Raw genomic sequence first — 68,065 nt, 5'->3', positions numbered from 1 at the left:
GGGCCCCTGTGGGGTGTATGCAGGTGTGTGTCCCCTGACCCATACTCTTATAGGGAAACGTCCCAGTATCTACACCCACGAGGGACATCAAGGCCAAGGCTGTGAAAGGATCTGGACCCACCATGGCCAGTCTGGGTTCGGGCTGGCCTCTTGAGTGTAATTGACTGTCCTTGGGCTCCTGAGCGGCTCTGGACTCTAGTAACATAGGCCCAGCATGCTCTGCCCCAGGCCCCTCGGCAGGCCTGGTGTTGCCAGGTCAGAGCTGAGCCTCTGCCGCACCATGGAGTTGGCCAGCCCCTGAGCAGCATCAAGGGTGGGAGGGCTGAGAGGTGGGCACATGTGGCCTCCCTTCCTCCCTCCTCTCCCTGCTGGCCTCTGCCCCCTGGCCTGCTGGGCACCCACTCCACAACCAGACCCTGAGCCAGCCTGGCCTTGATGGGGATACTGGAGGGAGCCACTGGAGCCAGGGAGGCCCCGCCGGAGGTTTCCACCTGATCAACTCGTGGCAGCCAGGTGGGAGGACAGGGAACTAAAAGTAGGAGCGAGAGTCCCCAGAAGAACCAGCAGGGCCCATCTCCCGTGCTCTGCTGTTGCCCGTCTGGGCTGGAGGCCCCGGCTGTGGAGCTCTTGGAGGGCACCTGGGTGCAGGATGTGGTTCGGCACATTGGGCAGCCCAAGTGGGCACAGGAAGGCTCCTCTGGTCAGTCCCTCTGCAGTATCAGTGCAGTGCAGGAATGTGGGCCCCCTGCCTTTCTCCTGGTGACCTTGCCTGCAGTCCTGGACTGTCTCCTCCTGCAGAAAGTCCTCCTTGGTACCCATCCACTGGCCCCCTTGGTAGGAATCGCCCCAGGTCTGCCAGCGTGGGAGGGAGGTCAGGCACCAAGCCCAAACTAAGCCCAGGAACCGCTTCTTCCCATGGGGAGGGTGGCACAGGAGTGTGCTCCCCGCTGGACGGCCCGGAACCACCGCTGAGCTGGTGAACAGGTGTGGGCCTTGCCCATCGGGGCCAGAACAGAGCTGCCTGCCCGAGGGCTGACCACTGGGAAGACGCGGGGCCGCAGGTCAGCGCGACGTGAGCAGGCCATCTGTTTCCCACACACGCCACACGCTCCGGGTACTTGCAAAGGGGTGGTCCCGGGGGCACAGGGGCCGCGGGCGGGCCTCTCGGGCCGCCTGGCTGCCCGTACCCATGGGGCAGGCCCGCTGGCTGAGGGGCTGCTTTGCAGGACTCTGGGTGCTTCCCAACAGCCCTAGAGGCTGAGGACCGTCAGTAAGCAGGTTCCGTTGGATGTCCTGAGAACCCAGCCACCTGCTGTGGCTTGGCTGTGGGGTTGGGAGTCGGGCAGAGGCTGGGCTCTGGGCCCCGGGTGGGGAAAGTGAGTGACTGGACACGTTGCGAAGGTGTGGCCAGAGGGTGCTGATGGGTCCGTGCTGGGTTGAGGCCAGGCAGTGGGCACTCTTGACTGAGAGGGCAGGTGGAGAACAGGTCCAGTGCATTATCAGGAGACGAGTCCTGCAAATCTTGGGAAGGCTGCTGCTGTCTTTCCACATGGCGATGTGGAGGTGTCTGTGAACTTGTAGCTCTGTGCAGAGCTGGCGCTGGAGGATGAGTGGCACGTGGTCAGCGGGGGCCCCACAGTGAGGGGCAGAGCACACAGCACACGGGCAGGGCCCCAGGAGGAGGGAGGGAAGGGAAGTGTGGACTCCTGGGGAAGAGGCAGGACCTGGGTCCGGAGCTGGGAGGAGCCTGGAAGGAGATCCCAGTAGGGCTGTGGAGCAAGCCCAAGGACACTCTGGAGGGAGAGCCTGACCAGAGGGTCTGCAGAAGAGGCCTCCCTGCCTTTGTTCACCTGGCGGTTCATGTTCAGTGGACAGCGGCACAGGCTCTGACCAAGTCTTCACCCCTTTCCAGGAGTCCGGTCCAGAGGGGAGCAGAGGCCTGGGATGTCTAGGCCTACTGCCGTTGGTGGGAGCTTGGGCTCCTCCCTCAGGGAGATGGGAAACCATGATCCGATTTCTTCATAGAAAGATCTGTATAGTCGGGCACAGTGGTGCACACCTGTGATCCCAGTGGCTTGGGAGGCTGAGGTAGGAGGATGGTGAGTTCAAAGCCAGCCTTGGCAATGGTGAGGCACTAAGCAACTCAGTGAGATCCTGTCTCTAAATAAAAAACAAAATAGGGCTGGAGGTGTGGCTCAGTGGTTGAGTGTCCCTGAGTTCAAGCCCCTGTACAGAAAGAAAGAAGGAAGGAAGGAAAGAAGGAAGGAAGGAAGGAAGGAAGGAAGGAAGGAGGGAGGGAGGGAGGGAGGGAGGGAGGGAAGGAGGAAGACCTCTACAGCAGCCCTGAGGAGGGGCAGGACTCCCATCTCTCCAGTCCGTGGTGGGTGGGCGGGCATGGTCCTCCCACTTTATGCACAGGTCAGGGTTCCTTAACAGGCCAGGGCTGGAGGTGCTTTGTTGGGGGTCCACTATGGAAATGCAGAGGCAGGAGGAGGCCGGCCTGGCCGTTGCACGTGGGGCCCTGGGCGTGTCAGGCCTGCACCATCTGTTGGGGGCAGCGCGTGTCCTGGAGCCTTTCCCGTGGGGCCAGCTCACAAGGTTAGTGCTGCCGTCACTTTTGCTTTTGAGAGGCCCAGGGGCGTGGGTGCCAGTTGCGCACTTTCTGAGGCTGCCACATGACACCGTTAACCCCGGGCCCAGGAACCCTGCCCTTGTGGGGAGACTGGACTGTCACCCCTGAGAGAAGTGCGGCCAGGGTCTCCTCGGCCTGTCCTCCTGCAGAAGGGGACGTCCCAGGGAGGCAGGACTGGGGTGGGCAGACAGGCCTGCTCAGGGAGGGGTCCATCCCGGAGCCCTGCTCCTCCTTCCTCCATCCCGCTGGCCCTGCCGTCAGTGGCGCCCAGGCCGAGCGCCTCCGCAGGGCCCTCCGGCCTTCTCGACGGCTCCGCCAGCTGCAGGGCTTTCCATCCGTCATCCCTGCGGCCCTCTGCCATCCAGCCGCCTGCCACTGCCAGTCTCTGATGTCTTCTCCTTCTCCTTCCCTCAGAGTTACACAAGACCATCCACGCACGGAATTCGACCTCAGCTCCCGACCCCTCCCCTCCCCTCCTCTGCCCTCTCCTCCCTCTCCTCTACTAGACTTCCTTCATCTGCCTATTAATTTGTATTTGGTTCTTTGTGTTATCCTCTCCTTCCCTCCCCCTTTCCTTTAGTTTACTCTAGCCTCCAAATATGAGAGAAAACATTCAACCTTTGAGTTTCCGAGTTTAGCTAATTTCACTTAGCGTGATATTCTCCATTTCCATCCATTTACTGGCAAATGCCATAATTTCATTCTTTTTTATGACTAAGTAGAACTCCATGGTGTGTGTGTGTGTGTGTGTGTGTATCTCACAATTTCTTAATTCATCCGTCTATTGACAGGCACCTGGGCCAATTTCATAATTCAGCTGTTGTGAACTGTGCTGCTATAAACACGGATGGCCATTCACTTCTTCATTCAGATATGTTTATTTCTGATCCCAGGCACTTTCAGCCTTGGGATACAGCAGCACGCAGAACAGCGCTGTGGAGCTTAATTCTTGGGTAGGAGACATTCGGCAGGCTAATACGTGAGGGCCGAGCCCTGGGCACACGCCAGGGCAGGGCAGAAGGGCACAGCCGCTGCTGGACCTGTACCAGTCAGGGTGGACACGTCCCAGAGCTGGGGCAAAGCTCCTTCTACAGCCAGGAAGTGAGGTCCTCCAAGCCCCAGGGGCCAGGGGGTGGGCTGTGCTCTGCTCTGGGGGGTCTGTGGAAGGGAGGCTTTCCTGTGGATGCGTGGGCAGGTATGCCCACTCACCCTGTCCCTGCCTCCTCCTGGTCACGGCCCATCACAAGCTCAGAGCACAGGGAGGCCCATCGGCATCCGTGGTGTTAGCTGCAGAGATGAAGCAGAGGTTGGGCAGGACTGGTCTGCAGCCCCCTCTTGCTCTCCCTATTCCAGGTGGTCTCACCCCAAACCAGTTGGGCGAAGGCAGAGACGCTGCTTCTGTCCCAAGGTCGGCAGGGGAGCTTCCTGTGGAGGCCCAGCAAGAAAAGCCTGGGGGCTTCACACTGTCCGGTGGGTGTGCCCAGCCAGCAAGCATTCTGAACACCCTCAGATTCTCCCAGAGGGCAGTGGTCAGTAGCTGAGGGAAACTGGGCTCTGTGGGGCAGCTGCTATGCCTCTGGGTATGAGGGACACTTAACCAGGCTGATGGGGTGGGCTCAGGAAGGTGAGGCAGTGCTGGTCCCTCTGCCTGCCCTCTGGGGCTGGATTGTGCTCTCCAGCTCCTGGGCATTGTGTGAGGAGGAGGGACAGGAGAGGAGTTGTGACCAGCAGAGTGGACAGCTGGACCCATGTCTGCCTGGACTGGGAGGGATGGGTCTATGAGGAGTGACAACCGGGGACTCGTTCTCTCCTAAGCCTGAGGCAGCAGGCTCACTTCAAAAAGAAAATTTATTTCCTAGAGTTCCCCAGCTGTAGGTGGCACCTGGGACACTGACCAAGCCACAGTGGGTGGACAGGGACCTGAGTCTGGTTATGCAGCTCCTGGGCAAGACCATTAGTGGTGGGCTGCCCCAGCCGTGGCTCCGGGTCAAGGGACTCGGGCTTGGGGTCCCAAAGCTAGTCCTGGCCAGGGGGTGGGAAGAGGTGGGGACACTGACTGGACAGGAGCTGCAGAGGGGAGGGTCCCAGCCCTGCCTGACTGCTTCCGGCAGGGGGCCAGGACCTCAGTGCAGGAAGAGCCCAGGGACTGTCCTGGAAGCTGCGGTGGTGATGGGGGTGGGGTAGTGGGAGCCCGGCCACCCCCATCACTGCCCTTGCCCCTGCCCTTCCAGGCAGCGTGAGGAGGTGACCCCATCAGGGCCCAGAACCTGGTGGCTCCTGCGACCTGTGTGTGATGGCAGCATCCGTCCTGGCTGTGAAGTGAGACCACCAAAATACACGGGAAGAGCCCAGCGCCCGGGAAGGGTCCGTGCCCTCCGCTGCCTGCCTTTCTCCAGGAGCCTGAATGACCGTGGGCCCTGCTTCTGGCTTGGGGCAGTAACTGCCCCAAGAGTCTGACTACTCCCTCCTGAAATGGAAGAGCTGCCTGTGCAAAGAGCCATTTCTTCTCACCTGTTCTGTGAGCAGCCCTGTTAGAGGTGCTGCACAGGCCTTCTGCCGCAGAGGTTAGGAACGCTTTTAAAAAAGAGGAAAAAGCCCCAACGACAGGATGGGTCGAAGATGACTTCAGACAACCTAGGAATGTTGTGAGAAACGGGCTCGGGGCTCAGAATTTGGAGTTCTGTGTTCCTCTGGACCCCAGTTTGGAGTTCTCTCCAAGTGCTGCTGGCTGCTTCTCCACCAGTGTTTCCTGCAGCGTAGGGAGTGGAGAAGTTGGCCGGGCTGGCTGAGCCAGGGTGTCTGCAGAAGCCAGCATGGGGACTGCCTCATGATCACAGCAGGGCCCCAGTGGGGCTCCCCACCCACTGGGCTGCCAGGACCCCACGTCAGCAGAGCAGGGGGCCGTGGCTGGCTGGGTTTGCACGTGTATGCAAGCGTGAGTCTGCTGAGCGTGGGCTCTCTGCGATGCTGCCCCTAGTCACCCAGGTGCAGTGGCATCCAAACTAAGGGTTTCTACAGCCCTGCCCACCCCCCGCCCCGTCTCCAGGGCCCATGCATGTCCCCCAGGTCCAAGGCACCAGCGGGCTGATCCGGGAGGCCTCTCTGCCCCTTCTGGCTGAGGACAAGACTGCCACCTGGCGGCCACCCTGCACCCTGCTCAGCACGCTGTCTTGCCTTCTAGCACTCCGAGGGGAGGAGAGGGTCAGAGGGGTTGGCCGGGCAATAGTCCCAGGGCTGCCTGGGCCTGAGGTCTGATGCACGTCTGTCTCGGTCTCCATGTCTGTCTCTGATGAGTTAGCTTCACATGGGTCTCTGCCAGGCTGTGGCCTCCTCCATCACCTATATTTCACCCCTGGGCCAGGTGGCACCACGGGCACCTGTCTAGTAAGGAGGCTGACAAGCTGCTGATGGAGAAGGGGCACCGGGCAGCTTCCTGGTAGGCGAGGGTCGGAGAAACCCTGGGGACTGCATGCTCACAGTGCTGACTCAGGGGTCCAACGAGTCACAGGGCTCCAACTGCCAGCCACGCACCCCCAGATCCTGATCCGCTTCCAGGAGGGAGGCGGCACGGGTGGGGTGCAACTGGGAAGGGTGGGCTTCACCGACACCCGCCAGACAGATGGGGATATGTGTGGGAGGTGGGGAGCCGTTCCACGCCTGGGAGACCTGGTGGCCATGGCAGGAAGAGCCCCTAGGTGGAGGGTCCAGCCATCCTGCGACTCAAGCCCAGGATGCCAGCACGACTCCTGCAGGACAGAGCGGGGGGAGGCTTCCTGCAACTGCCCTGGGATCTGAATGGCCAAGAGGAAGGGGGTCCACCAGGTCCCTCGCACAAGGCCCCAGCATCCTCTCCGGGATGAGGGTGCAGGTCTGGGTCAGGCAGGTGCCACCTTGGTGAAGGGTGCTGGGGGCTCTGCTGAGCTCAGCTCGGCCTCTGCCCGGCAGCCCTCAAGGCCTCAAGACTCAGTGCCAAGAGCATGGGGAGTCCTCAGCCAGGCCTCAGGTGCCCGTGGGAAGACCAGGCGGGTTCTGGGGGAAGTGGAGGTGCTCCCTGCCCACTGCCTACCTCAGACCCCATCATGCCGGTTCCTGCAGCCCCAGGGAGGGACAGAGGCCAGAGCAGAGTCCAGAACTGCTGCAAGGGCACCCTCCCTAGGCAGGGCTCCACTGTCACAGGCACACAGGACCCTGGGCAGGGGCACCGGGGAGGCTGCCACCAGATGTGGCCCCCTCTTGCACACCCAGGCCCCGGTCTTGCCTCTCACCACAGGGTCAGCAGGCAAAGAGGCAGGGTGGTGCCCTTTGAGCTTCCCACCTCCCCAGGAGACCTTGTGGCCTCTTTCCCTTCCCAGGCCACAACACCAGTGTCACCCTGCATGACAGGCACGCCCGCCAGCCCGGAGCCAACTGCATCAGCGCCACCTACATCAGCGTGTGTGTGACGTCCTGCCCACGAGGCCTGACTGGACACAGGACATCCCAAACCGCGTCTGCCTGGTCACTCCAGCTCCATCTTAGGAGCCAGAGCCCTTGCTGGGAGGTCCAGGAAGAGCCGGGTCCAAGGGATGGAGGGCAGAGTGTGAACCCTGGCAGGGTCATTGGAGCAAGGTGGACTGAGCGTGACTCCCGAGCCCTCCCCTGGCCGTCAGCGTGAGGAACCCTGAGCTACCTGGGCTCTGTTGCACCCTTGCATAAACTTAGGTCTATCCTCTCAAACTTCACCCCCTTTCAGAGCAACCTAGAGAAGCTAGGCGTGGGCGTGGGCAGAGTACAGGGCACACAGGGCTGCCTGCTGACCATGGGCTGCCTGCTGGGCCCTGGTGCATCGGGAGAACACGCATGTCACTGTCATGACCACCTGAAAGGTGGAGCAAGGCCAGGTAGGGACCCTGAGTCCTACTGTACTGTGGGGGCCGGGGCTTGCTTCTTCCACTGGTCGGGGAAACGACTCCTCCTGACTGGGACAGGAGGCTGAGGACACGGGCAGAGGGAGGCGAGGGCCCTGGGCTGCACCGCACGCGTGTGCTTGCAGGGCGAGGGTGCGGGGGTCTGTCCCAGGCTGATGCGGAGAACCTCCTTCAGAACCAGTCTTCCTGGCACTGGGCAGAGCCTGGGTGCTGAGGGGCTCTGCCACCCTCCACCCATGCCGCCCTGTCCCGCCCGTGCCCTGGGGTAGGCTAGAGGCCCTAAGGTCCTGGGAGGACTGCTCCAGAGCCTGAGATAGGCGAGCGTTGGTGGGGCTGGAGTCTACCCCTCAGACTTGCATGCCAGGCCTGGACTCAAGTCATGGGAGGACGGTTTGGAGATCCCAATGTCCTTGGCCTTGTGAGGACTGCAGAGCTGACAGTGACCACATGTGAACCTGCATGTGCCTCAAGTCCAGCCACTCCGTGTCGGCCTGTGTGTGACGTGAGCAACAGGGACAGTCCATGCATGACCTGACCGCAGCCACCGGTTTTAGTGTCCCGCTCACCTGTGTGCCCTGCCGCCCCCGGGTGCCAGGCCAGGCCCCGTCACCACCTGGCCCGTGGAGTAAGGCCTGTGGAATGAGAGTCTGCTCATGGGGTCACTGGCGCAGCCTCACGTGCCCGGCTCTGCCGGGGGTGGGGTGTGGCACCACGTGCGCATGACTGGGTGACAGGGTGTGGCATCTGGCCTGTGTCCGTGGAGGCACCCTCCCTCCTCCCAGCTACCTGTGGCTTCCTGGCACCGTCAGTAAAGCTGCTTTTAGTTCTGTCTCTGCTGCGTCCGGGCTGGGGTGTGTGTGTTCCCCACGACTGGACCCAGATTCTCCCAGGTCTCCCTGGGCTCTCTGCTCCCGTCAGAGCCCTGCTGGTAGGAGCAGGAAGTAGCTCGGCCTTAGAGTCAGACTGAGAACTGCCCAAGCTGGAACAGGCCTGGGCCCTCCTGGTCTCGCTCACCTTGTGGTACAGGATTCCTGCGGCCATGGCAGAGCTGGGTGGGGTGAGGTGGGCAGGATGCCCAGCCCCCACGAGGCTCCTGGATCAGCTCCAGCAGGCAGGCTGGCTCAGGAGGGCTGAGGGCCTGCCAGAGGGACTCAAGTCTGGGTCTTCAGGCCACCACTGCTTGCCACCACCTCTGCTTCAGGACACTCGGGCCTTGGTTCCCACAGGGGTCCTGGGTTCTGTGACTCTAAACGGCTCTCCTGGTGGGGCTGGGGCTCCACAACTTCTTGGGGGTGTGCAGGGTTGGCCATGATGGAGATGGGGAGGAGAAGCCTCCTTAGAGCCACTGGGCTCTGGGCCAGGCTGAGGCTTCACCCTGGTGCCCCAGGTGCCCCCAGGTGCCCCAGGACTCACCCTATTTCCCTAGGGGAGCCTCAGTACTGGGACTGGGTCCCTAGACCTCAGTCCCACCCATGGTCCAGGGGAACTTGGACAGAGGCTAGGCTGGGGGGACCAGGGGCTTTCTGGAGGGGGACTGAGTGGCTCGGGGGTAGGCTGGGGGGACCAGGGGCTTTCTGGAGGGGGACTGAGTGGCTCGGGGGATGACGCACGGGGTGCAGGCATCTTACAAACATGGATACAAAACAGTTTATTTAAAAATGTACTATTTGCAAGCACAGGAGGGACATCTGGGCCGTTTCTGCAATGGCCTGGACACAGGGGCTGCCCTGCCTCTGCATTCTGACCCCCCAACCGGGGGCCAGCGCTGCCTGGAGAGCTCCCTGGGGAAAGCGGGTGAGATGGCAGCAGGGACAGCGAGCCCCCTGTGCTGCAGCGTGTGCGGAGGGTCCTGCCCACCACCTGTGTGACGGGGCAGGGACAGTGTCTGGGGCCTGCAGAGCCTTTGGGCACATTTTGTCCATCCCATGGGGACCTCAGTGGGGTCCTAAGGGACTAATCCCCAGCAGCTGCTGTGTGCCTGACCCCAGCCGGTCAGGGACCTGCCCACGGGGCTGGGATGGTGTGGCTGGCCTGGCCACAGGCTGGTGACCCTAGTTGTTGGCCAGGGGCTCGAGGGAGAAGGCGGCGGCAGTGCTGGAGGCAGTGGGCCGTGGGGGGAGGCAGCGCAGGTTCCCAGTCTTGAGCGCACACTGCACAGGCCAGAGCACCACGCAGAACAGCACCAGCAGCAGGACGGAGACCAAGGCCAGGCGCCGCCAGTCCCTGCAGCGTGCCCAGCAGCGGGCCAGGCGGCTCCACCGTGGGGCCAGGTCGGGGGCAGGCGCAGGTGGGGCAGGCTCGGCGGGCTTGCTCAGGCCCACGTCCACACACACAAAGCCGGGTGCCTCACGGCCGGGCGTGGCAGACAGCGGGCGGCAGCACAGCTTGGTGCCCTCCAGCCACACCGGCTCCTCCCGCTGCAGGTGTGCGGGCATCCTGGCCTGCAGCTGGCGGCTGGTACGCAGCGCAGGGGCCCCAGCGGCGGGCACGGCTGTGGGCTTCCGGCAGAATGGGCAAGGCACAGCCTCGCTGCCGGAGCCTGCGGGCTGGGCAGCCGCCAGCCGGGCCAGGCACTCCAGGCAGAAGACGTGGGTGCAGGACAGCTCCTTGGGCGTCTTGAAGATGTTGTCGTAGCCCGAGAAGCAGATGGAGCACTCCAGCGGGGAGGCCACCTTCTCTGAGCCAGGCGTGCTGGGCGATCTGGGCGACGAGGCCGTGGAACCGCGCCGGCAGGGGGCTGGCACCACCGAGCGCCACCCCTGCTGGCCTGTCGACATGGCGCTGGGCTGCGGAACAGAGGCCCCGTGAGTGGCTCCTGTTGTCCCCGTCCTATAAGGTCAGCCTTGCCCATTACCAGCCCCCAGATTCCAGGGAGGACACTGTCCACCTGCAGGCACCTCCAAAGTTCCTGTCCCCCTGGGCTCTTCTACCCAAGCTGTCACCTGCCCTCGCCCACAAGTCACAGGGCTGGTGTCCAGTGGTTCCCAGGCTGGATGGGCCAGAGGGGTGCTGGGAAGGAAGCCATGTGTGCATCTCGCAGCTCAGTGGACGCCTCCTGCCCTCGCCCCTGCTGGTGATGCCAGTGGTCTCTGCAGTTCCTGCAACACCCCAGCTTTGAGGGAGGGGCCCCTGGTGGTCAACCCAACCCGGAGCCTGCAGGACGGGCCTGGGGCTCTGTGTGCTGCCTGTGGTCAGCTGAATGATGTGAGCCTGCATGCAGTGGGAGCCTGGGTTGGCTGGCACGTGCGGGAGTTGTAGGCGGCCATGTGAGTGGGTTTGGGTCTCTGGGTATGAGGGCAGCTGAGCGTCTGGTGGTGGGAGGACAGGGAAGGGCTTTCCTAGCTGCACCCTGGACCTTTTGGGGCCCATTCGTCTGGCTGGTGACGAGGGTCTTGTACCAATGACCAGAGATTGGAAGAGCCCCTCAGCCATGGCCAGGAAGCTGGGGTGCAACAGGCTTCAGACACCCTCTCTGTGTCCTTGAATGTCAGGTCCCAGCTGCCCTTTGAAGAGGAAGTAGGATGTCAAAGGGTCCATGGCCATTCTCTTCCATGGTCATCTCCACTTCCCTGATGTGCCCAAAAGACCCTGCTGATCAGAGGCCTGCCCCGGAGGCCTGCTTCACCCTGCCTGCTACCCTCCCCAGCCACAGGTCCTGCCTGGAGGACAGGAAAGAAGCAGTGCCTTTCACCTCGAAGGTTCCGATCCCAGGAGGCTCACCAGAGGTGGCCCCTTGCCTTCCTGGACCTGACCTAGGCCTCCTGGCCAGTCCCAGGGGCAGGTGGATGGTACAGGTGTTGCTAAACTGTCCCTGTGATCCTGAGTCACCTGACATCACTATGATGTCACGAGGGCCCCAGGTTCCTGGCATGTGATGTCACCACATCTCAGGGACAGCAGTGGCCCTGGCAGGGCCTGGAGGACCTCAAAACTGCCCTCCCGACCTTTCTCCCACAGAATGGCTCCTTGGCACCAGGACGACGCTCAGAGGTACTCTGCCTGGGCCTACCCAGGTGAAGGGTGAGGAACGGCCAAGCGGCCTTACCTGGCAGCCCGGGGTCAGCGGCTCCTGGACATGGTCTTCTCCACCAACCACAGTGGGGTTCAGAGCCTCTGGGCTCCCCAGCTCCAGCAGTCCTGGCCAGCAGCTCTCCTCCAGTCTTGGCCTGGCCTCTGCTCCACCTGGCAGCCGTTCCTCCTCGGGCCAGTGGCCAGCAGCTGTCCTGCGGTACCAGCAGGCACGCCTCTGCTGTCAGGAGTGGGTGATGCGTGTGCTCGGTCAGCGCAGGTGGCGTGATTTCTCAGGGCGTGAGCTGCGGGCAGGTGCCTTTATACCTCCAGGGCGGCTGGGGGTGTGGCCCGGGCTTCAGGATTGGCTGGCCTCCCTCTTTACCTGGCAGGACAGGCACAGCCACATGGGGGTCAGAGGTGCTGGGCCTGGGGGTCTGGACTGAGGTGGGTGCAGAAGCAGATCTGTCCACTCTTTTCCAGGTCCTGCTGCCTATGACCTCTGGGTGACCCACGGCAGGGCCCTCCACGGAACCCGCGAACACCTCCCAGTTGTAGCCGCCTGGCACCCCGCTGCCACCTGCCTCCTCAAAGCCCCACCACCCACCGGCGCCTGTCCCTAGGAGCCTCACACAGTGCTCTTCGGCTGCTGCCAAGTGTCCCACCCCAGTCCAGCCTTCCTGTGTTGGGGTCCAAGAAGTGGGGTGAGAGGTCAAGGCCAGGCAGGGCCTGAGCAGCAACCTTGAGGATGGGGTCAGGGCAAGGACGTTAGTGACCAGGCTGGTCACAATAGCTTGTGGGCAAGCACCTATCAGGAGCCCCCCACTGTATACTGTGGGGCAGGAACCGGGGCTGAGGGAGCCCCGCGTCCAGTAGGGGAACCCAGAAGATTTCCTGGCTTTGGCCAGTCAGCATGGGGCCCTAGCTAACCACAGGGCAAAGGCCAGGGCTGGTGCAGTGTGCGCCTGGGGCTGAGGCCAGGGTGGAGGCGAGGGGACTGCAACAGAGTGGGATGTGCCAAGCAGAGTGGCCAGTGACAGACAGCGCCCTTGCCCGCTCGCCGGAGGGCTCACTGGGAGCTGAAGTGTACTGCCCGCCCCCTCCAGCTGACCAGCCCCGGCTCCCTCCAATGGATGTTGACCCCTCCCCACCCCCTTGGGTTGTGGTCAGGCTCTCCTCCCTGCCCTGAGGCTTCCCTGCCTTCTTGCCAAGCACAGTGGTCAGTTCACCAGTGATCCTGGAGAGGTGGACCCTGCTACTAGCAGGAGCTCAGGTCCTGAGGTGGGAGCCCACGTATGGGCCTGTGGAGAGGGTCCACTGTGAAAGGCCCCATCCTGCGGGAGGGATGCCCCTGCTCCTCAGGGGCCACCCACCTGCAGGCATCGCTGACCACCTCAGTGGACTGGGCCTCGGAAGCCTCTGCAGTATTGCTCCTAAGAGTCCTGGTGCTAGAGGGCAAGACTCCCAGGGCCGGAGGGAGAGCTAGGGTGACACCCTGTCAGAGGACGGGAAGCTGAGCTCAGGAGGAGACCGGTTTCCCCACCTGCTCCATGAGCAAAGAGAAACCTCAGGGCCAGGAAGGGAGAGGGGGCCCAGAGAGGAGGTGGGGTCCCAGGGAGGAGGGGGGGTCCCAGGGAGGAGGGGGGAGACCAGGGAGGAGGTGGGGTCCCAGGAAGGAGGGGGGAGACCAGAGAAGAGGTGGGGTCCCAGGGAGGAGGGGGGGAGACCAGGGAGGAGGGGGGAGACCAGAGAGGAGGTGGAGTCCCAGGGAGGAGGGGGGAGACCAGAGAGGAGGTGGGGTCCCAGGGAGGAGGTGGGGTCCCAGGGAGGAGGTGGGGTCCCAGGGAGGAGGGGGGAGACCAGAGAGGAGGGGGGAGACCAGAGAGGAGGTGGGTCCCAGGAAGGAGAGGGGAGACCAGAGAAGAGGTGGGGTCCCAGGGAGGAGGGGGGGAGACCAGAGAGGAGGTGGAGTCCCAGGAAGGAGGGGGGAGACCAGAGAAGAGGTGGGGTCCCAGGGAGGAGGGGGGGAGACCAGAGAGGAGGTGGGGTCCCAGGAAGGAGGTGGGGTCCCAGGAAGGAGGGGGGAGACCAGAGAGGAGGTGGGGTCCCAGGAAGGAGGTGGGGTCCCAGGAAGGAGGGGGGAGACCAGGGAGGAGGTGGGGTCCCAGGAAGGAGGTGGGGTCCCAGGGAGGAGGGGGGAGACCAGAGAGGAGGTGGGGTCCCAGGGAGGAGGGGGGAGACCAGAGAGGAGGGGGGAGACCAGAGAGGAGGTGGGGTCCCAGGGAGGAGGGGGGAGACCAGAGAGGAGGGGGGAGACCAGAGAGGAGGTGGGTCCCAGGAAGGAGAGGGGAGACCAGAGAAGAGGTGGGGTCCCAGGGAGGAGGGGGGGAGACCAGAGAGGAGGTGGGGTCCCAGGAAGGAGGGGGGAGACCAGAGAAGAGGTGGGGTCCCAGGGAGGAGGGGGGGAGACCAGAGAGGAGGTGGGGTCCCAGAGAGGAGGGGGGGTCCCAGGAAGGAGGGGGGAGACCAGAGAGGAGGGGGGAGACCAGAGAGGAGGAGGGGTCCCAGGGAGGAGGTGGGAGACCAGAGAGGAGGTGGGGTCCCAGGGAGGAGGTGGGAGACCAGAGAGGAGGTGGGGTCCCAGGGAGGAGGTGGGAGACCAGAGAGGAGGTGGGGGTCCCAGGGAGGAGGTGGGGTCCCAGGGAGGAGGTGGGGTCCCAGGGAGGAGGAGGGGTCCCAGGGAGGAGGAGGGGTCCCAGGGAGGAGGTGGGGTCCCAGGGAGGAGGTGGGGTCCCAGGGAGGAGGTGGGGTCCCAGGAAGGAGGGGGGAGACCAGAGAGGAGGTGGGGTCCCAGGGAGGAGGTGGGGTCCCAGGGAGGAGGAGGGGTCCCAGGGAGGAGGGGGGAGACCAGAGAAGAGGTGGGGTCCCAGGGAGGAGGGGGGAGACCAGAGAGGAGGGGGGAGACCAGAGAGGAGGTGGGGTCCCAGGGAGGAGGTGGGAGACCAGAGAGGAGGTGGGGTCCCAGGGAGGAGGTGGGAGACCAGAGAGGAGGGGGGAGACCAGGGAGGAGGAGGGGTCCCAGGGAGGAGGAGGGAGACCAGGGAGGAGGTGGGGTCCCAGGGAGGAGGTGGGAGACCAGGGAGGAGGTGGGGTCCCAGGGAGGAGGTGGGAGACCAGAGAAGAGGTGGGGTCCCAGGGAGGAGGGGGGAGACCAGAGAGGAGGTGGAGTCCCAGGGAGGAGGTGGGAGACCAGAGAGGAGGTGGGGTCCCAGGGAGGAGGTGGGAGACCAGAGAGGAGGTGGGGTCCCAGGGAGGAGGTGGGGTCCCAGGGAGGAGGTGGGGTCCCAGGGAGGAGGAGGGGTCCCAGGGAGGAGGAGGGGTCCCAGGGAGGAGGTGGGGTCCCAGGGAGGAGGTGGGGTCCCAGGGAGGAGGTGGGGTCCCAGGAAGGAGGGGGGAGACCAGAGAGGAGGTGGGGTCCCAGGGAGGAGGTGGGGTCCCAGGGAGGAGGAGGGGTCCCAGGGAGGAGGGGGGAGACCAGAGAAGAGGTGGGGTCCCAGGGAGGAGGTGGGGTCCCAGGGAGGAGGGGGGAGACCAGGGAGGAGGTGGGGTCCCAGGGAGGAGGGGGGAGACCAGGGAGGAGGTGGGGTCCCAGGGAGGAGGTGGGGTCCCAGGGAGGAGGTGGGAGACCAGAGAGGAGGTGGGGTCCCAGGGAGGAGGTGGGAGACCAGAGAGGAGGTGGGGTCCCAGGGAGGAGGAGGGGTCCCAGGGAGGAGGTGGGGTCCCAGGGAGGAGGTGGGGTCCCAGGGAGGAGGAGGGGTCCCAGGGAGGAGGGGGGAGACCAGAGAGGAGGTGGGGTTCCAGAGGGGGGTGGGGACCAGAAGGAGGTGGTGACTGGAGAGGGGTTGGCTCCCTGAGGGTCCAGGCTTATGCGGGGATGGGGACTCCTGGGGGCACTGCCGCCGGGCCACTGGAGCCAGTCCTGTGAGCCAGGTGACTCAACATCACACGCCCTCCAGGAAGCAGGCTCCTGTGAACACTGCAACTGAGGTCACCAGGGTCCTCAGGGGACAGTCAGTGCCCAGAGGCGAGCGTGACATCGAGCACCAAGGAATGTGCCAGGCCTCACTTCAGGAAGTGGGGCCAGAGCCCCCATCTTCCCTGCCCAGGCCTGGGGGCGTCCCAGCCAGAGCTGACCAGGAGGTTAGGTCCTAGGAGGCTCCCAGTCAGCAGCGAGGGGCCTTGGTGGGCTGTGTGCAGGGCAGTGGGTGGGGCCCCGGTCCCCCATCAGGAGGAGGCGAACTAGCCAGTGCAGGACGTGTGCACTGGCACCCCAACAGGCTGAGCGAGCGGCAGGAGGCGTGTGGGTGCTGCCGCACACGGGCCTATTTCATTCTTCCGTCTCCTCTCATCTACTCGCACCGAGGGGCTCCCTGGCCAAGGCCCTCACTCATTCTTCCCCACCCTGATGTGGATGGTGGACACAGGAGCTGTCCTCGAGCAGGTGAGCCCAGGAGAGCGTGGCCCTGCAGGAGCACCGAGGCGCTCCGTCCAGGGCTCTTCTACTTCCAGGGCCATGGGTGAGGCTGGCCTCCCATTCCTGACATGCTGCTTGGGACCAGAGTGGGGAGGCTTTCCAAGCCAAGGCCCACCGGGTGCTGGGCACTCCACTGACTGCCCACCCTCCGAGTTGTTGCCCCTGAGGCTGTCTGCACGTAAACAGCGGGTGCTTCCCTGCAGGCCAGGTGCATGGACAGAGGCAGAAGCTGGCAAGGGCAGGTAGGCTCTGGGATGGGAGGTGTACTGGGGTCTACTTTACCCCACCTTCTGGGGCTGGCCTGAGGCCTGGTCCCCAACCCTCTGGGCAGGAGGCCTGGCCGGCCTTGTCCCTTTTGTACCCTGCAGTGCAAGTGCAGTCCCCAAAGGCCACTTGACGGTACCTGCTCAAAACCCCCATCTGCTGGGTCTGTCTGGTGCCCACTCCTCTGGGTTCAGAGCCCAGGCCCCAGCTGGCTGTGCACCCGCCACCCTGATGTCACTCTCTGGTCTGCCTGCTGAGTTCTTGCCCAGCTGATCCTTCCTCGGTCAGCTTGGGCACCCCTCCCCGTGCTGCCCAGTGAACACTGGGTGAGCAGGTAAGGGGATGGGGGGTTGCAGGGAAGAACGTGCAGGGCATGGGGCAGAGGAGAGGGCGAGGCCCGGAGAGCACGAGAAGGCCCTGGGCAGGGCAGCTCTGGGTGACCAGGGAGGGAGATGCCACCGGTGTCCCTTCCTGCCTTCCACCAGAAATCACGTGTGGCTGAGGCTGGGGCTCAGGGGTGAGCCCCTGCCTGGTGTGAGGCCCTGGGTTCCATCCTCAGCACCACATAAAAATAAATAAAGGTATTGTGTCCAACTACAACTAAAAAACCAAAAAACTTAAAACACCCAAAACGAAGAAATCACTTTGGGGTCCCTCCGTCTGGCTGGAGCACCTGCCCTGCTGCAGGTGCCTCAGGACGGCCTGGTCCTGGGTGCAGAGAGGTGCACTGGGCCGGGCTCCCTCCTGCAGTGCCCGCTGATCCGCACGTTGCCTCCAGGGCAGGGTCCCTGGTCCCCAGAACAAAAGGATGGGGGTGAGCCTGGTGGGAGCCTTGTTCCCACGCACTTCTCAGGTGGAGGGACCTCAGGCTGGGCCTTCCTGAGGCCAGGTGGCAGCAGGTATCTGAGGACACAGCCCCCCGGTCACGGTCTGTGCAGAGGGGCTGGGGCAGGGCCAGGACTCCTGGCATCCCAAGTGCTGGATGCTTTGCCCTCCTCTGGGCACTCAGTGCCCAGGGGAGGGGAGTGACTGCCTTGCTCCAGCTCAGCCCTCCTCAGTCAGTCCTGCTGCCAGTTGGCAAATGCCTCTATGCCCACCAGACCCTCCAAAGAGCCACTGGCCACGGGCTTGAGGAGGGACTGCTGCACTGGGCTCAAGGGGCCAGGGCACAGGGGTTTCCCCAAGGGTGAGTTTGGCCCCCAGAATGCTGCTTGTAGCCTCACCCTGGGGGTCTCTGGGGGTGTGAATGGGGCCTGGCAATGCCCTACCAGGTCTCCTTGGCCCTGTCTGTGTGCCCCTTGCCAGGCCTGGCCGTTCTCCAGAACAGCCTGGAAGAGATGCCCACGTCTTCCCATCTTGGGTCCTAAGGAGCCTTGGGTGGCCCTCTCCAACAGGGGACTTTGGAGCAAGCTGTGTCCTGGGGGATACCCTGAAAGCACTGGATGGGCCCTTGGCAGAGGCCACACGTGGTCCATGATTTGAGGCCCTTGACCAGGAACCAGGCGGTAGCACTCTAGGACCCTGCTGTCTCTCTGTCCCCTGCATATGGCAGTAGGGTGGGTGGCACCAGCCTGGGAGGGGTGGCACCCACACACGTTTAAAAGAACAGATGACCCTTGACCCTGAGGAGGCATGGAAGGAGAAGCTCTGGACAGTTTACTTGACTCAGCTTCAGATCAGCTCCCCACTTCTGCTGCTAGGCCAGTGGCTGGCCAGCCTCAGGGAGTGAGTCCACCACTCACAGATGAGGAGACGCATCACAGTGCCAAGAGCATGGTCAGGTCGCCCGAAGTGGGCCAGACTGAGCGGGACACCTGAGGACTGTGAGAGACCACTGAGTGTTGAGCCCAGTACACAGGAGGTGGTCACCATCAAGCCTCCTCTATAAGAAGACCTGGCTAGTGCCCCCACCCAGGTTGGTCATGTGCAGGCAGCGTCTGGTGGCCTGGGGCAGCTGCAACAGGACCACCAGGCCAGCACTGCTGGCCAGCATGCCCTCCACAGGCCCAGCAAACCTGTGGCGTTTAGATGTGGAGGCCCTGTGGATGGACACTCCACTGTGGGTGCCCAGCCTGGGTATCTGCTGGCCAGTCTGTCATGCCCGGGGGTCAAGGCCTGGGACTGGGACAGCAGTGCCTCAGGGCCTTTTCCACCTGATGAATTTCTGCTTAAAAACAGCAAGACATCAGCAGCACCAGAGCGTCGTTCGGCAGCTCCTGGGGACGTGTGGCTGTGGCCTCCCAGCCACCACAGAGCAGGACACCTGGAGGCCTGTCTCAGGCAGCTGGTGCACAGCCACATGCTGCTGCAGCCGCACTCCTCTTAGAGGTTGCGTGGGGTCCACTGGGCCTGGTGGTACTGGAGGGGGTCCTGCTGCCATGGACTCCAGAGGGCAGAGCGTCCCCTGGTTTTTCAAGGTGCAGAGCAGTCTAGGGGCCCCCACAGGCCCTAAAAGTTTGGCTACGTGGATCAAGCTGGGGCCACTAGGACTTTGCTATGTCTCCTGCAGGGCCTGAACCCCACACCTTGCTCCTGAGCCCCCCAGTCTCACATCTGCCTGCTCCTGGTTGGTCAAACCAAGCAGTGTGGGTGGAGCAAGAGGATCAGGAACCAGTGGGTGGGTTCCCACTCAGCCTGTCACTCACTGGGAGCCAGGTCCGGCCTGTCCCAAACCCCAGGTGACATGGCCCTTTGTGTGCAGGGCTCATCAAGGGGGCTGCTGGGCTCATTGAAGGGTCCTCTGGCCTCCACTGATGCAGGTGGTGGAGTCTTGGTCAGCTTCCAGGTCAGACGTTGCTGACACGGGCCTCCGCTGTGGAGAAGGCAGAAGGGTCCACGGCCCTGTCCAGAGGCCGCTCGCGCCTGACGTATCTTGGCTTTCGCACTGAAACGGGGTCAGAGATGAGCTGCGTCAGAGCCAGAGACACAGGTTCGGAGAAGGCAGGGGATGCAGCTGAAGATATGGGGCAGCACGGGGCCTGTTGACTATGACCAGGGAGGAGACAAGACAGTCCCGCCCCTAGAGCTCCCACAGGCTCCCACTTGTGCAAAGGGGCAGTTCCTCCTGCCAGATGCTCCTGGGAGCCCAGTTCAGCTGCTTCCCATTAGACCTGACTAGCACACCCAGTCCTGGATCAGGGCCCAGCTATCCCTTAAGACTGAGATGCAGACATTATGCAGTTCCAGGGGCTGGATGGTGTCCTGAAAGACAGGACCATGTCCGAAGCCACAGAGCCTGCAAGTGTGACCTCAATCAGGAAACAGGTCTGTGCAGATGTGACTTAGATCTCAGATGAGGCTGTCCCGAATCAACCAGGCAGGCCCTAAATCCAATGACCTGTGTCCTCCCCAGGGGGAAGCAGAGAAAAGAGAGACGTGACGGCAAAGACAGAGGTGATGCGGCCACAAACTCAGAGACACCTGAGCCCCAGGAGCTGAGGAGGCAGGACGGTCCCTTGATTTCTAACTTCGAGATGCCAGAGCTGTCAGAGAAAAAGCTCCTGCTGTGCAGGCTGCTGGGGTGTGCTCTGCCACGGGGGCCCAGCCACCGGAGGCACCTGTGTTGTTGCAGATGCTGTGGATGAGGCTGCTTCAGACCTGAGCCAAGTGCTGCTCCAAACAGGGTAGGCTGAGCCTTAGCTAAGACCTGCTCTGCCCCAGAGGAGAGGAACGCGCCTGTCCCACAAGACCTCTGCTGGGTGGGAAGAATGTGGCCTGGGAAGGGAGGTTGGGCGATTCTGCTGCGGGCTCATGGCTATGACCGTGGGCCAGGGATGGCTTCTCTGGGCACGTGACCTCTTCTAACAGTGGGTCACAACTGCTTGGGGGTGCCTGGCAGGGCAAGGCCCAGGGGCTGACCTGCTCCCTGTACCTTTCAAGCAGAGCTGGACTTGAGCAGGGCTGGAGGGGGTGCAGGGGAAGGTCAGGCCCTGTGCTGGGTTCTCCTCTCTCAGTCTCAACACCTGAGGAGGAAGGTGGACAGCATACAGCCACAGAGATCGACAGGGACCAGGGATGCCTGCTGAGCGCCTGTCCCTGCCTCATGCAGTGGTCTCCTCAGGACCCCAAGAGGTGCGCGTGTGTGTCTACGGACAAACCTGGAGAGGGTCTGGCATTTGGAAACTGGCCCAGAGATGAGAACCCCCAGGTGATGTCACCTGCCTTTACCTGAGGACTGTGGTGGGGGGATCATCGCAGCCTTGAAAGGAGAGGAAGGCAGAGTGAGATCTCGGGAGCCTGGCATGGGACACACAGCCCAGGATGCTCAGCTCGGAGGGTACAGGTTACTTACGACTTCGCCAGGCTGCAGGGCCGGGGCTGCAGGAGAAGAAAGCAGCACGTCAGCCTGTGGTCAAGCAGCTGCCTGCATCCTCTGAGGTCCAGGGGCAGCAGAGTCTTCCCAGGATCCCGGACGGGTCTGGTCCCACCTCCAAACTCTGCCCAGCATGCGCTCAGGCAGGACCCAGCCTGCTACGTTCACAGCCTGCATCTGGCGCAGGCTGCCCAAGCGTCCCGGAGGAGCCACCTCCCAGACTCCTCCCTCCCACTTCCCCAGAGAACACACAAGCCACACTCCTTGGGTGGTTTCTCTGCCTCTAAAGAGAACAGCATGTGGGGGGCAGACCCCTCCATCCTCTGGGTTCCCACAGGTGCTGCAGGTGAGGCAGTGGCCATCAGCCCCAGGTGAGTCCTAGGACCACGCGTGCCCCCACTGGGGTTCCCTGGACCACCTGGGGTGGTCCTGCCAGGGTTCGCTCTGCTTCAGGGGTGGCCTGGGAGGGCAGGAGCGGGAGCTGGGACCCCACAGAGCCGACTCCAAGCCACCTGTCTTGACTGGAGGCCCAAAGACCCTAAGCAGCAGAGGCCCAGCCTTGGACTCTCAGGAACTGAAGCTACAGTAGCCCCCGGAAGGTACCCAAGTGTTGGTGGAGGGTGGGCAGGGAGGGGTCCTGGCACTTGCTTGTGTCCTTCAGGAACCACCTAGGCCCCTGAGTGGGAGCAGGAGGAGCGAAGTACCTTTGTCTCTCCTGGAGAAGACCCTGGGGAGCTTACTGGAGCGCTTGAGGTAGAAGAACCCAGCCACAGAGAGGATGAGTCCCGCGCTGATGAAGAACGTCCCCAGGAAGAGGGAAGCTGCCACGTGGGGACCCCCTGCAGGCAAACCAGTGGCTCCAGTGGCCAGCCTGACTGTGGCGTGCACGGTGCCCAGGGTCCTTGCCCAACCCCAGGCCAATATTCCCGAACACACCTGAGCCCTCACAGGGGCAGCCAGAGGCAGGGAGAGAGGGCTTGTACAGGGGCCCAGGCTTCCCGGGGAGGTGGGAGGTACTCCAGAAGTTCCAGACCCTGGGTCCCCCCTAAACTGTGCAGGGTCAGAGCTTCAACCGCAGGGGGTGCTTCTGCCATGCTTTACCTCTCAGGAGCTGGCAGCTGCTCCTCGCCCACTATGCCTGCTCAGGGCCAAGGACTGTGGACTATGTGTGACCGTGGGATGGAGGACATGCTTCAGGTGCCTGGGGAAGCTACGTTTTCACTGAGGCACAGGTGCCCTTGCCGTCCAGCTGGTCCTGTGCTATAGGAGGCCATGAGCTGTCTGAACTGGCCCTTCTCTAAGGGTCACTGCTCTGTGCTGCTGGCTTCCACAGTCTGGGTCAGTGCTGGACCTGAGGCCACCCTGGAGCTCACACATACTTTCCAGCGAGGGGAGGGCCAGGCTCAAATCTTTGGGAAGGGCTGAGTCTCTCAGAACAGAACTCTGAGCCTAGGATCTAGGACCGCGGTGCAGCGCAGGGCTGCTGGATAAGGGTCTGAGATGATGTTCCCTCACAGCAACTCGGTTACCTCAAGCAAAGGAGGAGCCTTGCTCTGGAGCTGGGTCCCCTCCCTGACTGCGGTGCCCTTCTGCTGGGTGCTGGCCCCTCCCCCAGCTCCAGCCTGTCCGGGTCATTCCCTCTCACCTGGTTCCACCCTCCTCAGCCATGCCCGGGCACGCCCCCACTGGCCTGACCGGGTCCTCAACTCAAGTAGACTGCAGGACTGGGAGAGGTGACTACCTAGAGACAGGGGCAGGAACTCCTGGGGACATTCAGGTGCAGTGGCAGGCATTTCTGTGTGGCCTGTAGTCTTAGACGCCTACACCCTGGAAAAGCTACTTGGGATGGGCAGTCCCCATTCTCCAGGGGAACTGCTGGGGCCTGAGACCACAGGGGCCATGGCAGCCATGGACTGAGGCAAGGACCAGAGAGAATGTGCAGCAGCGAAGGCGTCCACTAACAACAGCCCTACAGACAGTGGGGGAACGTGGCACCCACCTCCACCAACCTATCTCATGGTCAGGTTCCTGCCACAGAGCGCATGGCCAGGCCTGAGAGCTGACCTGACCTCCGAGGTACCCTGCAGCAGCAGGGTCTGTGCTTCAATGGCTCTGAGGAGACCCCACCCCCAGGCCTGCTCTGGCCAGGTGAGTGGACAGACTTACCAAAATGCGGCCGTCCAGGCAGCCCTGTGCTCCTGTTCACGGGGAACTGCCCACTCCACGCAGCAACTGTGGAGAGAAGAGAGAGGAGCCCTGCGCCAGGCCCGGGGCCCCAGCAAGGACCCCACAAGCCCGAAGGGGATCCCAGGCCAGACACCAGAAAGCCTCTGTGCCCGTGGACAGAGAACTCAGGAGAGAGGGTTCCTAGGAGCTGTTTGCCAATGGATATTGGCTCTGGGGCAAGGGGGGGCCACTCTGTGGGGACAAGGACAGCAACTTGTCCTTGAGTGTCCCCATGTGAGAAGTCCAGGAGCTGGGAAGGGCACGGAGGGGGCAGTCTGGAGACATACGGTTTCTGCACTCGGAGCTGTTATAGCCCGGCAACGTCCCATTCCTGCACCGGATGCAACTGGTGCTCCCATCCGCGTTCCAGCGCCTGTAGCAGCCTGCTCAGAGGATGGGCATTTCTCAACCAGGCAGAATCCAGGCCGGCTCACCGTCTCCTGGAGCCTTTCTGTATCTCTGACTTTATAAATCAACTGTCACTCAAAAACATGCACAGGAAGTTTAGGCGGAACAAAAGGCTCTGACCCCACAGGAAGTACATCACTCCCTCTCACCCCAGGTTCCCATGGAGGCTGCATCCTGTCCTCAGCAGACAGTTCAGAGGCTGGTGATGGGAATCTGAGATTAACAGTGTGGTGGCCTCATGCTCTGGAGAACCGGAGGCTAGCCTCCACCCCCTGCCACCATGCTGCTGCCTCAGGCACTGCACACTCCCTGGGCCCCACCCTTGCACCCCCCAGGATCTCCCTGCAGGATCAAATTTCCATTTCAGACTGTCACCACCACTCCCTGCCCAGGTGCTGGCACAGCTTAGCTGCCTCCCGCTGGTCAACGGCATGTGGGTGGCTGTCTTCCAGCTTCCTGTAAGGGCAGCGACTGGGTCTTACCCCTGTACTTCTTCCCAACATCTGACACAGCACTAGGGCTGGAGAGACACAGGGTCCATAAAGATTGACTGAAAGCTAGCACTGGGCATGGAGCTGTATCTGGGGCTAAACCACAAGCCATTCATCATGAAAATTATTGATGTTTAATCTAAGCAAATGGGCCTCGGTGAGAAGACAGAGACACATCACCACCGTGGACGGGCTAATAGCACAGAGCAGCTCCAGTGACTCTGGTCAACACACTGTGCAGGACCCGAGACCAACTGCTCTACCTGGGTGGAGGCCACCTGCCCTGATGTGGAATCACAAAACAGGCCTCTGCTTCCTGCAGGAACAGGTCCCTCACAGAGCTGTACTGTGGAGGACCAAGGTCCTTGGTCACTTCCTCTTCTCATGCTCAGAAGCCACACCCTGCCCCCAAGTCTCAGGTGGACCCTACACCAGCCTCAGCCCTCAACCCCAGCCTCCATATCTTGGCCATGCCCTTCTTCTGTGGCATCTGACAGGGTCCTGGGGTGCCTGTGAGCAGCATCTTTCTTTTATGGGTACCACGGACCCCAGGACAGGAGTGCCAAGGCCTGTCCCTTGAAATGAGGGACAGCACTGAGCCATCCCAGCCCCAAGCCCACCACAGCCAGCTCCATCACCTATCCCAACCAACTGCCTCTCTCCCATGAAGACCTGCCACAGGATGAACAAGAGAGGTGCTGGCCCAGCATCTTCTCATCTGTGTCCTCCCCTTCTGCTGACTTTTCCCACCAGCCCTGATCTCCAGCTTCCAGCTGCCTCTGGACAGTCCCTCCTCTGTGGCCTCCAAGGCCTTCTGTGGAGCAGGTGCTCACCCGCAGCGTTCTGACATTGGGCTGGAGTGCCTGTGGTGTTGAGGGGCAGCCTGGCCTCCACTTCTAGATGACAGGAGCAGACCCCCTCCTGGGAGGCCAAAAACATCTCCAGACATTGCCAGGTGTCCTGGATCCTTTGGTAAGGGCAGCTGAGTCCCACTCCCCACCTGGCCTCCTTGCAGTGCACTCAGCCCTCTGCAGAACAGTTCCCTGCAAGGAGTCCCTGCCCCAGCCATGACCACCAGGAGATGGCAGCCAAGCTGCCCACAGGAAGAGGGCTCGGATGGCCCCTTCCACCCCTGGCTATGGCTCTGCAGCACACAGGCACTCTATCCTCACTGCTGAGGACACATGGCAGGGACACATGCCGACCATGGGCTGGTGGCTTGGTTGCTGGTCAGGGGCCTGCTTGCAACAAAGCAGCTCACCTGGGCCACACAGGCCTGTGCCTGGGCATGTGGTGTTGGCGTCCATCACGTCCACACAGCACTCAGGCTGCTGGGCCTGGAGGGGAGACAAGCAGGCAGGTTCTGCAGAGGGCAGCACTGTCGGTCCAGCCTCGTGAGCACGAGATGCCCACAGCTCTGCCTCTTCTAGAGATAGCATTAGGTGCCCACCTTGCCCTCCTGGCCAGAAGCAGGTGAGGACTCACACCTGCCCCTGCAGGAGCCCCACTATGGACAGCCCCCAGGGAAAACATCAGTGCAGGGCAGAATGAGCCAAAGCCCAAGGAGGCCCAATGCAGCAGGGTGGGGACTGAACTACTGACCAGGCACATCTCAAGAGTGCCCCGTTCTCCCCCATGGTCCTCAAAGGCACTGTCTGAGCTGTACAGGGCATGTGGTCAGTAAACACTTAATGACCACATGAACTGCTCGGGGCCCCAGCCTATCCAGACATGTCCCATAGTTGTCTCCTCACCCCAAGGGCCAGGCAGGAACGGCCCTGGGTGCCTCATCTGCATAGCAGCCTTGGGGTGATTGGGCTCAAGACTTACTGTGCATTGGAGAAAGCGCAAAAGCAGGTCTCTCTGACCTCTTCCTGCCCTCTGTCCCTCAGGCAGACCATGAGGTCCCCAAGAGAGAAGTGCCTTACCCATGCCCCAGGAAAGGCAGATACACACAAAATCTCAACCAACCGGCCTGGCTAGGTCCCGGTTCATGGCCATCAGATCACACCCTCCGTCCAAGCACACTTGGTCAGGGCCATCCCTCTTCCTCAGGCCTGAGCATAATCACACAGGCTCTGCCCCATTTCCTTGGGGCTCCATTTCCTTAACAAAGGCTCTGTGTCACGTAAAACGCACATTTAAATGCTTTCTCTATCCATCTGTCCCTTGTGGTAGGACAAGTGTCTCAGTGGCAAACCTCGTCTATGTGGGGCAGGAGGGTGTCCAGCCCCACCTAGGGAGACGTCCCAGGCTGTGGGTGTGCGTTCCTGGGACCTCCTCTCCCCAGCCCTGGAGACCTCCCTAGGGAGGCTGAGCTGGTCGAGGTCCCTCTTCTGCAGGGTCTCCCTGGTGGGGGCAGGGCTGTTCAGCCGCGCCCTCTCACCTTCTGGGCCACAGGGCTATGCTGGGCAGGCACTCCTATCAGAGAACCATTGGCACCAGTCACCCCACAAACTGCAGTGCCAGTTTTTTTTTTTTTTTTTTTTTTTTTTTTTTTTTGCGGTACTGGGGATGGAACTCAGGGTGTTGTGCTTGCGAGGCCAGCACTCTACCAGCTGAGCTATCTCCCAGCCCTGCAGTGCCAGTTCTAATGGCACTGTCATGAGAAAAAAGGACACCCCTCTAGACGACAACAGACAGGTGCTGGGGGCTGGGGCCCAGGGCCTGCCCTGTGTCCTGCCGAAGCTTGGCACCACCAGTGTACACCCGCGGGGGCGGGCACCTCACTGATGCCCACCTCGATTCCAGCCATGCCCCTGGAGTTTGCAGCTCAGTCCCAGAGGCCAGAAGTCCAGGGGAAATGCACTCACGCCCCACCCTGGCGCCCACTCACAACACACATGCTGAGCACGGTCTTCACTGACAGACCTCGGGTAGGCGTTTCCCAAGGTGTGACTCTCCTGCACTGCTGGGTCTTTGTTTCCTGTGACTTGAGCCTGGTGAATAGTGAGGGGCACCTGGGGTGCATGAGGGTCACGGGCAGCATCAAGGCCACACAGGAGAGCTGTACCCTCACACTAGCCTTGGCTGGGTCAGCGATGGATGCCCCACCCTCTTGCCACCTGGCCCTGGCTCAGCCCTTCCAGACACCAAAACTCAGCACACTGGAGGGCCACCAGCTTGGGAGAGCCACAATGCCCTGCCTGCCACTGCCCCTCTCCTGAGCAAGCAGCAAGTGGGCAGGCAGCTCCAGGCGGCATCTGCAGAGACCCTGTGCTGGCTAAGAAACAAGGAGTTCTGGCAGACGTCCAGAAGGTAGAACCGAACACAGAACAGCCACCACAAGGGGGCATGTCTGCAGCCCTCTGCAAGGCACAAGACCCTTGGACCTCATCAAGGAGCTCCATCAGCGTCCTTAGGGCTGAGTGCCAAGACCCCTAAGGTCAAAGGGTGAGACCCCATTTAGGGAAGGGGCCCACTGCTTCCCTGGAGGATGGCAAGCCACCTGGACCCATGACAGGAACACCAACCTCGCTTTCTGTGGATTTGCTGGCAACTCCCACCAGAAGGCCAGCCAGGAGCGTGAAGCGCTGCAGTGCCATGCCAGGAGCCAGGGCACAGAGGGGCCTGGAGAGAGGGCAGTGCGGGGGCGACAAGCTGGAAGAGAGAGGAACATGGCAAGGAGGCGGGGCCATGGCGGGAAGGGGTGGGGCTATGAAAGGAGCGGGTCTGAAGGGGGAAGGGCATCGACACCAGTGGGCGTGGCCCCAGAGTGGAGAAAGGGGCGGGCCCGGCGGCGTGGGTGGGCTGTGGCAGACAGGGGCAATGCACAGGTCCCTGCCTTTTGAGGCCCGTGGGTGCGGTCCAGGGCACCCTTACCTGCCCCTCCAGAATAAGAGCTGCAGACATCCGCTCCTCACCCAGGTGGTCAGTAGAAAGCTTGGCCAGGGGGCTCAGAGTTCATGGGCCTGACAGTTGTGCTCTGCAGGCCCAGGGTCCAAGGCCTGTGAATCAAGACTAGCAGGTGAGACCTGCTGCTGGTCACGGTAAAGACCACCTCCCCACTTCCCCAGCAAGGTGCGTCCAGAGCTGGTCGGAGGGGTGACCTGATCTCTCTGCAGCAGGTTCACTGGGTTGGTGTCTTGCAAGCGAGGTCACCACACCTCTGGTCTCAGGGACCAGATGTTTTCCCTGTGGGCAGCCAGGTACCTGGGGCAGGCAGACATGGTAGTCCTAGGTAGAGGGATCCAGGGGCCAAACACATCGCAGACTTCGCCCTAACACTTGACACCTGACCACCATGTGGCTTAGTACTCACACCACGTTTGCTTGTTCTGCTTTTTGGTATCGTTGACATACATGCTTTGCTACTGGGCTGCACCCCCAGGCCTTTCTATTTTTTATTTTAAGACTGAGACTCACTCAGTTGCTGAGGCTGGCCTGGAACTTGGGATTCCCCCTGCCTCAGCCTCCCCAGGTGCTGGGATCCCAGGTCAGCAGGCCTGGCTTCACTTCACATTTCTAACACGAGAGAACGAGGTGGGATCATCACACAGGCTCGAGTGATGTCATCTGCACTACTCAACAAATTTAAACCACAGGGTGACTCTGCCCAGACACTGCTGCGTGTTTTCTCGCAGGTGAGTCACCTCCAGGAAGACTGTGCACTTGCTAAACGCGGCTGCAGGGTGGGAGCAGCACGCCGCAGGGGCACCTCGGCGCCACGGACATCTTTTCACAGCAGCAGACGCACTTCCTTTCCATGGTCCTCAGGAAGAATGCAAAGGTGTTCCCACTTGAGGCTGCAGAATGAGGGATGAAGCTTTCTGACTGGCCCAGAGTGTGGGCGAGTTCTCCCTCGGGGGTCCTGGGGAGAGGACTGTGGGGTCCACACAGCCCAGGAAAGGGCTTGTGTCTGACCTACAATTTGCTTTATCCCACATTCATCCAGGTCTGTTGGCAAAGTAACCACTCGGCATGGGTGAGAGGCAGCAGTCAGGCCTACAGGACAGTTTCCCATGAAGCCAGGTCCAGAGCCCCTCCTGCCTACAGTGATGCTTGCCTTCTAGAAGAGTCCTAGCAATCCCACCATAAAAACACACACTTCATGGTGAGTTCTTTTTGTCTGTTTAATGTGTGCTCCACAGAGACCATCTCCCCCTGCCCTGGGGATAACTGGTGTCAGGGAACCTTATGTTCACTCTCTGGGAAAGGTAGCCAGGGTCAGGTCGACACAAAAGGAACCAAAGTCCGAGACTTCAGTCACACTTGCATCTGCTTAGTCAACTTTATTGGGGTTCAACTGGCACACAACCATGAACACTCACACCAGACAACCTGGGGCATTGGTGACTGACCTGTGAGGCCACACACCAGCAGGGCGTCCGCGTCACAGCCCTCCAGGCCCCTCCTCCTGCACACCTTGGCCCAGGTGCCCACTGACAGGCTGTCACCACAAATCCGTTCCTAGAACTTCTCACAAAGGGATCACAGGCACGTAGGCTTTGTGTCTAGCTGCCGTCACATGGCACAAGGGCCTTGGAAGTGTCCTGTTGTTCTGTGGTGTCTGTGCCTCTGGGTGGCTAAGTGGTGCTGGACCCCCTCTCCTTCACTGCCCCCCGCTCTCCAGGTTGCCTCTCCCTGTCTCCTGTCTTTCCCTGCCTTGCAGTAAACCCGTTCTAACCACCCCCCTTGCTGTACTTGACTCTGTGCTGGGGCAACTGCCCTCCCTTTAGGCATCATAACCACTCCACAGCCCACCCATGGCTGAAGCTGCGGGAGGTCAGGCCACAGGAACCTGCTTTTGGCAACAGTGTGGGCAGTTCTAGGTCACATGCATATCCAAGCTTGAGAATCAGCTTGTCAGGTTACAGAACAGGCTTGCAGGAGCTCTGACAGGGAGGACGATCTAGCCACGTCAAGCCATCTACTCCAAACGTGCTCTCCCCATGTCATGTCACCTTAGCTTCCCACAGCAGGATTCCATGGTTTTCAGTGAAGAGGTTTTCCGTATCTTCTATTAGACTTATTAGTAAATATTTTATTTCTTGGTATAATTATAAACAGAAAAGAATTTCTGATTTCATTTTCCAATAGTTTGCTAATATATACCAAAAGAGTTAATTCTACACATGAACTTTTATTTCCAAGATCTTCCTGATTTTATTTACTATTCTCAGCAATTTTTTTTTAAGTATTTCTTAAGGTCTCTATATAACCACATCACTCACAAATGCAGTTTTACTTGTCCTCTATGATCTGATGAAACCAACCGTTTTTTACCTTTCTGACCTTACTGCTTGATTTGAGGGATACATCTTTCACTGCTAAGAGCAACACCTAGTTAGGTTTTTCACAGAAGCCTTTTATCACACACACCAGGCTCCCCTCATTCCTAGTTTGCTAAGAGGTTTTTTCTTCATCATGAAAGGGTTTTAAATATTCTCAAATGCTTTTTCAACATTTATTGGAGTGATCATATGCTTTTTTCTCCTTTATTAATATGGTCACTACATTATTTGATTTATCACTGTCCTATGGTTTCAGCCAACACAATAAAAAATAAATAAAAGCCATAAATATTAGAAAGGCTCAGCAACTTAGTGAGGCCCTGTCTCAAAATAGGAAACAAAAACAGGCTGGGGACATGGTTTAGTGGTTAAGGGCCCTTCAGGTTCAATCCCTGGTAAAATAAATAAATAAATAAATAAAGATTTGAAAGGAAGAAGTAAAACTGTCCCAATGCAGATGATACAATTGTTTACATGTAATCCTAAGGAATCTACAAAACAAAAACCCTACTGTAACTCACAGAACTCTGTGCTCTAGTTGGTAACTTTGTTTCCTACAGAGCTGGAGGGATATGATGAACAATTTTCCAGGTGCTCTGCACTTGTACACTGGGGTTGAACGAAGAAGGAAATGAGTGGCAGCTGGTAGGCAGCAGGGTCTCACCCCTAGAGCAGCAAGTACGGAACAGCAGGTTCAAGGTCAGAGGTTAGACATGCACGCAATCAGATCTGTCAGCAAGTTCTGTCCATGGAGGTCCTAGACGCAAAAGGAGCACCTGGATCCAGATTCTACTTTCTAAGAATGAAGGCTCCCTGGAGAAGTGACTGATCCCAGGGCTGGGGTAGGAAACACATAAGCATGAGCCCAGAGTACCTTACAGCACAAGGAAGAAAGTGTTCAAAAATAAAAACAGAGCCACAGCAGCCAAATGAAGATGCTCCAACACCAAAGCTGAGACCACACAGCAGAAGTACATGGCAGGGCCCTGCACCACAGCCAGGGCAGGAACCAGTCAGCGAGTGGTGCGTCCACACTGGCGACAGTGCGTGAACCACACACAGCCAGGGCACGGTGCATCCACACTGGCGACAGTGCGTGAACCACAGCCAGGGCAGGGTGCGTCCACACTGGCAACAGTGCATGAACCACAGCCGGGGCAGGGTGCGTCCACACTGGCGACAGTGCGTGAACCACAGCCAGGGCACGGTGCGTCCACACTGGCAACAGTGCATGAACCAGTCAGTGAGTGGTGCGTCCACACTGGCAACAGTGCATGAACCAGTCAGCGCGCAGTATGTCCACACTGGCTACAGTGCGTGAACCACAGCCAGGGCAGGGTGCATCCACACTGGCAACAGTGCGTGAACCAGTCAGTGCGCGGTGCGTCCACACTGGCAACAGTGCGTGAACCAGTCAGTGCGCGGTGCGTCCACACTGGCGACAGTGCATGACTGATGGACAAACACATGAGGAAAGAGATGTGCTTTACAGAGGAACCCGACAGCATCCCCAGCTTGGGCGGGACAGGAACTCAGACTCTAAGACATCAGGGACAGGGAAAGAAGCAACTACGCAGCAGATACCTGCAGACACTGTCTCCACCAGGCCGGGGTGTTCTGTGGACGTCAGAGACGCCCTGAAGCTATGTGATGGCATCAGCACCTCACCTGATCACCACACTGATGAACCGGACAGTTCACCATGTCAGTCCACCTGACAAACCCAAACTAAGGACGTTCTATAAACACCCCACCAAGCCTCCTCAGAACATAAGAGTTCCCCACACAGTGAGTGAGACACAGCCACAGCACGGAGCAGACACAACAACCAAACACAAGGTGGGGACGGGACAGCCTGGCAGTAAGGTAAGCCTTTATCTCAGGGCAAGTGGGTCTGTTCCAAAATAAAGTCTAAATCTGTCCCAAAATAAAAAAGTAAATATACCATTGATAACATGAATAGGCAGTTCAAAGAATGGGACTCCAGAGGCCACAGTAGGAGGATCACAAGTTTGAGGCCAGCCTTGGCAATTTAGTAAGGCCCTGCCTCAAAATGTCAAAAATAACTGGAACACAGCTCAGTGGTAAAGCACCTCTGGGTTCAATCCCCAGCACCAACAAAGAAGGGGAGGGGGGATACTTGCAAGACAAATATGACCTGACAAAAGTCCCGTATATAGACGGGACTGTTACAACTCGGTAATAAGAAACAGGGCCACGATTCGAATCCCAGGTGCCTCAGAGAAAGAAAAAAAAAAAGAAACAGGCTGAAGACTTATCAGACACTTTAGAACAGACATCTGCGCAGGTCATACACGGAAGGAAAATGCAAGCCCCCATCACACCAGGGGAGGCGAATGACGGCCACCAGACTCGGATAGTGGGGACGCAGGGCAGCAGGACTGCATCCCCGTCATGGCGGCAGCACACCTGGGCATCTTCCAAGAGAAACAAAAACACATGCCACAAAAATGTGTCCAGAATCGCACACATTTTCAGTCACACCAGAAATGCACGCATGCGGCTGGGGGGGGGGGGGGACACAGCAGTGGGGTGTGGCTTCATCACACTACAGAAGTGGTCAGGGGGCAAAGGCTGGCTGAGGCAAGGTCCTGGAAGGCCTGGAAGGCACCCGAGGGATGACAGACAGGTTCTACATCTGACAGGAGAGTGGGTAAGTGGGTGGATGTGCTTTTCAGAACAGATGGAACTAGACACGAGATCTGTGCATCTCGCTGGACATAAATTACAACTGAACGACTAAGTGTAGTTCACTTCTACTCTGAAAATCTCATTATTGCCAAAAAGCTGAATCTCTACAAAGTGATGAAAGATTTGGTGAGAATTTAAATTGTACCATGTGTCTTTCCCCAAATCTTACTTTCCTTAGAACTGGCTTCAATGAAGAAACAATCCCTCAGGCCACCATGACATTAAATAAGTAACACAGGAAGCTAACTGTGTGGATCAAATTAGTTTGGGCCAATTAGTAAGGGACTGGGAATTGGCAGGACAACTCTGTAAATAGGGATCATACAGAGTAAGTGCAGTTCCAGACAGCTCTAGCTGAAAAAGGGCATGGGACAGGTGGCTGTCAGCTTGGTTCTCACAGTGCTGACCATGCCGAACGCAGCACAGGTGATCAGTCTCCAGGGCACCCACTTGGGTATTGCTGTCATCTTCACAGCAAGCCAAGAAGCCATGTGAAAGAAGTGCCCAGAACCAAAGAACTTACCCTCCAGATCTAAAGTCCTATCTTATGATTTGACAGAAAACAAATGCTGCAAGTCATTTGATGGGCTGTAAAGGAAACATTCTAGTCCACTGAGGTGCGTGCTCTTGCAGCCACCAGAGCAGGGCTGGACCATCTGGGGCCTACCCGCACGGCTCCACCCTAAGGATGCCAAGACCTCAACGATATGATTGCAAGAGGTTGTTCTTTAACCAAGCTACCTGATAAATCCAAGTTAGCATGGAGAACAACCATGATGCAGGGAGGGGGGCTGGGAGGTGCCTTTGGCATGAAAGGATGCTTCCTGTGGACCAGATGGCTCAGGTGACAAGCAAGACATTTGCTTACTTGGCTTTCAGGAAGAATATTGGGAACTGGATGTGTGTGTGTCAGGAAAAGACAATCCAGATCTCATTTCCTTCTACGAGCTCCTAAAAATAAAGTAGTCATTAATCCTGGCCCAACACAAACTACAGGTCAGTGGCTCTTAAAGAAATAAAACAGGAAAATGAGGTGAAACGTCCTCCCCAGCCTACACCGCCGCGGCTGGGCCTTCGGGCCGGCACTGGCTGCCAGGTTTCCCCAGCTCAAACCAGGGGGAAGAGCTGGGGCTGGGCGGCGGGGCAGGGGCTTCGCACGTGGGAGGCCAGGGTTCAACACTCAGCACCACGAAACCCTACAACACCAACAAAACCGAGAAGCCGCGTCTCTCCCTTCTGCCTCGCCTGTATACTGTGTCCAACACTAAGAGACGGCGGGAACCACGAGGCCCAGTCGGACGCCTTCAGATTCGGCAGGACCCTGCAGTTCAGAGTTCAGCCAAAAGATTTTGGGGCATTTGCCGACACGCGGTAAGAGACGCATCCACACCACTCGGCCCAAGCGGCACGGTGAACGCCGCTCCGGCGCCGTGGCCGCCTCTGCTGGAGACCCGAGTCGCTGACCGCATACTGGGCGGCCCCGGGACCGAGGGCCACTCCCGCCTCCCCCGAACCCGCGCCCTGCCGGTTCCAGGGCGCCTCCGCGCAGCCCTCCGGCCCTGCTCCGTCCGCGCGCCCACCGCGCTCCCTCCCGGATCCCGGGCGAGGCGGAGACGGACCGCAGGACAGGGGGTCGGTCCGCTGAGCCTCAGGCGACCCGCAACAACCCCCACATCCCGGCCTTTGTCCATCCAGCCGCCCCTCTGGCCCCTGTCCCTCACTCACCCAGCGCCCCCGAGTTCCTCTTTCGTACCCCCCGCCCTGCGGACAGCAGCGCCGCGCCCCCTGGGACTTGTAGTCTCTCTTCCATCCCCGCCCCGGCGCTGGCGGGTGCGGCTTCCCGTAAGAGACTACAACTCCCGGCGGCCCACGCGAGAGACCGCCTGCCGGGTGGATCCGGCTAGAATTCTCGCGAGGCTGAGGGAATGAGCGCGAAGTACTGCGGGAAATGTAGTCCGGGCGACTGTGTCGGGAGTTGGAGGAGGACTACATTCCCCGGGATCCCTCGGGTGGCCGTCGTGGGTGTTGCTAGGAGACTTGCCCCCAGCGACGTCGCCTCCTGCCCCCGCGTCTGGGGTCCGCCCGCTCTCCGATTCCTGAAGGAAGCCCCGTGGAATCGTGAAGCCAAGGCGGCCAGCCGAGGCGCCACATCCTTGGGACCTTTTCCTGGCCCCGGCGGGCCACCGAGCCGAGCTCCGGGGCGCGCAACGGGGGCGTGCCGAGGTCCCCGCGTGCAGGCTTTGGCTGAACCCTGCCACCTTGTCGCCCACCCCCGCCACGGTGGAGACCTCGGCGGCTTGGCCGCGGCTGCCCGGCGCGCTCCGGCTCCCCGGGGCGGGGTTGTCCCAGCGGGCAGCTCCAGGGAAGGACACGAAGGCCGGGAGTGCCCGAGGGGGTGGACGCGGGCCTGGGCGGGTTGGCCGCACCGGGCGTGGAGCTGCCGCGCGCGCACGTGCCTGCACCGCGCTCGCGCACCCCTGCCTGCGGGCATAGACGGGGTCTCTGAGCTGGTGCCGCGGGTCCTGCGGGCGGGAATTCTCAGCCCACTCGAATTCCCTTCCCTGGACTCTACCCAATCCCAGTGGCGCCGGAGACTGGAGACTCCGGGATGGGGGCGCTGTGGTGCCTCCCCTGGTCAGCCCTGACCACCCCTGACCCCGGGGCTCTGGGGCGGCAGGACTGTCTGGCCTCCCAGTAGGATGGGAGCCCTGCTGTGAGGTCTCTGACGGCGCCTCGCGGGTGCGTGCGGCCCCCAGGGTGTTTTGGCCAATGTTGGGGAAGGCTCTCCCTGCGAAGAATGTGTGTGCGCAGATCGCAGGCCTGGATCACTGTCCCTGCGATGCCCAGGAGAGAGGGCACCCCTTTCCTAACCTGGGATGGGGAGATGGGTGTTCCAGTGAACCGAGGCTCAGGGGCCACGGGAGGCTGTGCCTGCCTCTCCCAGCTCTCTCAGCCTGCGCCCTCTGTCCCAGCAACCTTCGCCCAGTGGCTGTTCCCTTTGTGGAGGCCACAGCAGGACCTTTATCCCAAGTTTAAATATCTAGATATTTCTTTCTTCCTTTTTTTTTTTTTTTTTTTTTTTTCTAGATATTTCTGTGGAAATAGAGCTGAGAGGATATTTTCTAAGCCGGAGAATCGGGCACCAGAGGGACAGTCGTGTTGGTGTCCTCTTTAGACTCCCAGGGTGCCCCTCGGGCCCTGTGTTGCAGCTGTTGACGTCATCTGTCTCCAAGTATGATCCTGGAAGTGGCTGCAAGTTCTTTTGGCCACCAGGCTTGGGCGAGTGTGCCAGAATCACGGGATTGCTTGAGGACTATGGGTTTCAGAACAGTGCAGCTGCTGATGGTGACAGTGAGACCTGCCTGGGAACAGGGTGGCTCACGTGCACTGCTTGGTCAAGCGGGACTGTCCAAACAGGCACTGTGGCACATGCCTGTAATCCCAGTGGCTCCCAAGGCTGAGGCAGGAGGATCACGAGTTCAAAGCCAGCTTCAGCAATGGTGAGGCGCTAAGCAACTCAGTGAGACCCTGTCTCTAAATGAAATACAAAATAGGGCTGGGGGTGTGCTCAGTGGTCCAGTGCCCCTGAGTTCAATCCCCAGTACCCCCCCCCAAAAAAAAAGGCAGGGGGTACTGTCCTGGAAAACTGTGGCATTGGTGGATCATGGGAACAACACAGCCCACATCCGCGGAAGCCAGGCCACACCACAGGGCCTTTGCTGTCTGCAGGGATTTCTTTAGGCCCTGCGCTTGTCCTGCTTTTTTGAGGACCAGAGGACACGAAGCTGCATTTCAGAGATGTGGGTTTCTTTTTTTTTTTTTTTTTTTTGTGGTGCTGGGGATCGAATCCAGGGCCTTGTGCTTGTGAGGCGAGCACTCTACCAACTGAGCTATCTCCCCAGCCCGTGGGTTTCTTTTTTTGTTCAATCCCTCCCACCCTGGTTCTCCCATTCTTCCTTGTGACCTTTTGATTATTCATATTTGGTGCTTTCTGCATAGGCATAAAGGTGGAATTCTCTGTGGTGTATCTGTATGTGTAATGTATACGGCTTTGTTAACCTCCTGCCACATCCCTCCCCTCTCCCCTCCCTCCTGTCTTCTACTCCACCCATCTTCCCTTTATGGTTTCTAATGCCCCTCCCCTTTCTTTCCCTATTTCGCTCTAGCTTCCACTTGTGAGAGAAAACATCAGCCCCAGGGTAGAGCACCCCTGGGTGCTAGATACACTAGATGAGTTCTTGCTGAGTGTGCGTGTGTGGGCAGGGAAGGGCCACATCAGGACGTCTGAGGCTAGCTCAACATTGGCCAGGCCAGGTGGACATAAAGTCAGCTGTACCTTCTGCCTTGCTGTCTCCAATACCCAGCGTCCCTGCAGCCTCTACTGGGGTGCCTAGTTGGTGCCCCACACCGCACACATCCAAATGGAGCCCCAATCCTTCAGCTGAGAGTTTTGTTTTTGTTTTCTGTCAAGATGTTGGATTTTATGAAATGCTTTTCCTCCATCTGTTGAAATATGTTATTTCTTTTCCAGTTTGTTCTTCTGGTGAGTTTGTTGATTTTTCCAATGTGACGCGAACATCAGATTCCTAGGGAGAGCCCCATCTGGGCGTGATGTGTTGTCCTTTTGATGTATCGCTATGCACTTTCCAAAAACTTTCTAAGTAATAATTATTTTGTTAAGAATTTTTGTATCCAGCCAGGTACAGTGGCACATACCTGTAATCCCAGTACCTCAAGAGGCTGAGGCAGGAGAAGGGCAAGTTCAGGCCAGCCTGGGCAGCTTAGCAAGACCCTGCCTCAGATTTAAAAAGGGCTGGTTTTATAGCTCAGAGGTGGAGTTCTCCTGGGTTCAATCTTAAGTACTACAAAAAAAGAAAAAGAATTTTAATGTCTGTGTTCAAGAGTTATTGTTCTAATTTTCTTTCTCGCGATGTCCTTGTCTGGTTCGTTACTAGGGCAGTGATGGCTTTGAGGAATGAATTGAGCAGCCTGTCCTCCTCTGCACCCGAGCCTTCTGGGTGTCTGGCTTTCCTGGTGTCCTGAAGCAGGCTCTCTAGGTTTGCCGTCCTCCACCACAGCAAAGCCCTTCTGGGTTCTCTACCGATTCCCACAATTCTGGGGCTTTCCTGTCTGCCAGTGGCTCTGCTGCGCTCTGGAAGGCCCTGCCGACTCCGGGCCCTCTGTACTACACTCCTCTCTGCTCTGCCCAGTGAACTTTGGCCCCAGTGTTCTCCAGGACCCTCAGCTCCATGCACCTGGGGGTCCTCGCTGCACCCTGGTGGCAGTAAGCAGGTGGTGGGAGGACTGCACTGGCCGTTTTACAGCAGCCGTCCAGGTCCTCGAGGGTGGTGCCTCTGCCTCTAGGCTGGGTCTCGGCGCCTGAGGCGGAGGTCAGCTCTGGCCCCCGTGATGGCATCTTGGCCAGAAGCTGAAGTGTACTCCCACACGCATCCTCCACTGCCTCCCAGCCCCAGGCCAGCTCCCCGGGGGAAGTACCCTGCGGTGGGTAGTGGTCGCCTCCATTTCCGGGAACACCATGGCTGCACTGGCTCTTTTTCAGTCTCCGGTTTAGCTATTAAATCTTGGTTCACTGCTGTGTGGAACCGTGTGGGCTCGCTGTCCTCAAGCCCCTGCCAGGACACCTGGCCTGGTACCAGGGAGCATCATTAGGAGCCTGAGTCATGCCCGTGCTGAGCTCCGCGGCCATGTTTGCTCCCTGCTGATGAAGACCCATGTGTTGTGTCTTCACGCCTGGGCTTGATCTTGGGCACGTGTGTCCTTCGCGCCTCTCTGGGTTCCCTCTGGGCGGGGAACTTTAGTTATCCTCCAGGGGTACAAGTCTGTGTCCTCGGGCCAGGTCTTTGGCTTTGCTCCCTCCTAAAGGACTCCAGAGAAAGGGGTGCCAGCTCACCTGGACACAGAGCCTCTGCGCCTGCCCTCTTCAGGGGCTGGGAGGCCGCTGAGAGTCCCAGGCCCCATGCACGGCCTTCATCTCTGCTGAAGCCTTCAGACCCCAGCCCCACCTGAGGGTTCACTGCGGCCATCTGCCTGGCTGGGGGCCTTTTCTGTCTTTCATTCTGGGAATGGTCTGTCTTCTCCGGCTTTCCGAGGTCACCTCGCTGTGGCTCAGATGCTGGGCCTCTTGAATGACTCATAACGTCCTGTGTCCTTCCTTCAGCCTTCTCGTTATTACGTGTCCTGTGTGACAGTGCTACCTGGTTAGTCCAGGAGAGCCTCTTGCCTGGGCGGGAGAGCTGGCAGTGTGCCCGCCTCCTGCCCACGTGTCCTCAGTTGCTGTGCAGAGCAGGAACCTGAGGCCAGGGCCAAGTGGCTTGGTGGGGAGCAGGCAGGGCCCAGGCTGGCAGACAGGTCTGGGGTGCCTTGGGCCTCTTTGGGGACCAGGCCACAGCACACTTTTGAGTTCTATTCTGCCTTCCGTGTTTCCTGTGCATGTCACTCTACCTTTCTAGAACCAGGCAGGAAATTAATAGTGCAATGGCTGCACCAGTAAAGCCGAGTGGACACCTCCCCCACTGCCCTCCCTGTCAGGGTGTGGGGACAGGTGCAGGCAGCAACTGTGCCAGGGCTGTGTATCTGGGGCAGTGTGCCCACTGCCAGGACCACTGGCCACGGCATCTCAGTGCTGGGAGGCATGAGACCTAGCCAGGTGCACAGGGCCCATGCCTGGTACCTGGCTGACTGCAGTGGGGCAGCCAGACCCAGACCAGGGGCCCACTGAGCTGAACCAGAGAAACAAGTTACTGGTGCATGCAGCTGGGTGTGAGTTGATGCAGCTGCTTCTCTAAACACACTGACCACAGGACCCGTGGCCAAATCCCTGGGCACTTATCCCTGAGGAACAAAGACTTTCTTCACACAAAGCCCGCTGACTGCTCACAGCAGCTCTGTGCAAGCCAAGCTGGAAGCTGTCACATCACTCTGGCTGGTGCAGCCACCCTGGGGACAGCACAGCCATCAGAGGGACCACACGGACCAGCACCCTTCAAGTGGGGGACTGTCGTGAGCAGCAAGATGTTCAGCTCCGACAAGTGGATTTTATTCACGCAGTGCACACTCAACATCCCTCATAATAGCAAGTCACAAATACACTGAAGACTCACTCCCGTGTTCACCTAGAGTCCAGTCCCCATGGACTTACTCAATGCAATGTCTCCTAGCCAAGAAGTCAGTCAGCAAGACCAGGGGACTCTTCTCAGCCATAGCCTCTCTCAGCTCCTCGATGTCTTTGGATGTCACCGGCTGTCCAATAAACCAGAGGCTGGGTGGCGGTCGTCGCCGTGGGAGAGGTGGTCAGTCGTCTGGCCTTGGTGACAATGGTCGATCAGCAATCAGTGATGGAGTGGACAGCAGCTGGGCAGTCAAAAAACAGCGTGGCATGGAGTCCTCTGGTCACGTGCTGCTGACAGTTTGCTCCAAAAGTCCAGGATTTTAAGTAGTGATTTTCACCCAGCCATGCTCCGGTCTTCGTTGATAAAGACCAGAACACGACTGTACCAGGAGCCCCCACTCAGACCATAGGTAAAGGTTCACATCGGCTTTGTTCAGGAGTGTCATCCGCCACACAGCAAGTTTGTCACCAGGCGCCTTTGTTCTAGTTTTACAAGTCCAGGCAAATACCAAATACAGCTCATTATTACTACGTAATAGTATTTCCTTGTTTCATCACAGTGACAGGTGGAGAAGACATGGTGCTGTCGGGTCAGGGATGGAGCCGCAGAGGGAGGCCGTCCTGAGGACGAACAGTTGGGGTGGGGACCTGAGGCACATGGTGATGAGAGAATGTGGGCCCACACGGAGCCACAGCAGTGTCCTGGTGGCAGGATGCCACCCCTGGGGCTTGGGGGGGACCCACAGACTCCCAGACAGCTCCACAGGGTCCCTGAGGCTGTCACTGGAACTGGGCTCAACCTTGGGTCTTTGACTTCTGTCCTTTCTCCTGGGTCAAGGCTGTCTGGACAGAGCTTATAGGCCCTGTAAGACCCTGCATCAGGAGGAAGGGAACACAGCAGAGCTCCCAAGAGCCCCAGGGCCAGTCCAGCACCAGGGCACCACCCCAGCGGCCCCTCTGGGCTCCTTGGAGAGGGCTGCAGAGCTCTGCAGCATCACCTGAGCACTGTGGGCCCCAGGGGCGGGCGTGCCCAGGCCCGCGGCTTCCTGAACTCTGCTCCCGGAGGGCTGTTCTTCCCAGCAGCCTCTGCTCCTTGGCTCCAGGACAGGGCTCTACCCCTGGGAAGGTACCTCAGGGCCGACCCAGCTGGGCAGAGGCTCTGCAGAGCTCAGTGCCCCACAGGGCACAGGGACCCTTGCCACTCTACAGCCCAAGTTGCTCCTGGTCAGGCCCTTGTCCACCCCACCTGTAGTGTCTTGCATCTCCCTGCCCACCTCCCTGGGGCAGGTGGAAGTCCTCAGCTCTTCCCAGATGGTTGCTGAGGGGGAAGTCAGTCACCAGCACAGCATTAACTGCGGTCATAGAAGGAGGCCTAATGGCTCTGTTTTCCTCCCCACCTCCTCCCAGGCAGGCCTGCTCCCTAGGCTTCAGGATGCAGGTCTCGGCATCCTTGTGCAGCTCCCTCCAGGGAGGACACAGAGGGAAGCAGGTGGGGATCGTAACCACAGGTCCTCCTGCTGGTCCCCAGACTCACCCTGTAGGGGACTGTGTCCATCTCTGGTGGGGCCCACAGTCCCAGGGTGGGGCCAGGCCATCTCCAGATGACATCTGCTCTGCAGTGGAGCCAGGGAGCCCCAGAGTCCCAGAGCCCTGGGCACAGGGCGACCTGGCCAGGAGACTTGTTTGTGGGGGGAGGAGTCATGTGGGGTGAAGACCACCTCACCTCACAGCTGCCTTTGGGGATGGGGTACTGTCTGTCACCTCAGTCCTCAGCTGGCAAGTGTTGTGGGCCTTAGCCCAGCGCTGCCCTCCTCTGTGGCCTCACTGAGCTTCAAACCCAAGCTAGAGACTCTCGGGGATTTAGGGCCATGGGTCAGCTGTTGGGAAACTGGGCAGATGTGGGTCTTTAGGGGTGATGGATTCCTGAATTTGCCTGCAGATGGCACCCCTCTCCAGCAGGCCTCTGGCAGAACCCAGCCACTTATTCCAAGTGGGTCCCTGCCCCAGGTGGTCAGTAGGCCAAGGGAGGATGTGGGACAGAGTGGCCCCGGCCCTTTCCAGTGGGTGCCCTAGGTGCAGCCTAAGGCAGCCTCTTCCCTGGATCACGCTGGGTGGGGGTGTGAGGAAGAGACGCCACCTCAAACCCACCAGCAGCTCCCCTCCCAGAGCCCAACCCAGGAGGGCCCATACCACCAGCTCTCCAGCCAGGCCACAGGTTCCTGGGGCCCCATAACCTCACCGGCACCCCACAGTGCAGGGCCCCTGATGCCTCCAGTCCACAGCTCGGTGCCAACCCCTTTCTGTTAGTGTGTTGCAGAGAGGGCCCTTGCCAGATGGCACTGGCTGAGCCCCTCCTGAGCCGCCAGCACAGGGCACACCCAGCACCACAGCAGCTCTGCTGCCCTCTGACCTGACCGGGAGCCCCACACGGCCTGCCCTCACCTCCTGCCCTAGGTGAGTGCAGGGCACAGGGCTGCACACTGGCTCTCCGAGGCAGGTCAGCACCACTGAGCTTTGGTGCTGGTTCAGTGCAATAAGCCGTGGACGGACCAAGTGGGTGCAAACTGGAGCTATTTCATGGAAGTCAAGTCAGACACTGAAAAGACCAGTTGAGGATGTCAAGGCTGTTGCCCAGTGAGTCCTGGGCAGGGGCAGAGGCTGTGTGTAGGGGTGTATCTTCCCTGGAGACTTCTCTCCGCTGTGTACTGTGCACTTCTTTTCTTTTTTTTTTTGGGGGGGGGGTTTGTTGGGGATTGAACTCAGGGGCACTCGGCCACTGAGCCATATCCCAGCCCTATTTTGTATTTTATTTAGAGATAGGGCCTCACTGAGTTGCTTAGTGCCTCGCCATTACTGAGGCTGGCTTTGAACTCTGGATTCTCCTGCCTCAGCCTCCCAAGCCGCTAGGAATATAGGTGTGCCCCACTGTGCTTGACTTGTACTGTGCATTTCTATGAATTAAGGGAAAACAAAACGCATATCTGGCTTTGTACTATTACCCAACCGATCACCAGCCATCAGCAAAAACCACCAGCCATCAGCAAAAACCGACAGATCCCATGTGGAACAATGGCTTCCAGGACTGACCAGAGCAAACAGAGTAAGGGGCGAGGACCTGCCCCAGGCGCTGATGGTCCCCTCCCCACGCCCACAGGGGCCCAAAGGACAAGCAGGAAAGTGGTGGGCAGTAAGTCATTCAAGATGGGGGCCTCTCTGTCTCTGAGGTCCGCCTGGGGCCAGCTCCAGGGCAGCCAGCAAAGGCCCGTGGGAGAGTGGGAGGCAGCCTCCCACCCCCAGTGTCAGTCAGGCCTGCAGGGCTGTGGCCTCCCACACCTGGCCCACTCCCTACGCAGCTAAGGCAGGGGCACAGGGCGCCACGTGAACTGGGGTGGGGTGACGGATCTGGCTGCTGCTCAGGGCCTTTCCCTGCGTCCTTCACCTGCTGGCGCGACTTCCCTCGGCCCATCCTTCCCATGGGGGATTCAGCTCTGCTTGTGTGGCCGTTCTCAGAGAGGGGCAGCTCCGCCTCTGGAGTCTTTGGGCTTACATGCTGGAGCCCAGCCCCAGTGCAGTCGGAGAGTGCTGCTGAGGGCGCTCCCCCGTGCCCCTGCCCCTGGCTCGGCCTCCAGGTCTCTGTGCACTGTCATAGGATCCTCTGACTTTAGGCCCGGTTAGGACCAACCTGAGCGCTAAGCCCCACCCTGGTCAAATATCTATTGGCAAACAAGGGCTTGCCGGGCGAAGGCCAGGAGGCTGCTCACAGCTCAGAGGCAGCCTGCAGCCGTCAATGGGCCCCCAGGGTGTGTGAGTGTGGGAAAGAGGGAGGACCAAGCCAGGAAGCAGGGCGGTGGGTCAGAGGGCTGCAGGAAGGGAAGGGGGGCTGCAGGCCCTTGAGAGGACACCGGAACGCTGGTGCTGGGGCTGGGCGGGGCAAGGCCTGATGTCCTTACAGCCCGCCAGCCCGGTCTCTGTTTAGAGGGGTGACTGGGGAGCACCTGAGCACAAGCAGCCCTGTTCTGGAAAGACGCTCAAGATGCCAAGGGCAGGACTCCATGAGGCCGAGATGGGGCAGCCTCCTGGCCAGCTGGGCAGACGTTTCGGCTGCCAGCAGCTCCCCAACCCTTTGGTCGTCCCCATGGTGCAGCATGGACATCTCTGCCCCAGACAAGCCTCGGAAGCCTGGGTGCCGTGGGCCCAGCAGACATGTCTGCCCCTCAGGGCTGTGGGGTCGTGTGTCTGTTGCCCGGGCTCCCCTGGCAGCCCTCCTCTCGGGCCTCGCCTACCTGGAGGCCTCAGTGGTCAAGGTGCATCCCGCAGAGGCCCAAGCCACAGAGTCTGAGGCTGGAAAGGGACTGCCCAGATCGCATGCAAGCTCTCCCTGTCCCCTCCCCAGGCCTTTGTGTGTCCTAGGGCAAGGGGTCAGGCCAGGCCTGTGGGGGTGTACCTTTGGTCCAGCCTCTGTCCTCCAGCCTTGGGAATCCATGGCAAGAACACAGGCCCCAAGGTGGGGCCTGGAGTCCAGTGACGTGGGGGTGAAGGGCCGGCAGCACCAGGAAGGATGGGGTCCTGTCCTTTCCAAGGCCAAGCAGGAACAGCTCCAGCAGAGGCCTGTTTCTAGGGAGGCCGCCCTGTGAGGTCCTGGAGGTCCCAGGGCAGCATGAAGCACTGGCTTCCATACCCAGAGGCCATAGGCAGCCTAGAACCACTCTTCAATCACCTGCTGTCAGTCTGGGGCTCATGGGAAGACTGAAGCAGGCCAGGAGCCGGGGGACCCCAGGGAGACAGGGACTGGGGTCCCTTACAGCTCCAGCTGGCAGCAGAGTCTGCTGGCTGTCCGGGAGTATTGGTCAGCCCATCACTGTCCATGTCCTGCAAGTGCAACCCCCCAGGTTCCAAGGGCTGCTTCTGGCCCAACATGGGCCTAGCTTCAGGACTGCCTGCGAGGCAGAGGTGACCGCTGGCCCTGCTCCCCCAGAAGCCAACGTGAGCACCCTGTGGTGGCCACACCACATCACATCACACCTGCTGGCCGCGAAGCCATCAGTGAGCAGGCGTGACCGGGCAGGAGAACGCTCCCAGCACAAGGCCTACGTGCAAAGCACACCCTGCACTCACTCTGCCAATGCACAGAACGAGGTCTGCAGGGAGACAGCGGTGTGTCCTCCATGCCAGGGAAGGAGGCTCACAGCCTGCCCGCGGCGATGCCGTCTGCTGAGGTCCAGGGATGCGGGTGCCGGACACGGCGCTTCTCCATCCTGACAGCTGCTCCCCTGCATCTGGGTCCCCCTCACTATGCGGCCCCTGCACTTACAGGCAGGTCACCCCACCTGGCTGTCTTGGACCTTTGGACTCTGCCGATCCTGGCCTGACCCTGGTGGCAGATTGGAGAGGTGTGTGAGACACACTGTGCACACACACCCATGTGAATGTACACACACACCCGTGTCCCCTGCTGCCACGCACCCTGTGGACATGGGCAAGTCCATCCCTGGAGTCTGGACCTTCTCTGCAGCTGAAGGCCTCCAGCTGATGCAGTCCTTCCACCTCCTGGGCTTCTGAAGTCACTGCAAGAAGAGAAGCCGACCCAGCTGGTGGGATGGAGAGCTGGACACAGCTGAGGGCTACCAGGCCTCAGCCCCAAATCAGTCTGTCCAGGGAGCAGCTCCACCTCCACCCCCAGCAGCGGGGTCCCCTGCTTGGGGACAGGTCTACAACTCCACACGTGATCCCCTCCAGCCTCTCTGACCTGGCCCTGCTGGCCATTTCACCCTCAGACTCTTCCTGGGCAGCAAGGCTTCTCCTGGCCCTGGCCCTTGGCCCCACTGCTCATTTCTCCCAGGGTGGGGCATCTCACCTGCCCCAGCTCGTGAGCATGCTGTGGCTCCCCCTGCATGCCTGCCCAGCCACTTCCTCACTGGCCCACCCTGCTCTCCTCCTTCCTGGGGCCAGGGTCCCCACTGCTGCCCTGCTGGGAACCACCACCCTCCTTGTCTTGTTCGGTGCACAGGGCACACCACTGACACCCCTTCTCCAGGCCTGGCACTCACCTGTCGCTGTGCCAGCCAGATGCCTGCTTCTAACCAACTCTGGGCTGAAGCTCGGGCACCACCTGGCTTGGTGCAGGTCCTTCTCTGCCCCTTCAGGTCTGTAATAGGGGCTTGCTGGCACCTCACAGTAGCTTCAGTATTGGAATAAACTTCACTATATTGGCTTGACGCTTGCTTCTCTTGGTGCTGGATGTTTCCCGGGGTGGGTCCCCAGAGGGGTTCCTCAGGAAGGTTGGTGAGCGCCAGGGGCCCTAATGCTTTGGGTCTTTAAATATCTGTGGGTCAAAAGGTCAGTGTTTTCGTCGTGTTTCCCACTGTAAGGACGAGATGCGTTCCCCACTGCCTGTCATGGCTTCCTGAAATGTGCCTCTCTTCATTCTCTGGTCTCTTTCCTGAGAAGGACACAGACGTTTCTAGGTGCCACTAGAACTCACACGCAACAAAAGCGACTAAAGCAGTGGCTTTGAGGATTGCCCCCAGCAGCCCACCAGGTTCCCAGGGCTTCACAGTATCCCAGATGTCCGGGAGAGACCACCCGACCGCTGTGCCCTCTTGTTGAACCCACCTGCAGGAAGGGGACACAGGGTCTGGCTCCAGCTCCTCTCTGCAACCCGTCAAATGCACCACTCACTGTGGCAGAATACCTTTGTCCTAGGAAGGCAAGGAAGGTTTGATGGATAAAGACAAATCATCTGATTACCATAATCGATACAGAAAAAGCTGTTAATAATTTCCAAAACCTATTTATGATTTTTAAAAAAAACTTCCAGAAAACCAGGGTGGAAAGGAAGTTTACTCCCACTATTAGGTTTATAACCTGAAACTCCATATCACTGAATGGAGACACCATATGTTGCCCTTGAGGTACCCGCTCCAAGGTGCCCAATCGTGGCTGTTGCTCAGCACAGCCCTGGAGGTGGCAGCCCACCACCAGGAGAGGAATGCAGGAGGGGCCAGGTTCTGCAGAGCAAAGAGAAAAATCACACTATGTGCAGAACACCAGTGCTCTCTGTAGAAAAGCTGAAGACTCGGCGGGAGAGGCATCAAGATGAGAGGTCGGCAGGGGTGCTGAGCAAAAGACCAGCCCACCAAAGCCAGTGGTAACCCTGAGGACCTGCCAGCCACACCCACCACAAGGTTGGGGCCCCGCCAGCAGGCTCAGAGAGGCTGGGTGGTGCGGGGTGGGGAGGGGAGCCAGTGTTTGATGGGGACAGTCTGGGCTTGGGCAGAGGAGAAAGTCTGCAAACGGCAGCTGTCTCCCTAGAAGGGGTGGAGAAGAGGGACAGGGCACACCCGCCATCCCAGTGACTCGGGGCTGAGGCAACAGGATGGCACGCTGGAGGCCAGCCTGGCCTACTCAGAAATCCTCTCTCAAAATTAAACCTTTTAAAAAGGACCAAGGGTGGAGCTCAATGGTAAAGCACCTCAGGGTTCAATTCCAGTACCCTCAAAAAAGTCAACATGGTAACTGTCGTTACATTTATTTTTCCACAATAAAAATATGAACAGTAGTGAAGATTCAGGCACAAAAGGTCACTTAATGTCTGACCTGGTTTATGATGTCCCGCAGACTTGAGCCTGTAGAGACACTGGCAGGGGCTGCCAGGGCTGGGCCTAGGGGTCTCCTTGGAGTGACAAGCTGTTACGGAGGCAGATAAGGCAGGGCTGCGCAGGGTTGCGCTTGAGGTAAATGCCTGAAGTGTACTTCAGATTGGTTCACTTTATGTCCGGTAAATTTCATCTCGATTTTTTTAAATGATAAAAAACACCTTTAATAGACTATTATCTACCAAGAGCTTTGAAACCCAAGGTGCCCGAGCCAGTGCAGAGGACCAGCTTTTGGGGGGTCAAACACCAGCCAGATACCAGTTCCGCCTATCTCACCTGCAGCCTCCACACAATCCCATGCAAAACCATACTTGGAGACTTTTCAGGAACTAAACAAATTCACCCTGAAATTTATGGAAGAAAAAGTCATGGATAGCTAAGTGAATCTCAAAAGAGAGAGAAAAGAGGGAACTGACTCTTCTAGATGCCGGGGTTCCCGCAAAGCAATTGCACAAGCAGGCATTCAGCCCAAGGGGCAGAATCGAACCTGGGCAGAGACCCTGAAGCCCACGACACAGTGACAGCCCCACGGGACAGCAGGACGCGGGTTTGCCAGACGATGCCAGGCTCACCAGGAGCACAAGATGGAGCTGCATCTCCCCGTGTCAGCAGGCTTGAGGCAAGCTGCCCACAGGGAGGCGCTGGGGTGGTGACCGTGCGGCCCGAGACAGGGCAGGAAGGGCATCATACCCAGAGCCCCACGTGCACAGGCCACAGGTCACGTTGGAACCAAGGCTTTTCTCCAGTGAGGGACAATGTGACAGGCTGGTGGCGATGCTCAAGTGTGCGCTGGCCGGGCTATGCAACCCCACAGGACCCACTGACCAGCCTCTTCAGAAGGCAAGCCCTGACCCTGGAGGTCCCACATGGAGCCGGGCAGCTCAACAAGTCAGAGGCAGGGAGGGCTTCCCTCACTGGCCAAGCTCATGCTTGTGTGGGGCCTGTGCAGGGTGTGGACGGTCAGTGTGGCGGGAGTCCTGGCCAACCCAGGGACGGACCCTTGCAGAGCTGTGCGTGGGGAGAGGGAAGGGATCCAGGGTGTGTGGGGCCCACAGCTCCCACATCCAGGCAGAGTGGGAGCCAGGGGCCCAGGGGCAGGAGCCCCTCCTGAGGCGAGAAGGACAAGGACCTCATCTTCAGCCTGCTGGGTCCACACCTGCCCCAGCAGAGCAGCCCACTGGCTGCCAGCTCTCTTGAGGTGCACAGGGACTGCTCCTGCGTGGACCTGGCACAGTCCTTACCCAGCAAGCAGAGCCCAGAGGGGTGTGGGGCCTGGGAGACCCTAATGCTGAGGAAGCGTCCACGCTGCAGCCCCCAGCCCTGCCTGCCTCCACCCTGCCCCCAGTATGAGGAGTGTAGCTGCCTCCAGCAGCTCCAAGGAGGCTGAGCCCGTGGCCTGTGTGGCTGGACAGAGTGGCTGAGCGGTGGCCTCCTGAGTCCTGGCCACCTGGGCCCAAGTCCCTGCATTGTGGGGCCAATGCCACTGAACTGCCCCACTGCTCTTTTGTGGCCCTGGGGGCTCTGGTGATCCTGGTGGACCAGGCACCCCCCACAAGGGGACAGGAGTGGCCGCCAGCTTGCCTGTCCTCCAGCTGGTGAGACACATGTTCCCTGTGAGGGAAAAGTCCAGTTTCCTAGTTCCCTGGGTGACAATTGCTCAGGGCCAAACTGGCCAGGCTGTTGCCCCTGTCCAGGAGGCCACAGGCCCCTGGGAGCCCCGTGCAGCCTCTGCTTTGTTCAGCCTCAGGGTCCTGAGGTCAGCATTGCTGCAGCCTCCTATTGGGGCTAAGGCTGGAGGGTAGGAAATAGCCTGCAGTTTATTTAGGCCACAGCCTTGGGTGAGTGGAGCTGACCCCCTAGGGTGGGCTCCCCACTCCAGTTGCTGACCCTGAAAGCTGGTTGCAGGTTGCAGGTGGCTTCTGGCTCAGCAATTCATAAATTACAAAGCTCTGGACATCGCAGGACTGGGCACCGAATTGGGGACCAGGGAGGCCAAGAGACACTGTGCAGGGGAGAACAGGCCAACCTACCAGAAGCACAAACTTGCTCTGGGCCAGGGGTTATCCCCCTTGTCTGTGGCTTCTCCACAGGGACCGACGTTGTCCTTGAGGGGACAGGTCGTGAGCCGGCCAGGGCTGGACACCACCACTTCTGCAGGCCCTGGGCTGCTTTCTTTTTTCTGTCCTTTTTTGTTGTTCTCTTCTCTTTTCCAAGGCAGGCTTCCTCTTCATGCAAGGTCTTTACTTTTAAATGAAAGCTGCTTGGCATTCCTGTGTGGATGGACACTATACACAAACCTGGTTTTTTCTCAGAGCAGAAGTTAAAAATTATTCAACGCAAAATTCCTGGGCTGTGGAGCAGCAGCCGGTTGTACCAGGCAAAGGTTTCCACCACATTCCGCCCGCCAGGCCGTGATAAGACAGCCCCGTTGGATCCACACTGCCAGGCCGGCCACTGCCCTCAGGGACCAGGTAGGACTACGGCTCGTCTGGAGCCGGAGGGGAGTGCCCAGGAGCAGGGTCTCTGCTTCCAAACAGTCTGCGGAAGTTTTTCCTCCTGGCCCCGTGATGTCCTGGGGAAGGTCTGTTTCCCAGGGCGACAGGGGCCTGGGGCATCCAGCCAGTGAGCATGGGCCAGCCATGTGGGAGGCCGGAGCCCGCAGGAGGGAGTGCCTCCCGGGGGTCTTTCAAGAAGCCGAAGTTTCTGCTGGGTGTTGGGGGCAGGGTGAGGGTTGCGCTGATTTGGAGACATTTGAAACTTTCCAGGAGGCTGGGCCAGGGCTATGTCTCGGTAACTGAGGGCTGTGACCTGAGGGAAAGTCACAGAGCCGGGGGCAGCACACATGTCCCCAGGACGCTGGGGTTCTCGGACTTCTGTGATGATTTGTGGGTGTTTTAACCTTCCTGGTGGGAACAGATGACCGTGAAGGCCCTACACCGTCCGTGGGTCCATTCGTGATTGAAGGGCCTACGCCGTCCGTGGGTCCATTCGTGATGTCTGCATGCAGCCCCCCAGAGCCCAGGCGGAAGCCACCCTATTCCCTTCGTGGTTCTGGGAGCTACCCTGCAGGGTGAGGTCTGGCTCCCAGTTTGCGTTATCAAGGCCACACTCAGGCCTGAGGGGTCCACTACAGCCCTGGTGCCACGGGACCCCGCCTGCCCTCCGCCCAGATACCAACAACGGCAGCTGGCGGAAGTCGGCTGTGGCAGGAAGCCAGGGAAGGCAGGTGGAGACACACCGTCAGGATAGAGCAGGGCTCTCAGCAAGGCCCACCATGCCCTTGACCACAGCCCACTCCCAGGCCTCGGAGAGAGCGCACTGCACTGAGCTCATCTCCATAAGGACTGAGCAACGGCCTTCCAGACACCCGCAAGCCAGGCGAGGCCTCTGCTTTTGAGAGCAGGCGGCTCAGTGGGTTGTGCCCGCCGGCCCAGTGCCAGGACCCAGTACAGCTTTCCAGACCAAGCTCACCTCGTTCCACCCACACTGTCACTCCAGCCCAGCGGGGTCTCTGGGCAAGAGCTGTGTGTGTGCGGGTGAGCTGACTGTGAGTTAACTGCCTGCCTTCCTCCTTGCTGGCTTGGTTTTCTCTGAACTCATTCCTAAATCATATGGGGCTCCCCAGGGCCTTGGTTCCAAGGCACTGGGTGTTCCTGGGAGGCTGCTCTGGCCAGCTCTGCCCAGGGCCAGTTCGAGGCAGGGCTGTTGTCCGGGAGGGCCCTGGTCTGCATCCTGGGGACTCCCCATGCCTCCCTCAGGGGACTCCATGTTCCTGCTCCCTGGCTTCTCCTTCCTGGGTAGCTGGAGGCCATCTGTTGGTAGCTCCCCAAGAAAGGGCTCAGGGCCACGTGTGGCTTTGGAGTGTGGGGCTCAGGGCTCAGGCTCGGTGGGGCTGGGCTAGGGTCCAGCAGGGTCCTTCTTCCCGGCTCTGCACTGCAGTGGGTCTTGCCCTCTCGTTCCTGGTTCTTGGTGTGAAACCTGGTTGTTTCTCCTGGTCTCGGGGCCTCTTTTATCTGCGCATCTGACAATTCATGTGGGTTGTTTGTTTTTATTCCCTCTGCTAGTCCCAGTGGCTCTCTCCATCTGGAACCTCTGTCCATCCATTCCTGGGAATTTTCTTGAATTATACTTTCAAAGGATTTCCTCCTTTCTACTTTCTCTGTTCCCCTGTCAGTGGTAAATATTGGGATTTGGACCTGCTGCTGGGGTCTGGCCTGGTTCTTGGGTCTGAGCATCCTGCAGAGGCCTGCAGTGCCTGGTGGGAGGTGGGTGAGCTCCCCAGGCCTGGCTGGGCAAGTCTGGGGTGTGCCTCAGCGCAAACCACAGCCGGACACACCTGGGGACTCAGGAGCAGTCCACTTCCTCCCGGTCCTGGGGGCAGAGCAAGGTCGGGTGAGGGCAGGGCTGCTTCTCCAGGGCTCTCCTGGTGGAGATGCTCCTGCCATGTCCCCAGTGACCTTTCCTCCATGCCCATCCCTGGCATCTCTGTGGGTCTCCTCTTCACAATGACACAGAGGGACAGGGCCGCAGGGCCTCATTTACTCTGATCCTCTCTTCACAGGCCTTCTCCAAACACCCATTCTGAGGTCTGGGGCTCTGGGTGGGGCTGGACACCATGTGGACAGGAGTCCTGGCCTGTGAGGCTACCAGGTGACCCATGCACAGTACCGCCCTGGGCTCCATGGAGGTGCCAGCTCTGCCCAGCTGCAGCCCTCCCAGGGGAGGGGGAAGACAGCCAGATCCACTCTCCTTGCGCTTCAGAGTTCACTTCCTCCCTGCTGATCCACTGGGCAGCCTTGAGCCCTGGCTGCACAACTGGCCTCGCCACCTCCAGGGAGGGAGCCCACACTTGCTAGCTGATGCCAGGAACTCGGAGTGACCCCCCAAGTGGTCCATGGAATGGGTGGCACAGGAGTTCCCAGGCAGCCTGGAGGAGGCAGTTTGGGGGTTGCCTGTGGTGGGGAGGAGGGCATCGTAGGAGGCAGAATCTGTTTTGTTCCAGGAACAGGGAAAAAAAAAAAAAGTTGTTTTGATGAACTTGTGCTTATGGGGTGCACACAGCTGGTGTTGGGAGGCTGAGTCTTCTCCCAAGAAACGGCCCCGGGTGAACAGCATCATCAAAACATCACTGTGCGGTCCCACCACTCTGCACTCCCTGCTTGTTCCTGCCCCAAACCCTTGCCCCCAGCCCCCATCTGCAGTGGTCAGCACAGTGGGCCTCCTGCGTCACTCTGTCAAACCATCCTTGCTGTGTGACACCAACAGTCGGTCCCCCCAAGGAGGGGCTGCTGTGTAGGACATTGCACTGTGGCCCTCAGCAGGCACAGTGGCCTAGAGGGTCCCTGCAGACCCTGGGCACCATGCACCTGGGACACAGAGCTCTGGCTGGGCCCTGGTGGAGACCAACCCCTGTGGTCACAGCCTGTGGAGCTGCAGAACTCCAGGGTCTACCTCAAGTCCCTAACTCCAGACCACAAAGACAGTGGGCTGGGGCCTGCCAGGCGTCCACTTCAGGTGTCCAGGTCTACATTGGAAGAACAGGCTCCAGGAAGTGGTAGGTGGGGCTGGTGGCAAGGTGGAGCCCCAGGAGAACTGGCCCTGGGTGACCACAGGTGGGGAGAGGGTCTGCTGACCAGTGAGGCCTGACCAGCTCTGGTGGAGGCTGGGAACAGGTCTGTGGCAGGCGCTGACCACAGCTTGGACCTTGAGCTCCCTGCAGCCCACTACTGCTGGAGGAGCTGCTCTCCCTGCTGGTCCTGAAGCCTCGTGTCCACACCCTGGTTGCTCTTGTGGCCACCACTGTCCTGGACTCCTCCCATTCACTCGCATACCCGGCCCATCTGCAGCCCTGGCCCTCCCTCCTCCTGTTTCTGGGGAGCCCTCTCAGACAAGTCTCTGCCCAGCAATGTGTCTCGGCCTGGGAGGGCTTGTGTCCTTGTTCTGTGTCATCCATCACCTGTGGGTGGCCTGGGGTGGACCACAGCAGCCCCCGCCCTGCCCCCGCTCCTTCCAGGTGGGTACATCATGTCTGCATGAGGCCACAGCCGTTCAGGAGGGGAACAGCTATGCTGGGCATGGCTTCGTCGACAGGTTCCTGGAGGTCCAGGAGGGGTGAGCAGCCTCCTGGACCCCTCTGGGCTTTCAAACACAAGATTTGGGGTGCCAGTCAGGCCCCTTCTTGATAATCCCACCTTCCAAGGTGGGCATCCTGCTGCAGCCTCTGACCACCCCAGGGCTATGGTCCCCTCAGCTTTCCCTGCCCCTATGACCACTGCTGACCAAGCTGGAGGCTGCAGGGGCATTCTGGGCAGTGGAGTCCTTGGGCCTGGGTGAGACCAGCTCCCTCCCCTTCCTGGTCAGGCCTGGAGAGTCTGGCTACCTCACTCTGCAGGCAGGGGGCCTGGGAAAGTCTGGGAGGGATGGCTCAGCAGGGCCTGGTGGCATCTGCCACACACCTCCACACTGCCAGGCTCTTCTCAAGCTGCAGACCTTGGGGCGCAGCGAGAGGGAAGGGCAGCCAGCCAGCAAGGACACCTCCAGGGCTCCCTGCGCTTTCTGATGGGGAACTGTAGGACGCGCGGTGTCCCATCCAGAATCACTGCAGTCTGTTGGCAGCTCCCTCTGCGTGCACCCTGCACAGGTCCTGCTGCTCACCGGTCCTGCTGCTCACGGGTCCTGCTGTTGTGGAAACTGGGCTTTGGGTCTCTCTGCCTACAGCGGCCAAAACCTGAGTCAGAAAGCAGGGCCTTTGGGGACAGTTCTGTGGCCTGTGGGAGTTCTGCCTGCCCCTCCCCCTCCTCCTCCACAGAGGGACCTGGGGGGCACACAGGGGCACCAAGGCCTGTAGTTCCAGTGACTCTGTAGGCTGAGGCAGTAGGGTTTCAAGTTTAAGGCCAGCCTCAGCAACTCAGCAAGATCGTCCTCAAAATAAAGAATGAAAAGGCCACTGTGGTTCAGTGCCCAGCACCCCGGCCAAAAAAAAGAGTGCACAGTCCACCAGTCTGAGCACCCTGGGGGCCAAACTGGGAGCTGCTGCAGCCCAGGGCTGTGGGGTGGGGTGGGCAAGGAGTAGGCAGAGCTCTGAGAAACCAGGTGGGGGCTGAGGATGTGGGGGGACCCTTGGGGTGCGGACACATTGTAGGGGTGGTGAGCAGAGAGTATCAGGCCTGTCCTTGCCTGGGGAAGGCCTGGGTCCACCCAGGAGCGAGTGCTGGGGGTTGGAGGTATCCTCCCCAGAGGGAAGAGAGGTTTTGTGTGCCAGGCATGGCATCGTCCCTCTAGCCCTTCAGCCAAGTGTCCACTGGGTCAGCCCATCCTGTCATTCTCAGCAAAGGGGCAGAGGTCAGGTGGGTGCTGAGCAGGACAGGCTGCAGGGAGTGGGCCGTCTTGTGGGCACGGCTGGACCTCCCCAGTCAGGAACTGATGAGAGGTCCTACACCGAGGGAGGCTGCGGAGGCCTGCTGGGATGGCCCACTTAAAAACCGCGGGGAGAGTGAGGTCCGACGCCCTGAAGTCCTCGGGAAGCTCCTCCAGGGTGAGGCAGGAGTGCAGAGCAGCTGCTGGGCTGGGCCTGCGACTGGGGAAACCGCCCCACCCGCCGGCGGGCAGGCTGGGCTCCTGGGCGGGTTCCTTCACCTGCGAACTCCGCCTCACCTCCATTTGAGAGGGGTTAATTGGGCGCAGGTGCGACCTCAGGCAAACAAAGGCGCGGTCCCCCGCCGCCGAGCCCTTCCCGGCACTGCCCGAGCCTGGGGGCCGGGTGTAAAAGGGGTCGCCTGGAGGCCGTCGGTTCTCCGACTTGAGATGGGGGGACCCCGTCACCGTGAACGCGGCCGGGAAGGGGCAGCGAGGCTGCCCTCCCTGGCCCCCGAGTCCCGCGGGCGCAGCTGTTCCCGCCTCCCCGCCCCGCCCTCTCCTCGGCTTTCCCGAGGACAATGGCGTGGGGGTGCCCGCGGCGCGGCCCCCTCTGCTCTTCTGGGTTCCAGAGCAGCAGGAGCCGAGCGGGCGGGGAGCGGAGCTCGCCAGAGGAAACCCGAGCCCCGCCAGGTGCGCGAGACAAAAGCGGCGCCGCCGGGGCCAGTCCGGGGCGGGTCTCCGCGCTCCCCGAGCGGGTGCGCCGAGGGGCCTGCGGTTCTCCCGGGCGCGCGCCGCGGCCTCGCCTCGCCAAGGGCCCGAGGAGGCCGGGTGACCCGGCTGCGCGGGGACAGGGCGTCTGACCTCAGGCGGGAGCACGGGGGCGCGGGCGTCCACCCCCGGTCTCTTCCGAAAACGCAGGCGCCCACCTGTCGGTTCTTGAGTCTCCTCCGTCCTCAGTGCGGGTTTCCGGGAACAGGGTAGCAGCTTTCAAGGCGCTTCGCCCGTGGGAGTGTCCTGGATCCTCGTCCCCCGCCCTGCTTTGGGTCCTGGGCGCCCCACGCTCTCAGGGGTGAGGTCCAGAGACCTCCCTAACCCCACTGGTGTCCATGGGTCTGGGTCTGGCTGCTGCTCGGGTGGATTCTCCTCCCTCTCCGGGAGGGCCTTCTTAAAGAGAGGACTCTGCAGCCCCAGGGTATGGCACAGCCATTCCCTGCCATTGTCACCATGTAGCAAGGTCCTGCCTACAGCGGGAGCCCTGAACTGTGGGAAGGAGGGTTCTGGGATGGCCTCCCTGCCTTCTCAGGCACCAGCCCAGCATCCCCAGAAGGACCCCCATTCCCTCTTAATGGGGGCTCCACCTCCAGTTTCTTCTCTCCTGGACTCTACACACTCTCCTCTCCTGGGGTCCTCTGTGTGTGTCCACATGCACAGATACACATTCACATGTACTCAAACATGGTCACAGCTGTGGGCACACATATGATCATACATGTGTGCACAACTTGGTAATACATGCTCACACAAATGTTCACGTGTGCATACACAGATGCATGTGCACAGACACATGCTCCTGTGTATGCACATGTGTATACGTGTGGTTGCATGCTTGGTCACATGCATATGTGCACGTGGAGACATGCTCACTAGCATTCACACATGAGCTCACACAGTCGTACACATTCAGACAAACACACAAACAAGCATAGCCATGCACACACAGATGCATGCACCAGCCTTTGCCAGGCGAGTGCCCACAGAGTGCTCTCTGCCCCAGCCTGGGGGCTCCTCTCATTCAGTTCTCGCCCAGTGTCCCACCTCTGTGGGATGCCTAGGCTTCCTGCCTACTGCTGGCCTGGGACAAAGTCCTTGGGGCTTGGGAGAGAGCAGGGCAGACCCACAAGCAGAAGGGCAACTTGGCTTTGCTCTCAGGGAGCGTCCTCTTGACCTGCCACTGATCTCTCCAGGTTGGAGGCTGGATCACCAAACAGGCTCCGCCTCTTCCAGGGCAGGACTGTGCCTGGGAACCCCCAACCACCGGCATCCACTCCTCCAGGAAGCCCTCCCTGCTGCTTCTTTGCTCCCTGAGCTCAGCATGTCAGCAACTGCTCCTCTGGAGGTTGGAGAGGAAAGGGGGCCAGGGCAGAACTTGGAGTAGCTACACAAGGCTGACAGAGGCGCTGCAGGCGTGAGCAGGAGGACCCTTCCTGGAGCCTAGACAGGCTCAGCTCACCTGCAGCCAGACTGTGCCTCACTGGTCTGGGCGAGGTTTTCAGGACCCGGAATGTGGTGAATTTTCCAGAAAGTCAGGTATAATCTGAGGCAGTTGAAAGGAAGCCTCCTTTATCCTGAGAGTTTATTCATTTCTTAGTGCTGTTCATTTGTGGGGACACTGTGCAGCTCAGGGTGGAGCACTACCTAGCACCTGGGTTCTGGCCCTGGGTTCTGGCCCCAGAACAACAACAACATCAAGCCATTTTTACTTTGTAAAATGACTGTTTGTAGACAGTGACATTTTAAATGTACTTTTTGACAAATAGGCACATGCTAGTTCTCACGTCTGAAATGGTGGGTCCCGTACAGGTCTGTGTTTTCCTGTTTTTGCTTTTTCTTGTAGTGCTGAGGCTGGAACTCAGGGCCTCACATATGCTAGGTAAGTGCTCCTTCCCTGAGCTGCACCCCACCCAGACCTAGGGAAGGGGCAGCGGTGACTGAGTCTGCTCCCAGGTACAATGTGGCCCTGTGGCTCAGGAAGCCCATTTGTGCCCGTCAGCCTCCCGCAGCTTCTTTAGCACCCTCCTGAGTGAGGCTGGCCATCGAGGAACAAGGGTTTCCACAGCTCCAGGTCCTGGTGCCAGGTGCGGTGGCGTGAGGTCAAGGATGATGCTCGGAAGGGAGAGTAGACTCAGACGGCAGGTGTCCCGACTTAGAATCCAGGTGCTTTGTGTTGAGGTGCACTCCGTTTCTTTTCCCAAGCGGTGCAACCAGAGAACACCTTTGACCTAAGTCGATGTCCAGAAATGAAACAGGATTTACTGCAGCTGTGCTGAGAAGCTCACGTGGGAGGGACATTTGAACGATCTTGGCCGTCTGTTGCTGCAGTTACTCTGGGCTGCTTCCTGCTTCCTGCCTTACCTGGGAATCTGTCTTAGAAGAGACAAAAGGAAAGGAGCAGGTGGGGGTGTCCCTCACTGTGAGCTCTTGTAAGGCCAGGAATGATCTCTTGGTACAGATGAGGAACAGCTTGGCTAGGAGGGTCTGGGCAGGAAGCCGGCGGGGTGTCTCCTCTTGGCCCAGCGCTTCTGGGTCCTGCACAGATGCCGTGCATAGCCATTTGCCCTCTGGCTTCACCTCTCTGCATGGTGGATATGCTCTTGGTCAGGCCTGGAAGGAGGTGATGGGCACAGGAAGGTCCTAGGGAGCAGTGCCACATTCAGGGCATCTGCCCTGAACTTGTGAGATGTGGCTCTTATGTGCTGCTTGAGGTTTTTGTTTTGTTTTAATGTATGTTTTAGTTGTAGGTGGACATGATACCTTTGTTGTATTTTATGTGGAGCTGAGGATCAGACCAGGGCCTCATGCATGCCCAGCAAGTGCTCGCCACGGAGCCCCAGCCCTGGGTTTGAGTTTTAATCTTGCTTCCGGCATCTTTCCTGATGCAGGGCTTTCCAGGGATGCTGGTGGTATCCTCTGTTAGTCTTTGCTTCTGTTTCAAGAAGGATTCTCCCCCAAGTTATGAACAGCCTGGGGTTCCTCTAAGCCCTGTGCCTTAGCTCCCTTTTTGAAGCTCCGGGGCCTTGGGGTGCAGAGCTGCTTTGCTCTCCTTGTGGATTTTCTGAATGGCGTGTGGCCCGCCTTGGCGAGGGGCTCTGCCTCCCCCTGATTCCCCATGGCTGTGAGCCCTTCTGCTGTGACCATTCTGCCCAGCCTGCACTGGGTCCCAGATCCCAGTGCCTGATTTCAACTGTGTGGTTCCCATCGGGCAGGTGTCCCTTCCTGTGGGACCTGCGGGCTCCCCCACAGGACTGCCCACAAGCAGGAGCAGGCTGGATAGTCCCTAGGGCCTCGAGGAGCTGGGTGGGACTGGCATGGGAAAGGGAATCGACTGGGAGGAATGGGCATCTTCACAGTACAGCTTCTGGGCCCCACTCAGGGGGAACTGACCACTCTCAGGTCCCAGGAGACCTTTCGGGTTGGCACCCAGACACTGCTGTCTCTTGGCCTGCTCCACGTGGGCCCAGCCCCTCTGGCGGGGAAGCCCCTCCTGTGGGGAGCTTCTCATGACCACTGTGCCTCAGGGCTGCCTCTGCTGATTCTCTAAGCTCGGTGGTCACTCCGTGGGCCCCTGGGAGGGCAACCATGATGCCCCATCACCACACTTCCTGGGGCCTGGGGCCTTTCTACAGCAGGGGTGGTCACTGTCGTCCTCTGGAGGCAGACTGCTGCTCCAGACTCTGGGCCTGAGGTTGGCTTCTCCTCTGGGCCCCCTGAGGGAAGGAGCACAGAAAGCACTTCTCCTCAGTCCCCTCTGGATGGACGAGGATTCCCGAACACTGGCCCTCCCCAGGCAGACATTTTCCTCTCCAGATGAGAGTCAGTAGCCAAATACTGAGTGCTGTCCCCCACGGCCACGTCCATGCCCAGCTGGGCACATGCAGAAGGTCAGGGTGCACTGGGTTGTTACTAGATGTCCGCAGCCCTGAGTCGCCCCAGAAGGGGGAGCACCCGAGGCAGTACCCCTGCTCCCCAGGCTCCACACTGCCTGCAGCCTCTGCCATTGGCGGCTCAGAGACACAGAGCCGGCTTCCCCACGTCACTGCCACAGCGGCCAGCTCTGCACCTTTGTGCTGTGGGCAGGCCCGACAGTCGCAGATCCTTCCAGCAGCCTCGTGGCTCATGGTGAGGGTCCCCAGCAGAGCCCAGGCATGTGCCTCACTCCCACTCAGCGCTCAACATGATGTCGCAGACCACAGGCATCTGCTGCACATCCAGGAGCCCTGGAGGCAGGACAGATTTGTCTCGCCCTGGTGTCACACAGCAGGGGACACACAGGACACCCAACAATCTGGGCAAACTCATGATGGAAGGTCCTTAAGAGGCTTCAGTCACACGAGCGGTTCACAGCTACTGGGGGGAGGGGCTGCTGCCATGCCCAGCATGTCGTGCTCCCTCATGGCCTGGGCCTCAGGACCTGGACCCGCGGCCCCGGGGTCTGAACCAGCTGAGCCCTGCGCTGTGCGTAGACCCCTGCCAAGCCGCAGCTCCCTTGCCCCTGGCTGCTCTCTGCCTGCGCCACCCTGCTCCCACTGACCACAGCAGCAGGAAGCACTGGCTGGTGGCCTCCTCTGAAGGGAGCTGTGGAACACCGTGTCCCCCGGTGACTCTTCTTGCTGGCAGCTTTCCTGTCCCTGGACAGACACTGCCCACACTGGGTCTGGACTCCCTGGCTCCCCCGTTCAGGGGCCCCCTCTCTCACGGCGTCCTTCTCTGCCCCTCGGCGCACAGGCACGTGCCCCCACCTCTGAGACCCTGCCAGCCCGTGCCCCTGCAGGCATGGCATTCTCTGCCCCCCACACCCCACCTCTGTCCAACCTGCAGACTGGCTCCTCCTCCTGCTACACCCCGTCCTCAGGCAAGGTCCAGTGACCTCCTCCCACTGGCCTGGCCTCCCTCCTGGGCCCTCACACAGCTCCCCCACCTCTTCATCTCCTGTCCCACTGTGAGTGGTGCTGGCTGAGGCTCTGTCCCCAAGACGACTCCTTGTCCATCTACACAGTTACCCTGGACTGTGTCCAGCTCTGCAGGTCAGACGTGCAGCCACCCAGCAGGACTAGAATTCCTGAGTGTCATGGTAGAGGAGAAGTGCCCTGGTCAGACCAGAGTTGGGCCTGGTGCCACCCCAGGTATCCAGGCACCCAGCCTCTTGTCCCGGGACACACATCTGAGAAAACTGTCCCCGTGGCAGGCGGGGAATGGTCTTAGCAGGGTCCTTTCCGGAGGACCTCTCAATGATGTATGGAAATGTCAGCTCTCAGATTCTCACCAGGTGCCCCCCTGCTGGAGACCCAGCTCTGCAGGACCCACAGGTGCCCTGGGCCAGGCTGACCTGCTGGGCAGAGGTGTTGAAACTCCTCACTAATCAGCTCGGACAACATCAGGATCGGGGGCCAAGGGCCTGTCGACAGCCCGCCCAGGCCTGCGGGCCCACACCTGGAACCCAGGATACTCTCAGCTATGGGAAGAGGGACATTCTTGGGGGTCCCAGCCCAGAGACAAAAGGCCACTACCACATCATTTCTAGGAAGTGGACAGGTCAGAGGGACAGCTCCCAGTCATGGGTCATGGGGCTAGCACAGCTGCTCAGCAGGTTTCCCTCTAGGCAATGGAACGTTCTGGAACAGAGTGAAGCTGCTCAGCATGGTGGAGCAGTCGGTGCCACTGACTTGCCCCCCTGAGATGGTTTTGCATGAATGTCGTCCCAATTAAAAAACAAACCTCCCTGCAGAACAGTCTCTACCAGACACCCACCCAGCCAGGAAGGAGTGCAGGGGCCTCTGACCACAGCCCGGCCCAGGCCTAGTCTTGGGAGTCGCCTCAGTGCCACCCGGAAGGGGCCTTTGCCCCTGGGAACAGCTGGAGTGAGCCTCCCTCCTCTGCCTCCCCACCCTCGGTGCCTCTGAAAAACAAGCCTGCTGGAGCTAGGGGCTCCCCGAGCTCAATTAGGCACCAGCGCAGAGAAGGGAGTGAGGCAGCCACTCAGGCCCCAGCTTCTCAGCGACTCTTTCCTGCCTTCAGAGACCAATTACCCGGGTGGAGGCCCAGCGGCCTCATTAAGTCATGCTGCTGTGAGGGAGCCAGGAGTGGCCCCCAGTGTGGCTGGTCCAGGCTCTGGGCAGCTCCCGGCCTTGAAGGGCTGCACCCCAGCCCCACTGGGTTTCGGCCTCTGCCCAGGAGCTGAGGGCCTGGGGCTGGCACTAGGGCTACAGGTGGTGGGCTCCCCTCCTGCCAGGGACACAGCCCACAGTGACCATCTTTCTGAGCCTGGGTTGCATCAGACACCACCCTGGGGGCCAAGCAGCAGCACCTGGGGCCCGGGAGCCCAAGAAAACAGGGACACTCTCCCCCGCGGGCTTGCCAGGCACGAGGCTCCCAGCGCTAGGCTGGTGCTGCCTGGTTTCCACCGTGAAGCAGCCCCGGGTGGGGCCTCTGGGCTGGGGCCCTGCTTCCTGCATGGTTTCTGGAGGGTCCTGCCTCCCTCCTCTGCACTGCAAGCTGAGCACTGGTCCCAGGGCCTGTTCCAGAACATTGTGCCTTGGGGCCTCTTGAAGTTCCGAGACCAGAGCTGGAGTCCACAGCCTTTCTGACCCTGCCCCTTGCCCTCCGCGCAGGAGGAGCTGAGCCCCCATCTGGTTACATCTGTGCTCTGGCTCTGATGAGGCTCCGAACCCCCCAACCTCAGGACACCCTTGCCCTGGCCTCTTGGGCTCAGGGCAGCCGTTCCCCCGAGGGCTCCAGGAGGTTAGCAGGGGCCTTGCCACAGGGCCTCCAGGCTCTGCCTCCCTCCTCAGGGTCCCCACTACCCCAACTGTGTACCCGCTCCGGGCTGGCGCCCCTGGCTCCTCACAGCCCCTGTCCCTGAGCCCCCAGCCACGTCACCCCTGAGTCTAACTTGGGCCCTGTGGGGAGAACAGGAAGCGGACAAGAGCCACCCAGGCCTGGGAAGGCAGCCCTGCCCAGGGGAGGAAGGTAAGGAGGCCTCCACCAGTGACCTCCTGGGCTGACCCGCACGACCTCATGGCCCACTCAGGCCCAGGCCTCTTGCTGTGCTGGTCCCCAGGGTCCTGAGATGGATGTACCCCCACCCCCTGTGCCCTTGCAACCCTAGGGGTACCAGGCTGAAGCCGTTTCAGCCGAGTGTGCCAACAAGGGGCGGGGGACCCAGGACCTGAGTGGTGGGGACCGGCTGTGGAGTGTGGAGGGGAGTCTGCAGGACAGGTGAGGGGTCCCGGGCTGAGCTCCTGAGGCCGCAGCTGGAGGAGCAGAGCTCAGGGAGGAGGGGCTGGGGTCAGGCCCAGGAGCCATCAGGGCCAGTGTGCGTCCCGTGCCCTGGAGCCTGTGCTGTTCTCAGCACACCCAGGACACTGAGGTGGCTGTCACCATCCTCTCCACCACAGGCTTAGGAGGCCAGCAGGTCAGGGCTGCAGACATCTGACCCAGCAGGGTCAGGGCCATTAGGGAGCCAGACATAAACCAGAGTCCAGGGGCAGGGAGGTCTAGGGCGCCAGAGGGGACCTCATCCGCCTGGAGCGCATCCTGCCCGGCCCTGGCCAGGACAGTGGCCTGCTTTCCACAGGCAGGCAGTGTCCTCGCAGCCCAAGCCCTCCTGGTGCTCTCGGGGGGCGCTGGTGGGCAGGACAGTCCTGTCCCTGCTGCTATTATGAGTCCTACTGGCTCTGGAGCCCCCAGCCCTCCCCTGAATCCTAGAATTTTCACTCAAATTAGATGCTAATACTGGCTCCAGCTGCTGCTTTGGAACGCAAATCTGTCACCTGCAGGAACGCCATGTCCTGCCAGCACCTGGGTTTGAGGCAGCCAGAGCCAGGGTTGGGCTGGCAAGCCGTGGGGCTCAGCTGCCATGCCAGGAAGCCCACCCCAGACCAGGGTCCCTGCACCCCTCCAGCATGATGGTGCCCTGGGGCACAGGCTCCAGCCCAACCAGCCAACTGCAGAGGAGGCTACAGTGTCTGGTCAGATATGCCCACCGGGGTCCTGGGCTGTGGACTCAGATGGGGGGACTGGGCCTCCTCCAGCTCCACTCAAAGCTGGGGCAGCCCCTGCCCGCTCAGCGAGGGCTCAGTTGAAGCTATTTATTTACTTATTTAGCCAGGGAGTTGGCGCACGTCTGTAATCTTAGTAACTCAGGAGGCTGAGGCAGGAGTATGGCAAGTTGAAGACCAGCCTCAACAACTTAGCAAGGCCCTGCCTCAAAATACAAAACTGAAAGGGGCTGGGATGCAACTCAGCGGTAGGTGACTTGCTGAGCATGTGTGAGGCCCTGGGCTCACTCCCCAGCCCACACCCGAACACTGGTTAGACGTGCTCTTGCTGTTCCACCCGGGCGCGTCTTCAACTCCTGTGCTCAAGCATGCCCGCCGCGAGGACCACAGACACACTCCGCAGTGCCCAGAAAGAGCCACTGTCACACAAAACCTATGCTGGTCAAATGTACCGCAGTTCCACCTCCACCTGGGCGAAGAGGAGCAAGTCCTCCAGGCTCCGGTGGTGGGCCCGGGCAGGGCATGAGGCTGAGGCAGGGTCCAACCAGAAGAGGCTGCGTCCCCGCCCCCCGCAGCAGGGAGCTTGCTCCTGGACGCACACAGGCTCCTGCTGTCGTCCGATTGGCTCCTTCAGCTGATGCCCTGTGCCCTCTGTGGTGGGCACCTGGGCTCCCGGTTGCCCCCAGGCGGCACTGAACCCAGTTTGGTGGGACTCACCTCAGGCCGCCCACCAAGCCCATCCGTAAGTCGCACTTGCATTTTGGATGAGGCAGTGGCTGGCCATGAGGCCATGAGCTCACCAGGCGTTGGAGCCCCTGAGAGGTGGGAGGGACACGGGGCTGTGTCGACACTGGGAGCCGATCTGGACGGGCACCCACAGTGCAGAGGGCAGGGGAGGCCAACCTGGGCCCACAGGGGCCTGAGCTCAGGGCCAGCGGGGGGAGCACCCAGCTTCCTGTCTCCCTGTGTAACTGTGTGACCATGGACTCCTGGGTCACACTGTTTGCAGGGTAAACGCAGATGCTACAGAGGGCTGCCCAGGTCCTGTTCCCAGCCTGGAAGGCCCCCCCCGAGGCTCTTTGTGCTTCATCCTGGAGGGCCGAGTCATCTGGTCCTGTCCCCACCTGAGAGGGCCACACCTGTGTCCCTGGAACCCAGGCAGCTCCCTTTCCCCAGCAGATTCAGGCCAGGAGCCCTTGGTCCTGCAGGCTCAGGAGAGCATCCTGGCATGGTCTGGCTGAGAGGTCAATTCACACCATCCTCACGTGGTCCCCAGGGTCCCACCTGTTCTCAGGGCTGGTCTCAGCCGCCCAGTCCACTCCTTCCTGCCCACAGGCTATGAGGTCAGTGTGAAGATGGGGCATAAGAAGTTTCTGTGCCCCTCAGGACATTGGCAGCTCTGCTTGCGTCCCCCTGAGCCCAGCACCTGCTGGACACACCTGGGTCCTGGTGCACGGCCAACCACCATGGACCCCAGGCAGAGAAGAACTCCCAGTGGGGCAGCAGCACTTTGCAGCCAAGGGGGACATGGCCAGGTAGCTGCCATTGGCCCTCCCTCTTCTATGGACTTGGGACCATGTGGGCCCAGGGGGACTGAGCCCTGGGTTCATCCGTCTAGTCACCCAGTAGTGGTTTGCATCCTGCTCTGTCCTAGTCATGTGGTGACATCAGGGGACAGAATGGGCAGGGCTGCCCTGGCCTCACCCGCTCCCCACAACTGGGAGTGGCCTGTTGACTCGATGTGGATGAGGAAGTGGACCGCGAGGCCAGCGACCTGCCTGACTCCCCTGCAGGTGTGGCCAGGAGATGCCATCCCCTGCTTGTCCATGCATGGGTAGGGCCAGTGTCCTCCAAGACCTGGGAAGCCACTGTCCACGGGTCTTGCGGCCTGGATGGACAACTGGAAAGGAAGGCCGCACAGAGAGGGAGGCGGGAGACCCTGAGGTCAGGGCTGAGTGTCAGAGCACGGCAGGATGGCACAGAGGCCAGGTGTAGGCAGGGCACAGCCAGCCAGACTCAGACAGGAGGTAGCCCCACTCCCCATCCCCGACTCCCTAGCGACTTCACTGGCTCAGGGGCTGTGAGGGAGTTGGGACCTCCTCCAGGGGCCCACCCGGGACCCTGCTGTGTCCACCCAAGTCCTCTTGGCTCTCAAGGCTGCTCCTCCAGGAAAAAGAAATGGCTGCCTGAGGGCCCCTCAGACCCTGGGCGTCTTCTCGGGGTCTCAGAGCAGCCTCGTATTCCTCAGGGATCCCCCACAGGGACCACACCCATGTCCCTATCTGCTCCCAAGTCCCCAGAGTTCCCTCTGGACCTCCAAGAGGCAGGTGAGTGGTGAGAGGAAGCCAGGAGCGGTGAGCCTGGGCAGTGGGGCTGAGCCTGGGCAGCTGGGGCAGCGCCAAACTCAGGCTCCTCTCAGCTGATTTGCTGAGAGGCCCCTGCAGCTGGCTCAGGCCTCCCTGCCCGGCTCCCTTTCCATGCTGGGCCTGGCGGAGCAGCAACCCTGAAGATCTGCTTCTGGCTGGCGGCCCTCAGGTGCCCAGAACCATCCCGAGGCCAGTGTTCTTTAGCGCCCACCATGCCGAGGCCCCTGGTGCATCCTTTGAAGGGTCCCTGTTTGGTCAGAAGGGTTTTGATCAGAGGTGGCTTTAGTCAAGAATCGGGTCTCACCATGGTGGGGACTGTCATCTGACACCAAGAAGGGTGCCCCTGCACATGGGAGACCCGAGCAGCCCGGCGCCTGGGGCCCAGCTTCGGCACCCAGAGGTTGACCCGAGTCAGCTTGCCTGCCCCTCAGCTGTCTGAGGCAGCCACCATCCGCCTTTCTGCTGATTTATCCTGCTTGAGATTCACTAGGCTCCTAAAGCTGTGTTTGGATGTCTTTCAACCTTCCTGGGAAACTCTCAGATGGCATCTCTTCTAAATGAATCTCTCAGTGGGCCACAGTAGACATGCCTGCCACCCCCGCTGAGAGGTCAAGGCAAGAGGATCACTTGAGCCCAGGCATGCCAAGCTAACCTGGTGACACAGCAAGACCCCATCTTAAAGAATAAAAGCAGGGAGATGCAGTGGTGCATGCCTATAACCCCGGCTACTCAGGAGGCTGAGGCAGGAGGATCACAACTTTGAGGCCAGTCTGGGCAATTTAGTGAAGGCCTTCCCAGAATTAAAAAAAAAAGGGGGGGGGGTTGGGAATGTAGTTCAGTGGTAGAATACCCCAGGTTCAATCTCCAATATCAGAAGAAAAGAAGAAAAAAACAAATTCTCCATTCTCTCTCCTGCCAACTCCCTATGTCTTAAAATTCATACTTCATGCTCCCATTATTGTCCACACTATCTTTTCTTTCTTTATTTATCTTGGTTGTCCTGGGTGAGCGATTTCTACCCAGCTTCCAGTCCCCTGGTTTTCAGCGATTTCCGTCTCCCGGGAGGTCTCTCTGGAGCTCTGAGTGGGGTTGTTGCGCTGGTGGTTTGTGCAGCTCTTCAATCTGCCCTACACGTTGAGAAACTCTCGCGCCTGCGAAGACCAAGCTTGTCCTGCAGTTTCCAGAACGGTTGCTCTCACTGGTTTTTGGTCTGGGAGGCGCTGGCCAGCCGGAGTCTGTCTTCCGGAGGGATGGTGCCCACGAGGCCTTGTTTGCCTCCTGAGGGTCATCTGTGTGGTGGTCCTTGCACTGGGCAGCTCTCTGCAGGGATACTCTGCTGCCCAGTGAAGCCCTGTCCTGCTTTGGCCTGTCCTGCTGAGGTCCTGGGCCAGCTCTCCTGGGGGTCCGTGCAGGCCAGGGGGCTGGAGCTGGGCAGCAAGGCCTCAGGTGGGGGCTCTCTGGCTTGGTCCCCTCTGGCGTGGGACCGTGGGCTTCTGTCACACAGCCACACACACTCAGTGGGACCCTGAGGTTGACTGTGTCCCCAGCTCAGAGGCCATTGGAATAGCTGCTCACACCTGATGACCCTAGGATGACCCTAGGGAGTGGTGACGGGGCCATTTGCTCCTCTGAGCGGCTCCCCTTGGCTCCTCAGCCCTTCTGAGCTTCTCCTGGGTCTGAGCGGCTCCCGGTGACGAGATCCCCGCCAGCTCCCCTTGGGTTGATTTTGGTGAGGCGTCCGAAGACCTCCCCAGGGCCCCCAGTAGGAAGTCAGATGGCTGGGCACCTCCACTCCTCGGAGTGCCCTGAGACGTGGGCAGGCCAGGTCTGCGGAGATGGACAAAGGTTTTCAGACTTCGGCTCTGTGTCTTCCGCTCGTTTTTCTCACAGATTCGGAAGACACCAGACTGGGTGTGAGGAGCCTGGGCAGAAACAGGAGTAAGGTGCCTCAGGCTGAGGGGGTCCAGGCCAAGACTGGACAGGCACAGCATCAGCAGAACCTGTGGGTATCCTGCTGGGCCCTGACTGGACTCTGGGGCTGGCCCCAGTGCTTGGTTT

The 68,065-nt window shown here is 60.2% G+C and overlaps 2 protein-coding genes and 1 long non-coding RNA gene across 14 annotated transcripts; all 3 read right to left on the bottom strand.

Moving 5' to 3' along the window:
- Positions 1–9,168: 9,168 nt before the first annotated feature.
- Rnf223 (ring finger protein 223) lies at positions 9,169–11,718 on the bottom strand. Its single transcript, XM_047566072.1, has 2 exons — positions 11,585–11,718; positions 9,169–10,325 (listed from the first exon to the last, which is right to left on the bottom strand). Exon 2 carries the CDS (start codon positions 10,314–10,316, stop codon positions 9,591–9,593), a length of 726 nt encoding a protein of 241 aa, XP_047422028.1. The 5' UTR covers positions 10,317–10,325; positions 11,585–11,718; the 3' UTR covers positions 9,169–9,590.
- An 80-nt stretch (positions 11,719–11,798) lies between these two features.
- Positions 11,799–34,521, bottom strand: C1H1orf159 (chromosome 1 C1orf159 homolog). Of its 11 annotated transcripts, none has more exons than XM_047566034.1 (14): positions 34,453–34,491; positions 28,148–28,527; positions 27,832–27,934; positions 27,605–27,729; positions 27,256–27,382; positions 25,044–25,119; positions 23,171–23,266; positions 22,824–22,889; positions 21,362–21,496; positions 20,637–20,662; positions 20,513–20,543; positions 20,217–20,307; positions 18,991–19,229; positions 11,799–11,932 (listed from the first exon to the last, which is right to left on the bottom strand). In XM_047566034.1, exons 5-14 carry the CDS (start codon positions 27,325–27,327, stop codon positions 11,841–11,843), a joined length of 924 nt encoding a protein of 307 aa, XP_047421990.1. In that variant the 5' UTR covers positions 27,328–27,382; positions 27,605–27,729; positions 27,832–27,934; positions 28,148–28,527; positions 34,453–34,491; the 3' UTR covers positions 11,799–11,840. The 11 variants fall into 11 exon arrangements, with proteins under 11 accessions (XP_047421990.1, XP_047421993.1, XP_047421985.1 ...); XM_047566037.1 differs by having other exon boundaries at positions 28,375–28,527; XM_047566029.1 differs by having other exon boundaries at positions 27,832–28,527.
- Positions 34,522–42,692: 8,171 nt separating this feature from the next.
- On the bottom strand, positions 42,693–49,824 carry LOC124961745 (uncharacterized). Of its 2 annotated transcripts, none has more exons than XR_007104329.1 (5): positions 49,542–49,824; positions 46,469–46,554; positions 45,904–46,295; positions 45,320–45,420; positions 42,693–45,227 (listed from the first exon to the last, which is right to left on the bottom strand). It is a non-coding gene; the product is annotated as an uncharacterized LOC124961745 (long non-coding RNA). The 2 variants fall into 2 exon arrangements; XR_007104328.1 differs by having other exon boundaries at positions 45,904–46,178.
- Between the last annotated feature and the right edge of the window lie 18,241 nt (positions 49,825–68,065).

Source organism: Sciurus carolinensis, chromosome 1 (assembly GCF_902686445.1).
Source record: "Sciurus carolinensis chromosome 1, mSciCar1.2, whole genome shotgun sequence".
NCBI lineage: Eukaryota > Metazoa > Chordata > Mammalia > Rodentia > Sciuridae > Sciurus > Sciurus carolinensis.
This window is presented reverse-complemented; position numbering and strand designations above follow the sequence as displayed.

Coding starts and splice junctions, on each gene's coding strand:
- Rnf223 (XM_047566072.1), bottom strand. CDS start 10,316: ATGTCGACAGGCCAGCAGGGGTGGCGCTCGGTGGTGCCAGCCCCCTGC.
- C1H1orf159 (XM_047566044.1), bottom strand. CDS start 27,327: ATGGCACTGCAGCGCTTCACGCTCCTGGCTGGCCTTCTGGTGGGAGTT. Junction 23,267..25,043: donor CACAGGCCTGTGTGGCCCAG/GTGAGCTGCTTT, acceptor TCCTCTGAGCAG/GCTGCTACAGGCGCTGGAAC. Junction 22,890..23,170: donor CAGCTCCGAGTGCAGAAACC/GTATGTCTCCAG, acceptor TTCTCTCCACAG/TTGCTGCGTGGAGTGGGCAG.